Below are 72089 nucleotides of genomic sequence, written 5' to 3'. Positions count from 1 at the left end.
TAAGACACATCTGCCACAACCTTTCTCTACTTGGTTTGTCATGAGCAGGACCTTCCCTAGGCTTCATGTCTGCTTTGTAGGTCCCTCTCTTATGTACTGTATGCCCAGCTTCCCCTCTGGCCAGTTCTGAAGAAGACTCTGCTCCTGGACAAACCAATGACATTCTAACTATTCATCATTACCAAGCCAAAATGGCAAAAAAGGAAGAACAGACCCAAGCAAATTAAGAATGGACCTTCTTGGGTGTTCATGCTTTTGAAGTACTCAACAGGGAGTTATATTGAGGACAATGAGAAAAACCGAATATCCACATCCAAAGCTATGTTTTAGGGCTATCAGCAGTTGCGAGCATGTCCCATTGCATTATAGGGGACGTCCCAGCCATCACAGAATAAAATGATTAACAGGCTCTTAATTACTAGGGAGGCCAATCCTGTGATTCGGGTTTGAAAAACTCTCAATCCCGGGATTCCTGGAATTGGCCTCCAGACGCCACCCCGCACCGGGAGCTTCTACAATGCAGTCCTTTACCGGGAGGGGACAGGCAGATGCGCAGCTGACCAGTGTGACCTGGAGCATCCCACTGTGCAGCTGCACGACCTGGTTCCAGGCAGCAAGGGCGTAACTACCATAGATGCAAGGGGTGCAGCTGCTATGGGGCCCAGAGCTTAAAGGGGCCCATCTTTACTGTCTAAGTAATATGTTTTTACATACATTTTCACCATCAGTTGCTAAATAGGGGGCCCTTAAAAACTTTTGCTATGGGGCCTATAACTATCTAGTTACGCCACTGCCAGGCAGCGTCTGAGCAGACCATGGCTGGTGCCCGGCAGAAAAGGGTCAAATGGGCAAATGCATTTTGATCCTAAAATCCTAGGATTGAAGGAAGAAATCCTGATATCAGAGGCTCAAATCGTGAGATTGGAGATTAAAATCCCACCAATCCCGGGATTCAGAGCCGGCCTTATGCAATTTGATGCCCCAGACAAGATTTTTGTTGGTTGACTCAGCAAAAGGACCATGGGAGGAGGGGCTGCTGCTGGCCATGCACAGCAGCCCTCCTTTTCACAAGTGGGCATTTTTTTTATGGGCAGCTGCGTTTATTTCTAGTATATAGCGCTGTAGCCCCTCAGGCAGCCGCAGCACTGAGTACCGTTCCGGTGCTACAGCGGGCAGGTGAGCGGGCGGGTGCTGGTCGGGCAATGTTCCTGTCAGCTCACCGCTGACAATCGGCTGGGAGGCTGACGCCCCTAGGCATAGACCGATGCCCTAGGCAATTGCCTAGTATGCCTATGCCTAGGGCCGACTCTACCAGGATGGTCATCCCTACTTAATAGGTGCAGTTAGCAGCTTGCTGTGGACAGAATTCCAGTATCCCTGTATTGTTCTAGCTAAGTATAGATCTTAATATTGTTTTTCACAGAGGGTGTTTTGCAGAATTGAAACCAGGTAAAGAAAACCCAACATTTCTTTCCACATGAGGATTACATTAAGATAATATCAGCTCTGTCAATCATGGATTTTTTAGCACGAGTAAATTTCCGAGCAGCCTCACAACTGCTCCTAATTTAGATGTAAATATCACTGATGAAGCTTTGTAGAACATGCTGTTATCAATAAAAAGTGATTTCCCCTAAGAATCCTTCCTCCTATACCCAGAAACGTGCGATTCACTTGATACAATCACATATTTTTTGCATTTGGAGAGAGATACGCTGGGGAATCACCTGACCTCCCTGCCAAGGACACACAACTCCCCGAGATCGACGCTCCCATCGCCTCTGAAGTCAAATATTCCAGCGCTCTTATCACTAACCCAGAAGAGCTGTTTATGATAAAAACGGGAACATCCCAGAACGAAGGGAAGATTTTATTTATAGCCTGATGCCGTTATCTCCCCAGCGCCCAACTGTGATGTATTAGTACCAAATAGAAAAAATTAGGAAGCCCTTATTTAACTTCACTGTGTTCATACCTCCCAACTTTCAGTTGGTTCGAGGAGGGACACTTGCCGCACCTGAAATTAGGGGGTGTGGCTTGTCGTGGGAGGGGGTGTGACCTATAACTGTGTCACCCCGCAAGGCCACGCCCCTGTTTTACGCTGTGGGGGCATGGCCCTGAGGCTCTGTGAGCCTCTAGCCAAGCCCCCAGCCCCTCTGGATTCGGGGGATAGACGCTCGGCAGCAACCAACGGGGACTCCCTACTGCCCCCCCCCCCCCGAAGCGGGACACTGCCGGTGGCGGGAGGGATGCGGGAACGTCCCCGAAAACCGGGCCAGCCCACACATGCTAGTCAGAGGAGTTGTCGTCTTGCCCTTTGCTTGTGGCTTTTTAAGTTATTATATTAAATTGATGATCATCCAATGAGAGCTTATAACCAATCAATGAAATTTTTTTTTAAAAATTACGCAGAGGGGGGCAGCTAATTTACTCATGGACGCCATGATCCCTAAATCCGCCATTGCCTTAGTTGTTGATGTTTGTTTTTCAGACAGAATTCCTGTATATAGCGTTAGTTTGCACATTTTTGCCCGCTGCAGAAAATGTATCACAAAGCCTTTTTAAAATTGAAACTGCAAGAAAGTAACTGAAACCAAATGTGTGTATTTTGCTCAGTAACCACAAGAAATACAATGTTCTACACACACAAGTTGTCGTAATCAATTTGCAACTGAAAAGGATCCTGCATTTTATATTATTTTGTTAACACATTTGAATAAATCAGATATAATGTGACGTTATAATGTGTTAGTCCAACAAGGCGTAACATTTTATAAAGTAGACAATCTACCATAATCAAATGAGACCCTTGTGATTATTGATGCCAGGATGGGGAAGGTCTGGGAATACTTAACGCCTTCTCCGTATAGGATGTTATCGTCTGCTGACCACCAGACAATAAATTCTATGGGCATTTCTATAATGGGTGCAATGTACCCATGTATTTTCGAAGTCCTGTGTCGGAGCTACAGCCGCGTGAAAACATCACTGGAAAAATGGCCGCCGTGCATGTGCAGTAGACTCTAACACAAGGCCGTGGAGAGTAGGGGGCCCACCAGGTGTCTACACACAGCGCCCCTCCTCTGTTACAATGCCCCTGTCTATAGGGTACATTTAATGAAAGGACAGAGGATGGCAATTTTGAATGGGATATGGTCGCCAGGTCGAAACTATATAGGTAAACCACATTAGTTAGACACAAGTACTTGGTCAAGAATGGGACAGTCGACAGTCAGAAGATGAGTTTTTCTAAATTTTTCCCAAAACAGGCGTTATTCCATACCCTACCATCCACTATGATGTAGAGGAAGAATATGATAGTGTGCGGAACGCAGCGAGCCATGCGAGGGGCCGCTGTACACTGATACGGTGTCCATGTCGACTTTTGTCAAAATTGGGGACAAAAAAATTGTGAAAAACTCATGTCGACCTTTTGACTGTCGATCCTCCCTTTGTCCACCTAATGCTTGTGTCGACCAAATGACCCTGTAGTCCTAACCCATGTTGACCTTCATGCATGTCGACATAGTTTTTTGTCTATCCAATGTTCCATGTACATTGTGCTTTGCACCAGCCGGGCAGCCTAACGGCAAAGTCTCCCTCACATGCCCCAAGCATTAGAACCTACATGGCAGATGTATAACCGTCCTTACCATGCACATAGGCAGAATGAGCATACCTCCCAACTGTCCCGCTTTCCGTGGGATCGTCCCTTCTTTGGGGACGTTCCCGCGTCCGGACCGGGGCCAGCGGTGTCCCGATGCGGGGAGGGGGGGGCAGTTGGGAGTCCCTGCTGCCACCCGCTGGGCAGCAGTGAATCTTTTCCCGCAGGCAGAGGGGCAAAATGGGGGTGTGGCCACGCATGAGTGATGCAATTTAAAGGCCACATCCTCTCACCACGCCCCCAAATTCCGGACGCACGGCTTCGCCATGTGCAAAGGTCCCACTACAGCGGAATACCAGATGGGAGGTATGGTATGACTGGCGAGTCCCTGAGCACACATACACGTGTGTTTAGCAGCATTGGGCAGTATGACTGGCAAGTCCCTGAGCACACATACACGTGTGTTTAGCAGCATTTCAAGGGGATCTACATGTGTATTAGCCTAGGGCACCTGGAACCTTTATTCAGGCCCCGCATGCACACACAGTCATGTTACCTTTAGCTGTAAATCAGGCCCAAAGTATTTCAAAATATGACATTATTTCACTTCCATGAAATGCAGCAATTCAGAAAAGAGAATGCAGCGGCCTCGCAGATCTGTCAAGATCTAGAACATTTAAGTCAGAATCGATTTGTTTCAGGCTTTTAAACTGTGTCTGGCGCTCCCATTTCTAATGTAATATTTTATAGTGCTTAGCGGGTTATCATAATCAGATAAAGAGTATTTCTGGCCGTCTCAGGGAAAGCTACATGAGGCAGAACTGTACTAAATTGCTCATCTAGATTGCAGAATCACTGCATTCCTTCTAACCATAATCCAGATCTAGTACATGTCCTGGGCACAGCTCACGTCTTGGCAGGTTATGTACTATACATCGTACAGGGTTCTGCAGCGCGATGGTCTCTGGAATTTATACGCTTTAGAACTTAAAGATTGGGGTAAATTTACTTCTAAAAGCTTCTAAAGGCCCCCATTCGCTATGCAATTTGGGCCTGATTTTACTCTATTCCGGTGGATTGGGCCAAATTGGGTCAAATAGGCCCAAATCGCATATGTGTGACATACAATCCTATGCATAGTCCTATGTCGGAGTCGGAGGTTTGACCTAAGAACATAAGATAAATCCTAATTTATAGAGAGAGCTCAGCCAATTAGCGGCCACCCATTCCTTTGGAAGGTTTTTTTTTTTCTGGCAACTCCCCTGGAGGCTTTACATGCGATTAATCAGCTGCTCACGGGGGTATTGGATATAACATCTCCCCTCTGAAAAGTCGCATAGTGTATGGGGACCTTATTTATGGAAAAGCATAAATAAGGGTTTAGAGAAAGAAAATACAATACGTGAAAAAAGAAAAACTTATGTTTTGCTGCTTTAAAGCAGGGGTGCAAGTATGGCGGTACAGAGTACCGGTAAAACATATTGTGCCGGCAGAGGCGTAGCGAGGGCGGTGCCGGTGGAGCACCAGCTCCGGGCGCTGGAAGCTATCCTGGCGCCGAAGCCGTCCCAGCACCGCCAGCTCCATCTCCCCCGCTAGCTCCCAGCTCGCTGTGTGCGGGAGTTGTGATGCTATTTAAAATTCACGTCTCCCTCTGGACCGCCAGCCAATAGGCGCTTGCGATCCAGCAGCCAATCAACTGGTGGCTGCTGGACCGCGAGCGCCTATTGGCTAGCGCGGTCCAGCGGGATATGTGAATCTTAAATAGCAGGCGCAGCAGCACACACTAGTGCACTGTTACAGCGGGGAGCCTGGGCAGCGGACAGCTGGGGGGGTCCCACTGTCAGATGTCGCGCGCAGGGGCGATCCGCGGCACTGCTCCCCTCTCGTGACAGCCATCACAGCCGCTGCAGATTCAGTGCAGGCTGTGACGGCTGAGTCTGACTTGATTGAGCAGCCTGCGCAGGGAGTGCAAACTGGGTCAGCCGCCGCAGCTAACATCATCATCCCGCCCACCCGGCTCCCAATGTGCTGGTAAGTTGTGGCCATCAGAAGGGGGACCATGCTCGAGCTCCAGTATAACAAACCTAAAAGAGGTCCAGACTCACCACCCTGGTGTTGGATGGTATGGGTATGTTGGGGACAGTGAAAGAGTAGGTGTGTAATTGGGAGTGGTGTAGAGGAATATGGAGTGAATGTGGCACAAACAGGGGGACTAGGGTGTATATGTGAGTAAAGCTTGTGGGTGGAACAGGGTGTTTGTGGTGGGGATAGAGGGTTATGGGGTGTATGTTGGGGGACAGGGTGTTTGTGGTGGGGATAGAGGGTTATGGGGTGTATGTTGGGGGACAGGGTGTTTGTGGTGGGGATAGAGGGTTATGGGGTGTATGTTGGGGGACAGGGTGTTTGTGGCGGGGATAGAGGGTTATGGGGTGTATGTTGGGGGACAAGGTGTTTGTGGTGAGGATAGAGGGATGTGGCAATGAGGTCTCTCTTATATGGAATCAGTATGGGAATTCTGTAAGGGGCAGTAATATGGGCAATGTTTAAGGGGCACTACGAGGAAAATTATGTGTAAGGGACATTACTACGGGCGTAATATATCATGGGCATTATGTTTGTGGCATAATGTGTAATGGGCATTACATGTGGCATGATATGTAATGGGCATTACGTGTGTGGTAATTTGTGTAATGGGCATTATCATGTGTGTTATAATGTGTAATGTGCAATACGGTGTGCACCAATGTGTAATGGGCAATATGGTGTGCGCCAATGTGTAATGGGCAATATGGTGTGCGCCACTGTGTAATGGGCATTCTGGTGTGCGCCACTGTGTAATGGGCAATATGGTGTGCAACAATGTGTAATGGGCACTATAGTGTGCAGCATAATGTGTAATGGGTACTGCAGTTTTTGATAATGTGTTATGGACATCACAGTATGCAACAATGTCTAATGGGCATAATGGTGTACAATAATGTGTAATGGGCATTACGGTGTGTGGTATAATGTTAGGCCGCGTCCCCTTTTCGCCTCGCAAGAGCCCTGCCGACTACAAACCGGGGGGGGACGTGAAACATGCCCTTGCTCCGGGCACCTAGCTACACCGCTGTGTGCCGGTACCCCATACCGCCATAACAAATGCTCCCAAATTCATTACTGCTCATGCGTGCATATGTAAGTGGCGGGGGGCTTGGCCTTCGCTGCCCCACCACAGCTGATTCCCTTTGGCTGATTCCCTCACTGTGACTGGGCTGCCTGTCAGTCAATCAGAGCTCACAGGCCGGCAGCCAATCAGGGGCCAGCCTGCGAGATGTGATTGGCTAACGGACAGTCACAGCCAGGGATGCCGGGGAAGGAGAGACGCGCAATGCGCTCTCCTCCCCGCCAAATGAAGCACACTGCACTGAAGCAAGCGGCGCCAGCGGGGGACTGGAGGGGGAGAGGACACCCGGACACCAGAAGACAGCCAGCACTGCAGACACGTAGGGTGAGTTGTGCTGCTACTGCTGCTGGCTTATTCTGGCACTGTGGGGGCATTTATGTGCACAAGCCCAAACAGAAATGTCATTGTGTTTGAAAGTTTTGTCATGTAGCCACTCCCCCTCATGTCATGACCACGCCCCTAACCACCCACAGTACCACTAAGACATTTTTTCCACTTTCACCACTGCTTTAAAGAAAACATTTTGTAAATGGGAACTTGGCAAAGCCAAACAAAGTTGATATCTCCAGCATATTCCCCCAGGTTTATGTGATCAGAAGATAAAAAGAACTTGAAATTCTAAACACAAATTAGGAATTTGTGATGGTAGCTGCTGAACAAATGCCACAAAATCATCCAAAAACATGTTTCTCGTCCCCACCAATTAGAACAGGGATACAAATCTATGCTTAAAAAGAAAGCCGGTCTAATAAAAAAGGTGTATAGTTTACTAGTTATAAGGCCCTTTTGAAATAACGGCTTCTGCAATGTACTTGTTTCACTTTGAGCTGTGACAGTTTTTAGCCCAAAAACTCCCTACCCCCAGTCTCTGTCTGCTCCTCCCTCCTCGGTCATCACATCTCTCTCTCCATATCCAGCAAGTTTGAAACAGATCATTGTCCATGCAAAATTGCCTTCATTTTCTATTATGAATTTAGTCTTTTGAGTGGCCTCTAGTGGTCACTGGTGGTACTTGGTACTTGAGAAGGTAAAAATATGTAGGGTTTTTTTTATGGTTTATTCGCTCCCCGTATGTCCAAGATTTCAGTGCATGTGCAGAGCAGGGTGCATGCTGCCACGGCAAACAGGGTGTTCGCTAGGCGCGCAAACATAAGTGTGCGGGCGGGGAAGGTCAGTGGGCTGGGCCATTTATATATAGGAACACACAGTGTTTCATGGGCATTCTCATGCAATTGGCCTGATGTCGCGGGTGCGGGGAGGGCGGCCAACTGACATCACCGGATGTCAGCTGCCCGCCCACTTCCTCCCGAATGTCCACGCATATGTGACTTAGAAGTCACTTTTATATGCATCCACCTTCACCATCATTCGATGGTCACCGACTATCGAATGATGTGGATGGATCTAACTAGGCTGCGAATGGATGTTACTGTGTAACATCCATTCGCTGGCCCTGCGACGGAATCGCCCTTGCGAATGGGTGGCGGCCAGGCCACCATTGGCAAGGCGGGGCTTGGTGGACTTGCAAGGTTGCGAATTCGCAGCCATGCGAATCAACCAGAATAAACCCCAATGTCTTTAGGTCTGGCTGGGAGTTGTAAGGTCTGTTTCCAAGCTGCACGCACTCCACGCGCAGTGCCGATGTTCATGTAGATTAGCGATTATTTACGACTGCACTTGGAAGTGGCCGCCGTTCTGTGCTTTACATGAATGGACACGGCTGATCATGTTCTTGAACACCCTTGACAATACTTCCAGTGAAATTGCATCAATACATTTTTGAAAATGTTCTTGCACTTCTGGAATACTATGTGCAGTAGTTGCATAGGCAGCACCCTTATGGTACCCTCACAAGGGGTACCCGGAGCTGGGCCAAAACTAGGATTTCTGGTGCCCGGGGCAAGGCAGTAATTTGGTGCTATTTTTATGTTGATAGATACTACAATTCTATGAGGAAGAACTTTACCGCCCAATGCAACAAAGTACAGAGACTTCTGCAATGGTGGATTCCAGTGTTGCCAATTTTATATTTTGGCTGTAAACTTTCCCTTAAAGAGAGGTGATGTTTCTTTCTTTAGCATTGTATTCTTGTGATTTCAGGTGCCCTTGCTTCAATGCCCATAAGAATCAGCTTTAGTTGATATTGAAGTGCTATGTACTAATATCATGATCATCATAACTGGCAGCAGCCATGCTACTAGTACTTGGTTGCTGCTCCTGCTCTTCTCTCAACTGTTCATGATCCATATGGACACACAGTATTTATATTTATGAATGTAGTGCATCATGGCACATATTAAGCTTTATTGGACACACAAGTTATACAAGAAAAACAATATTTTTTTTTAACATACGGAACATACAGCAAACACAATATTCACAAATGACAACTTTGCAGAAAACTGTGCACCAAAAAATGTTCTGTTATGTCAAAGGGGGCTATTCAGACCTGATCGCTGTTGTGCGAATTCACACAGCGACTGAATATTAAATGAATACTCATCAGTCTGGGTCACAATGCACTTGTGCAATGCCAAACAGCGACAAAAAATCTGCATTTTATTTTTCAGGAAATGCCAAAGGAAACACGGGGGTGCCCAGGCATTTTCAGGTAGGGTGTGTGACATCAGATTTGGGCTTGATCAGCCTGTTTCTATCGCACAGACAGAATAGGTCCTAGGTTACGGACAGACTGGAAAGATCATTCGATGGCGAGTGAACTGCAAATGGATTTGTAGCTGTGTGAAGAGCGGCGATATTTTTCATTCGCAGACTTGCACAGGGTGGGATTTCACTCTGATTGCAGGATGCTGCAATTTCGAACAGCAGGAATCCGGTCTGAATAACCCCCAAAATGTTTTTTTTTTTTTTTTTTATCAAATTTTAGTACTATGACGGCATATACAGTATACCCATCCATACATGTATCTACGTATATGTGTGTGTATTTGAACATCAGCCAAATTTTTTTTATAAACCTCGCATATGGGCATATATAATAAGCCTTGAAAAGTGATAAACTAGAGACAGATAAAGTACTAACCAATCAGCTCCTAACTGCCATTTTACCAATTGTTTTTTTTTTTTTTCAAAAGATGACAGTAAGGAACTGGTTGCTTGGTCATGTACCACTCTCCAAGTCTTAGTAAATGTGACCATGTGCGGGCTACAAGCATTGTAGGCACTAGTGCAATATCTATGCACCTGAATGTTTCTTACCATCAAGATTCTTCTTCCACGTTGAAGTAACCATGTCCAGTCGTCCAATCACGGATGTAAATCAAAGAAAGCAAATGCGGGAAACGTATGAGAGAATGGTGAGCGCATCTTCCAGTTTAACCTCTCATTGCCCCGCCAGCCCATACACACACGGATGTCTTACACGGGAGGGTGGCTTCCTTCCTGGCCCGTGATGCACAGCACGTGTGCGGCATGCTTAGCTGGTAATTATCACCCTGACATGTGCATTATACAGTACATCAGAAATTATTATTTTAATGGATACTCGTTGGGGCCCCGACCCAGCTGTGTTTATTTGTGTTTTCTTTCCGCACGGTATTTCTAAGAAGCTGCAACAACCAAATAGGCCTGGGGAACATTCCAGTGCTCTGCGCTCCGTGGCCGGCTCCCCTATCCCACCCACGATCTGATCATGGAAATGGGAACACAAACATTGTCAAACCTGTCCTTGAAGATGCTATAAATACTTTTTTGTATCCCTCATAAAACTCGCCACGCAATCTGTAAACTTGACCCAAGGAAAATAATATTTTGGGGTAATAAAGACAAATAAAAGAGAATAATAAATATATTATATCAGGTTGCTCATCATCCCTGTTTACCACAACAATCCAAACCATTACCAGATTTTTAAATTGTACAAATATATATATAGGGGCTTGCCATTATGACAAGAGGGTGTGGCCTTGTCACAAGAGGGTGTGGCCTCGCAAGAGCGTGGGGCCTTATGGCCATAGGGCATGGTCCCAAGTCACACCTTCATTTTCATTATGAATGGGGGCATGGCCAGCACTCAGGGATTTGCTGGCCATGGCCATAGTCCCTCTCTGGTGACGCAGCAGCGCCTATTGCTGGTCACCCATCTGTGAGATTATGCAAATGCTGCTAAACTCCCATCCTGCTGAATATGCAAGGACGGAGACGCCCACTTTTAGGGCATGACTAAGACCTGATTGCTTCGCTGTGAATCTTCGGAGCCCAGCGATCAGGTAAATGCCACCCTGTGAGATATTCTCTCCCCCCCCCGCGCATGGCTGCGAATACGTTCACAGCCGTGCACACCAGGAGTGATGGAGAATCGTTTTCCCCCTGTTTGCAGCTGCAGAGTAAGTCTCGACAAACTCGGTGGCCGTAGGGAGAAGGAGGCCGCAGCTGATGTCAGTGACCCTCCCCCTCCCAATGGCCAGGCACCACCTGTGTTTTCAGGGGTGCTCCCAGAAAATGACGGTGTGCCACCCATAAATAGCCGCTGTCAATCACAGGTTAAAAGCCTGTCATGTACTTTCACTTTGAGCTGTGACCGTTTTTTACTTTCACTTTGAGCTGTGCCCATTTTTACACTCAGGGGCCAGATGTATCAAGTTTCAAAAAGTGATAAAATGCAAAGTGATAATCAGCCAGCCAATCAGCTCCTACCTGTCATGTCACAGGCCAGGTTTGAAAAATAACAAGTGGTTGCTGATTAGCTCGTTGTTTATCACTCTCCACTTTATCGCTTTGTGGAGCTTGATACATCTGGCCCATTATGAGCTGTGACAGTTTTTACCTTCACTTTGAGCGGTGACAGTTTTTAGCCCACAAACTTACCACCACATCCCAGCCCAGTCCCTATCTGCTCCTACCTCCAATCTCTGTCTTCCCAGCTCCCTCTCTCCATATCCAGCAAGTTTGAAACAGATCAGTGTCCCTGTGAAACTTGCTTTCACTTTCTGTGATGACGTCTTTTAACACAAAAAGGAGTAATCTGGTCCGTCCAGTGTCCTCTAGTGGTCAGTGGCTGTACTTCACCTCATAGAGGTGAGAAATAGTTAGCCTTTTATAGTTATAGATTTGGGGGGGGGGGTGTTACTTCTGTATCATCCTAGCACGGCTGGATATCAGTCCCCGCCTCTCACCCCCTGTCCTAGCCCCTTTAGCACAAGGCGTACAGAATGTAATAATCCCATTGGCCAGCCTGGTTATAGATGCGTGAGCATTTGCAGAACGCATGCACAGTTGAACAGCAACGCAATCATGCAAAACGCGTTGACGTCCAACTCGACCTCGGTGGGCTGGACTTAACAGCAGCACGCTAACTTACTGGGGCAATTTTCTGAATTGCCCCCCCACTGTGTTACCGATTGTGCAGTGACCCCCGGTTTGTTGGGATTTATCACACGGCGATCCTCGGCAGCAGTGCGGACAGTAGCAGCGGCGACATGGGAAACCGATTCGCCTGTAATTCCCATCAAGCTGTTTATGTAATGTCATTTAGTAAATATTTTGCAGCTAAATAATAGGCCCAGACAGTATATGCTACACTATAAATATATCAGACATCTCCCTCTATTATTCCAGTAACCCTTCTGTAAGCTGAGAACCACAAACTGGAGCAAACCGTCACCGTTCGGTGCTGGAGCACAGACATTTACAGCTGGAGGCTCAGAGGAGGAAAGTTTGTCTTGTGTCAAAGGTTTAGTCGTAAGAATTTTGTGGACTTCTCAGATGCTTACTGCAAATGAAGCCGTGATCTTTGGCATTTGACACGAAATGCCAACGGTCTGCCGAAACACTTATTATTAACACATTTTGCTAGAAACAATGAATGTGGTTTTACACCTTCCGTGGACTCTATGTCCTCATCTGTGCCCTTCAGCAAGGTTTAGAAAAAAAATACTCATCTTTTACCTGTCTCAGCTTTTCAGCCTGGTCTTCAGAACATCCGACGACCGTGACAGAGCAAGACATGGGAGATATAGGGCGTAGCTCATGTAATGATTGTAAGTACTGAACTGCTAAGTCTGATCATGTAACGGCGTGGCTAAAAGCACAGAGAGAAGGAAGGGATGCACAGAATGAGCAGAGGAGTGCATACAGTAAGACAAAGTAATCTGCAAGGGCTCAACCACAAACTCATGGGCACCATGGCAAGATTCTGAAGCCCTAGAGATTTTATAGTGTAGCTGAGTAGGTTGCCTGGAATGTCGGTTTTCAATATACCGACATTGGCATCCGGCCAGCCGCCAGAAGCCAGAATCCTGATCGTTTAGCATGCGTGGCAGGCTAGCGTACAGCTGGGGAAGAGGATTGGATTTAGACAGTAGTGGGGGTACTTAAGGATTAGGTTGGAGGGGGGGGGTTAGGGTTATGCTGGGGGGAGGGGGGGCAGTTGGGCTTAGGCTGCTGCAAGGGAGGGTTAGGGTAAGGGGGTATAGAAGGAGGGTAAGCTTACTCCCTGTGACACCTGTCTCAGTACACTTAGATCGTGTCCGTGTCGACTATGTCATCTTTAGAGACAAAAGAACTTTAAAAACGAATGTCAACTTTTTTGACCTGCCCATTGTCGACCTAATGCTTGTCTAGACCTTCAAACCCTGTTGAGCTTAGTCATGTCAACCTATTTCTGATGTCGACCCAATGCATGTTGACCTAAATAGGGTTGATTCAATGACCCATACCCCACTGGATTTGCCGGTTACGTTGATCATAAATAATTGAAGTTGGTCGTGGGCCACCCACCTGCGGCTCCTCTGCAAGTGCCCCAGGGCAAACGTGGGAATAACTGTAGCGGCCAGCGTTACAAATGATTGCAGTATGATCTAACCATCGGGGTGTACACGCGCTTCGATTCTGACAGAAGCAAAATCGAATCGAAATCAAATGAATTTTAAGACTCTTTCGATCCGCATTCGATTCAAGTTCCCATTTTTTCTATAATCAAAAAGAAAATAATAGACTGTGCAGACAAGGAAATATCGAATTTGATCCAGTAAATCGAATGTGTGCACCGTGCCTTAAATGCACATCGATAACGATATCGAATGCAAAAAAAAAGAGTAAATCGAATGGAACGCAAAGGCCAAATCGTAAGGGGGTGAAATTTGGGAAATCGAAAGCAAATTGAATCTAAAGTAAAACGATGCTTGTGCACACACCAAAATATTGATTACATTTAAATAGAACACAATGGACCTTATACTTGTTCACAAATATCTATTTGCAGCCTTGGGTGCGGGGGACAAATCATTCGATGGTCGCCGACCATCGAATGATTTGGAACATATACGCAAAACTAAGACACTCTCAGGTGTCGTACTGTAGCTTTGCATGCTCCCTGTACGGGAACCCGGCGAGCACCTGGCATGTGGTGTCATCGCCCGCCCGCCTCAGCCGCGTCACTGTCTAATATACATTGGACTGCCCAGCGTTTTCATGGGAAAAAGGCGGTTAGTGAAGTTTTTTATCATCTTCACTGCCGGCATTAACCCCTTCAGTGGCACTCCCGGACAATTCACGGGAGAGCCACTGCCTGCGCTCCCTCCGCCGGGCAGCGCTGCTGAGCTGAGCGCTGCCCGGCCCTGCCTCCTTCCCCCGGCTGTCTGGTGTGACCTTGTAACGTAACACTGCACACAGCCGGGTTGCCAGGTGCAGGGCCAGGCAGTGGCTGATGGAGTGCTCAGTGGTGCTGCCTGGACCCAGGGGTTACAGTGGTGGGGTTGTTTTAGGAAGCGCTCCCCAGTAAAACTCACCCAATTGGGAGCACTCCACTGAAGGGGTTAATACTGTATATACACTGCAGTACATAGATACAGCAGACGCAACAGTCAGAATTGAACTCTTGGCGTGCGGCCCCGGGTGGTGGGAATGTGGAAGATTACTAACTGTGGATAATTGTACCAAAATAAATATATCTGGCACCAGTTACCAAACTGGTCACAATGATGGCCTCACAGCCAATCAGGCGACCGCCCAGAGTTTCAAATTCATCTGCTGCCGCTGCTGAGTCCCGCCGCCTGAAAGCGCTTCTTAACAGGGCTTTCAGGCTCCACCTCTCCGGTCCCCGCAACACAGCGCCCAGCGCTCAGGTGACCGCTCCACCGCCACCCCTCTTCCAGCACCCGATATCTCATCGCAGATGGCATGCGGCATCGGGTGCTGGAAAAAACACTGGGCACCACAAAAGATGCGATCAGATGCAACGGTCCCATCGCATCTTATCGCATAAGTGGTCGGGCACCATAAGTCCTGCCCATCACAATCTCTTTCCCATGTTTGCTCTTTTCTCCTGAACTCCATCTCCTCCCCTTAAACACGGTACCGGACCACATTTTACCTCCGTGCCGTGGAGTTACCTACAGAAGCAGAGGGCCACCACCGCATAAGTGTCCATATTCCTGTAAAAGAAAAGAAAAACAGTTTATAATCCAATATTATATAACAAAGAAGTAACTAGAAAATAATTAAACAGTAAGGCATGGGTTCTCAAACTGCGGCCCTCCAGATGTTGTGAAACTACAAATCCCAGCATGCCTTGCCACAGTTTTAACACTCCCTTATAGCAAAACTGTGGCAAGGCATGCTGGGATTTGTAGTTTCACAACATCTGGAGGGCCGCCGTTTGAGGACCCATGCAGTAAGGGATCAATTCACTAAATTCCCTATATTGTAGATGGGATGTTGCCCATAGAAACCAACCAGAGTCTATTGGGGAGGACAGAGAAAGGGTGTCTTTGGTTGGTGCACCAAAAGAGAATTTAATAATAAAACATGACTTTTATTGGTTTCATTAAAATAGTTGCGAAGATATAAAAAAACACGAAAAACACATAGCACAACATTGAGTGATTTAAAAAGGATATAATATATCCTCACCTAGTGGGACCCCACTTCACACTGTCCATGAATAATTTTATAAAGCACGGTGGTTGAAATTTAAGAGCTGGCTGGCTGGAGCCGTTAGTTCCACAGCCTGTGTGCTGACCGCAGAGCTGTGTCTGAGGTGTGCTGCCGTGCACTACCTCGCTCTTGCATGTCAGATCAGACAGATTCCTGTCTGATCTGACATGCAAGAGCGAGGTAGTGCACGGCAATTTCAACACCTGTCTACATGGATTAATGTAGCATGTACCCTCGCACAACTCTCTTCGCCCGCCTCACTCTGCTACCACTGTGTCGGCAGACTTTAACATTCCAAATTGGTGTCAATGTGGAAAAAAAAGTCAACCTTTCTCATGTCAACCTTTTGCTTGTTTCGGCATTTTAATCAATGTTGACTTTTGTCAGTGTTAACCTACTGACTTTCGACCAAGACCTGTATCTCTAACTCACAATCTCACTGTGCAGAGTAACTATGTATCCTACTCATAATGGGCCCTTATTCTGGTTCGTGCGGTACGGCCCGCGTGCGGCCGTACCGCCGATGTTTTCCGTCTGCACATGCGCAGAGGTCAATCTGCGCATGTGCAGGCGAATTCGCCGCACATAACGTTAGTACGCCGCAAAGGGGGCGTATAGGGGCGTGAGGGGCTTCATGCCCTCATTTCCCTATGTATACGCCCCGCGTTTCATGGGCGTTCCCATGCAAACGCGGGGCGTACGCATGGTAATGAGGCCATGACGCAACTCATGGGGGCGGAAAGCTGACGTCGCCGGATGTCAGCTTTCAGCCCCCATACAAGCTACCACACGGACGATTGTCCGTGTGGTCTCAGCTTGCGGGAGCTGCCGCGGCGTGCGGACCTGCCTTCGATGGTCGACGACCATCGAATGCAGGGGGCAGCTCCCACCATGGTGGAGGCGTACGCCTCCACCATTTTCATGCGGATCGGCAGCCGTCCGTGTACGGACGGCCGTGCCGATCCGTCTTGTAGGCGGGGATTCGTCTGGTGCGGTCGGAGCCGCATATGCGGCTCGACCGCACCAACCAGAATAAGGGCCAATATCACTGTCCAGAGTAACTGTGTATCTAACTCATAATATCACTGTCCAGGGTAACTGTGTATCTTACTCATAATATCACTGTCCAGGGTAACTATGTATCTTACTCATAATATCACTGTCCAAAGTAACGATGTATCTAACTCATAATATTACTGTCCAAAGTAACGATGTATCTAACTCATAATATCACTGTCCAGGGTAACTGTGTATCTTACTAATAATATCACTGTCCAGGGTAACTGTGTATCTTACTAATAATATCACTGTCCAGGGTAACTATGTATCTTACTCATAATATCACTGTCCAAAGTAACTATGTATCCTACTCATAATATCACTGTCCAGGGTAACTGTGTATCCTACTCATAATATCACTGTCCAAAGTAACGATGTATCTAACTCATAATATTACTGTCCAGAGTAACTATGTATCTAACTAACTCACAATCTCATTGTCCAGGGTAACTATGTTTCTTACTCATTATTAATAAGGTACATAGTCACCCTGGACAGTGATATTATGAGTAAGGTACATAGTCATCCTGGACTGTGATATTATGAGTAAGGTACATAGTATAGTGGCCCTGGACAGTGATATTAACCCCTTCCCGCCGCAGCCAGTTTTTGCCTTCCTGACAGAGCCCTTTTTTTCAAATCTGACATGTATCACTTAAGTGGGGATAACTTTTTTTTGCTTTTACTTATCCCAATGATTTTGAGATTGTTTTCTCGTGACATATTGTACTTCAAGTTAGTGGTAAATTTTGGTCGATACAGTCTGTGTTTTTTTGTGAAAAATACCAAAATGTCGTAAAACAATTGAAAATTTGGTACTTATGTAGTATCTGGGCTGCCGATTTTTTGATTGTATGCCTTAAGTTAAGGCATACAATCAGATGCGATGCGATGCGATGCGATGACCCGATTTTTCCATAGGATTCAATGTTAAAATGGACTGAGTCCATTTTAACATGGAATTCAATGGGAAAAAGGGGTCCTTTTCATACCCCTACTATCCAAGTGGGCATGGAGTTGGATATAAACCTGTGGCGAGCGTAGCGAGCCACCGAGCCCGAAGCGTGGCGAGCGAAGCGAGCCCCGCGAGGGGACGGTATTCTGTGTCCCCTCGCGGGGCTCGCTACGCTCGCCACGCTTCGGGCTCGGTGGCTCGCTACGCTCGCCACAGGTTTATATCCAACTCCATGCCCACTTGGATAGTAGGGGTATGAAAAGGACCCCTTTTTCCCATTGAATTCCATGTTAAAATGGACTCAGTCCATTTTAACATTGAATCCTATGGAAAAATCGGGTCCATCGCATCGCATCGCATCGCATCGCATGCGATTTGGTCGGGTGCGATGCGATGCGATGGACCCGATTTCAAAATCGGCAGCCCAGTTACTACATAAGTACCGAAAATTTTGCAATTTGCAAAATGTTAAATTTTCTGCTTGCGAGACAAATAATCATACCACTCAAAATAGTTAATAACTAACATAGACCTATGTCTACTTTATGTTTCCATCATTATTTCAACCTCCTTTTAATTTTTTTGGACACTAGGAGGCTTAAAATATGAATAGCAAATTCTCAAATTTTCAAGAAAATTTCAAACACTGATTTTTTTAGGGACCAGTTCAGTTCTGATGTGACTTTGAGGGACTTGTATGTGAGACACCCCCATAAATGATGCCATTTCAAAAACTGCACCCCTCACAGTATTCAAAACAGCATTTTGGAAGTTTGTTAACCCTTTAGGTGTTTCACAGGAATTAAAACAAAGTGTAGGTGAAATTTGAAAATTTAATTTTTTTTGCAGATTTTCAATTTTAATACATTTTTCTAAGGAACACAGTCGATTTTACTAGAGAAATGTGACTAAAAATTGATTCCCCCAATTCTTTTGTTTTCATAAATATCCTATATGTGGCCCTAGTGTGCACGTTGACCAAACCACAGGCTTCATAATAGAAGGAGCACCTACTTGATTTTGGAGCCTCCTTTTTATGAGATTATTTTTTAGGCACCATGTAGGTTTCTAGGCACCATAAGATGCTAAAAGTTAGGAACCCCCCCACAAGTGACCCCATTTTGCAAACTACACCCCTCAGGGAATTCATCTAGGAGTATAGTGTACATTTCAAACCCCCAGGGGTTTCACCAATTGTGGTACAACTGGGCTGTGAAAATGAAAAATTTAATTTTTTTACACAAAAATGCAGTTCTGGCTCAAAATTTTTCATTTTCACAAGGAATGAAGGAGACAAAGCACCCCAAAATCTGTGCCCCAATTTCTCCCGAGTACGGCAATGCCTCATATGTGACTAAAAAATACCATTTGGGTGTATGGCAGGACTCAGAAGGGAAGGAGTGATATTTGGATTTTGCAGCACACATTCTGGTGGAATGAATGGTGGGTGCTATGTCGCATTAGCAAGACCCCCGAAGCACCAATACAGTAAAACCCCCCCACAAGTGACCCCATTTTGCAAACTACACCCCTCAGGGAATTCATCTAGGGGTATAGTGTACATTTCAAACCCCCAGGGGTTTCACCAATTTTGGTACAACTGGGCTGTAAAAATGAAAAATTACATTTTATTACACAAAAATGCAGTTCTGGCTCAAAATTTTTCATTTTCACAAGGAATGAAGGAGACAAAGCACCCCAAAATCTGTGCCCCAATTTCTCCCGAGTACGGCAATGCCTCATATGTGACCAAAAAATACCATTTGGGTGCATGGCAGGACTCAGAAGGGAAGGAGTGATATTTGGATTTTGCCGCACAGATTCTGGTGGAATGAATGGTGGGTGCTATGTCGCATTAGCAAGACCCCCGAAGCACCAATACAGTGGAACCCCCCCACAAGTGACCCTATTTTGCAAACTACACCCCTCAGGGAATTCATATAGGGGTATAGTGTACATTTCAAACCCCCAGGGGTTTCACCAATTTTGGTACAACTGGGCTGTGAAAATGAAAAATTACATTTTTTACACAAAAATGCAGTTCTGGCTCAAAATTTTTCATTTTCACAAGGAATGAAGGAGACAAAGCACCCCAAAATCTGTGCCCCAATTTCTCCCGAGTACGGCAATGCCTCATATGTGACCAAAAAATACCATTTGGGTGCATGGCAGGACTCAGAAGGGAAGGAGTGATATTTGGATTTTGCAGCACACATTCTGGTGGAATGAATGGTGGGTGCTATGTCGCATTAGCAAGACCCCCGAAGCACCAATACAGTGGAACCCCCCCACAAGTGACCCTATTTTGCAAACTACACCCCTCAGGGAATTCATCTAGGGGTATAGTGTACATTTCAAACCCCCAGGGGTTTCACCAATTTTGGTACAACTGGGCTGTGAAAATGAAAAATTACATTTTTTACACAAAAATGCAGTTCTGGCTCAAAATTTTTCATTTTCACAAGGAATGAAGGAGACAAAGCACCCCAAAATCTGTGCCCCAATTTCTCCCGAGTACGGCAATGCCTCATATGTGACCAAAAAATACCATTTGGGTGCATGGCAGGACTCAGAAGGGAAGGAGTGATATTTGGATTTTGCAGCACAGATTCTGGTGGAATGAATGGTGGGTGCTATGTCGCATTAGCAAGACCCCCGAAGCACCAATACAGTGAAACCCCCCCACAAGTGACCCCATTTTGCAAACTACACCCCTCAGGGAATTCATCTAGGGGTATAGTGTACATTTCAAACCCCCAGGGGTTTCACCAATTGTGGTACAACTGGGCTGTGAAAATGAAAAATTACATTTTTTTACTCAAAAATGCAGTTCTGGCTCAAAATTTTTCATTTTCACAAGGAATGAAGGAGACAAAGCACCCCAAAATCTGTGCCCCAATTTCTCCCGAGTACGGCATTGCCTCATATGTGACCAAAAAATGGTAGGACTCATAAGGGAAGGAGTGATATTTGGATTTTGCAGCACAGATTCTGGTGGAATGAATGGTGGGTGCTATGTCGCATTAGCAAGACCCCCGAAGCACCAATACAGTGGAACCCCCCCACAAGTGACCCCATTTTGCAAACTACACCCCTCAGGGAATTCATCTAGGGGTATAGTGTACAATTCAAACCCCCAGGGGTTTCACCAATTGTGGTACAACTGGGCTGTGAAAATGAAAAATTACATTTTTTTACACAAAAATGCAGTTCTGGCTCAAAATTTTTCATTTTCACAAGGAATGAAGGAGACAAAGCACCCCAAAATCTGTGCCCCAATTTCTCTTGAGTACGGCAATGCCTCATATGTGACCAAAAAATACCATTTGGGTGCATGGCAGGACTCAGAAGGGAAGGAGTGATATTTGGATTTTGCCGCACAGATTCTGGTGGAATGAATGGTGGGTGCTATGTCGCATTAGCAAGACCCCCGAAGCACGGTGAAATGATGAACCTAATAATCCATAGATGTGTGGTATATTTTAAAGCACTCCTTCATACATAGGCCGGGTTTGTCGGGGCAAGTTTCACAGTGGAAAATAGTTTGCTTTCGTATTCCCTTTTTATAGCAAACTTTGCACCTTTTTTGTGTCCTGCCCTTTTTTCTAGTGGAGGGGATTTCGTTAGGAAAATGCTGCCCTGATACAATACGGGGGCCAGTACTAGAAGTACTGGGGCCAGTACTAGAAGTACTGGGGCCCTCTGCCTGCTGGTTCCCAAATATTAGGCCCTTTATGACTTCCTCTTGAAAGTGCATAAATGTCCCCGTCTGGCTGGTAGAACGGAATAGTACGTAAGCGTTATACAGTGCCATCTGGATGATATACACGGCCAGCTTCTTATACCAGATTTTTGTTTTCCGCAGGGCACTGTACGGCTTCAGTACCTGATCTGAAAGATCCACTCCGCCCATGTACTTATTGTAATCAAGGATACAAATAGGTTTTGAGGTGTGGGTACTGGTACCTCGTACAGGGACGGAGGTGGTACTGTCTCCGTGAATTGTTGTCAGTATAAGGACATCCCTCTTGTCCTTATATTTGACCAACAACATATTTTCGGTGCATATTCCCCTGCTTTTACCCTTTCTCAGTAATTGGGCAACGTGCGTTTTTGGGAGGCCTCTTTGGTTCTTGCGCACAGTACCGCAAGCTGCTGTACCTCTTGAACCAAGGGCCTTAAACAGGGGGATGCTGGTGTAAAAGTTATCCACATAGAGGTGATAACCCTTATCCAGGAAGGGGTGCACTAAATCCCAGACAATCTTTCCACTAACACCTACGAGGGAGGGGGGGCATTCTGGCGGTTCAATTCTTGTGTCCTTCCCTTCATATACCCTAAACCTGTGGGTGTACCCTGAGGTGCTTTCACACAGCTTATACATTTTTATGCCATACCTTGCCCTCTTATTGGGAAGGTACTGGCAGAATTTAACCCTTCCTTTAAAATGTATAAGTGACTCGTCTACACAAATGAATTTTTGGGGGATGTACATCTCAGCAAATTTGGCGCTGAAATGATCAATGACCGGCCTGACTTTAAATAGCCGGTCAAAGGTGGGATCATCTCTGGGTGGGCACTGTGCATTATCGTTGTAATGCAAAAATTTAAGGATCGTCTCAAAACGAGTCCGGGTCATGGCCATACGGTAAAGTGGGGTGCTGTACAGAACATCTGTACTCCAACATTGCCTAATTTCTGGCTTTTTAACTATGCCCATATGTAACACCAGACCCCAAAACGTCATCATCTCTACTGCATCTACAGGGGTCCACCTAGCAAATGATGACGTGGGGTTTTGGGCAATAAACTGCTGGGCATATAAATTACTTTGGTCCCCCATTAAATTTATAAAATCATCAGAGAAAAAGACTTTGAAAAAGTCAATTTCTTTGAGGCCTGTACTATCAAATTGGATTCCTGGGTTGGCCAAAAACTCAGGAACCTGGGGCTCAAAATTGTCTGGTGGTGGGGTCCATACGAGATCAATCATTGGGGGGGGGGTGTCTCAGCTGCTCTACGGGGGCGTCTTTGAGGGGGTCCCTCATCACTAGAGGAGGAAGAGGAGCTTAAGACAAATGCCAATTCATCGCTTACTTCACTGGCTGTGTCAGTGTCAGAGGCAAGAAGGGCATATGCCTCCTCCGCTGAAAACAGTCTTTGCGATGATTGGGACATTTTTATTATTTTTAAGTGTAGTGTATAGTGTAGGGGGGGGGGTACAAACTTTATTTCAACATGGGGGGTATGTAGTGTGTATGTAGTGCTTTAACACGTGTAAGTTAAAAGAAAAAAAAAAAAGCTCCTGCGCCAAAAATTGAGCACAGATGTTGGTCAGTAACGTCCGTCACTGATCAGCGCTCAGCGGGCACAGGACACCCACAAAAGCACCGTGGGTGTAAAAACAATTTAAAAAAAAAATCCCACAGCACTCTCCAAAAAAATAAAATAAAAAAAAACTGCTGATGAGGCAAAGGCAACAGAAATTTTATAAAAAAAAAAATATTAGATCAACCCTGTGCCAAAAATGCTGATCAGTGATGTCCGTCACTGATCAGCGCTCAGCGGGCACAGGACACCCACAAAAGCACCGTGGGTGTAAAAACAATTAAAAAAAAAAATCCCACAGCACTCTCCAAAAAAATAAAAATAAAAAAAAACTGCTGATGAGGCAAAGGCAACAGAAATTTTATCAAAAAAAAAATATTAGATCAACCCTGTGCCAAAAATGCTGATCAGTGATGTCCGTCACTGATCAGCGCTCAGCGGGCACAGGACACCCACAAAAGCACCGTGGGTGTTAAAACAATTTAAAAAAAAAATCCCACAGCACTCTCCAAAAAAAAAAAAAATTTAAAAAAACTGCTGATGAGGCAAAGGCAACAGAAATTTGATAAAAAAAAAATATTAGATCAACCCTGTGCCAAAAATGCTGATCAGTGATGTACGTCACTGATCAGCACTCAGCGGGGACAGGACACCCACAAAAGCACCGTGGGTGTAAAAACAATTTAACCCCACAGCACTCTCCAAAAAAAAAAAACTGCTGATCAGTGATGCAACACTGATTAGCAGTGAGGGGCAGCAGGCACACAACTGTGGGTGCAACCTGACAGGGTATATATATATAAAAAAAAAAAACCTGCACCCCAAAAAAGGTGCTGATGAGTTACTTTATACTAATCAGCACAAAAGGGGGGCAGCAGGGGGCAGCAGATACAAAATTATATCACACAATTTCTGACACAATGACGCTGCTGCAGCAGCAGCAGCAGCAGCAACACTCGCACCAGGAAGTCACAGGAGCTGGCAGCACGGATGCCACCAACGCTGATCAGGTCAGTATAGGGCACAGATGGGCACGGAGACCGCTCTGCACGCTGTTCCTGACCGGAATGGCGGCTGCAGAGCTGTCTCCGGTATTTTCTATGTGGTGTAATGGCTGTGATTGGTCCGTCGCTCCGACGGACCAATCACAGCCTTTTGGGGGCAGGTGGGGTGAGGTGGGGTGACACCAGTGTCACCCTTACACCCGGTGGTGATTGGTGCTGTACTTAACAGCACCAATCACCAACGATCCCTGTGTCACTGGCGAACGTTATTCGCCGGTACACAGAAAACGCTGTAATTGGCTGTTCACATTGAACAGCCAATCACAGCGATCGCCGATGGGCGGGGGCATCGCTGCCCCCCCTGGGCAATGAGGGAAGATGTCTGCTGTCAGGGACAGCAGACATCGTCCCTCTGTCACCGCGTCTATAGACGCGGTGACAGTTAAATGGCATGACGTACATTTATGCCATGTGTCGGGAAGTACATCCCGACCATGACGTAAATGTACGTCAAATGTCGGGAAGGCGTTAAAAATAAGATACAGGGCAGTGATGAGTGCTGCTGCGCACTCCTGCATCATCGTTGCCGGCTGCTGCTCATGTGCTGGCATTACCAGCAGATGAGCAGCTTTGTGGATGGCTTTCCATAGCGCTGCACTATGGAAAACCATCCGCCCCCCGCTGACGGCGCCGAGCAGGAGGAAAGCCACTTCGTGTGTATGGGCCTTTACTCATAATATCACTGTCCGGAGTAAATATGTATCTCCTACTCATAATATCACTGTCCGGAGTAAATATGTATCTCCTACTTATATAATATCACTGTCCGGAGTAAATATGTATCTCCTACTTATATAATATCACTGTCCGGAGTAAATATGTATCTCCTACTTATAATATCACTGTCCGGAGTAAATATGTATCTCCTACTTATAATATCACTGTCCGGAGTAAATATGTATCTCCTACTTATAATATCACTGTCCGGAGTAAATATGTATCTCCTACTTATATAATATCACTGTCCGGAGTAAATATGTATCTCCTACTTATAATATCACTGTCCGGAGTAAATATGTATCTCCTACTTATAATATCACTGTCCGGAGTAAATATGTATCTCCTACTGATATAATATCACTGTCCGGAGTAAATATGTATCTCCTACTTATATAATATCACTGTCCGGAGTAAATATGTATCTCCTACTTATAATATCACTGTCCGGAGAAAATATGTATCTCCTACTTATAATATCACTGTCCGGAGTAAATATGTATCTCCTACTTATAATATCACTGTCCGGAGTAAATATGTATCTCCTACTTATATAATATCACTGTCCGGAGTAAATATGTATCTCCTACTTATAATATCACTGTCCGGAGTAAATATGTATCTCCTACTTATAATATCACTGTCCGGAGTAAATATGTATCTCCTACTTATAATATCACTGTCCGGAGTAAATATGTATCTCCTACTGATATAATATCACTGTCCGGAGTAAATATGTATCTCCTACTTATATAATATCACTGTCCGGAGTAAATATGTATCTTCTACTTATATAATATCACTGTCCGGAGTAAATATGTATCTCCTACTTATAATATCACTGTCCGGAGTAAATATGTATCTCCTACTCATAATATCACTGTCCGGAGTAAATATGTATCTCCTACTTATATAATATCACTGTCCGGAGTAAATATGTATCTCCTACTTATAATATCACTGTCCGGAGTAAATATGTATCTCCTACTTATAATATCACTGTCCGGAGTAAATATGTATCTCCTACTTATAATATCACTGTCCGGAGTAAATATGTATCTCCTACTTATAATATCACTGTCCGGAGTAAATATGTATCTCCTACTTATAATATCACTGTCCGGAGTAAATATGTATCTCCTACTTATATAATATCACTGTCCGGAGTAAATATGTATCTCCTACTCATAATATCCATCTCCTACTCATAATATCCCTGTCCGGAGTAAATATGTATCTCCTACTTATAATATCACTGTCCGGAGTAAATATGTATCTCCTACTTATAATATCACTGTCCGGAGTAAATATGTATCTCCTACTTATAATATCACTGTCCGGAGTAAATATGTATCTCCTACTCATAATATCACTGTCCGGAGTAAATATGTATCTCCTACTTATATAATATCACTGTCCGGAGTAAATATGTATCTCCTACTTATAATATCACTGTCCGGAGTAAATATGTATCTCCTACTTATATAATATCACTGTCCGGAGTAAATATGTATCTCCTACTTATATAATATCACTGTCCGGAGTAAATATGTATCTCCTACTTATAATATCCCTGTCCGGAGTAAATATGTATCTCCTACTTATAATATCACTGTCCGGAGTAAATATGTATCTCCTACTCATAATATCACTGTCCGGAGTAAATATGTATCTCCTACTCATAATATCACTGTCCGGAGTAAATATGTATCTCCTACTTATAATATCACTGTCCGAAGTAAATATGTATCTCCTACTTATATAATATCACTGTCCGGAGTAAATATGTATCTCCTACTTATATAATATCACTGTCCGGAGTAAATATGTATCTCCTACTTATAATATCACTGTCCGGAGTAAATATGTATCTCCTACTTATAATATCACTGTCCGGAGTAAATATGTATCTCCTACTTATATAATATCACTGTCCGGAGTAAATATGTATCTCCTACTTATAATATCACTGTCCGGAGTAAATATGTATCTCCTACTTATAATATCCCTGTCCGGAGTAAATATGTATCTCCTACTTATAATATCACTGTCCGGAGTAAATATGTATCTCCTACTTATAATATCCCTGTCCGGAGTAAATATGTATCTCCTACTCATAATATCACTGTCCGGAGTAAATATGTATCTCCTACTTATAATATCCCTGTCCGGAGTAAATATGTATATCCTACTCATAATATCACTGTCCGGAGTAAATATGTATATCCTAGTCATAATATCACTGTCCGGAGTAAATATGTATCTCCTACTTATAATATCACTGTCCAGAGCACTACATTATAGACAGAAACCATTGTCCAAATAAACAGAAACACCATGGTACAAGAAAACCGGCTTCTTTCAGACGACTGCATCCTGCAAACAACACAAAAATTTTGCCTTGCACCTCTGGTTTTTGTGCTACCTGGTAATTTATATTATCTGGTAAAGATATCTCGTTGGTGTTTTGTCTAATACAGACGCTTTCTGTTCCCCTGTCATCAGCAGCGAGGAATTGCTGCCATTATACAATATTATCCCTCCGCACTGCGCACCTGATGGATTTCGCAGGCTTAGAACATTGGGGCTTTCTTGGCTTTCTTCATGCCGTAATTCAGGACAGTTCCAATTCTTCAAATATTTTGCAAGGAGATACTCAAAAGAAATGTAATATGTGCTGAATTCTGAGCATGCAATGCAATATATCCCACCAGGTACACATTAAAATGATGTTTTTCTGTTTAAAGATGGTCCAATCATCTGAACCCTGGGTGAGCTGTGTTGTCACCAATCTAATTGTGTCCTTGTGAATGGTTCAGAGTGGGTTGTCTACCCAAAGATCTGCGTGCATTCGCAAAAATGTGTAAATTAACAGTATATAACGCAATCAGATTGCAGGTAATTGCCAGATGGCATAGACAATAAGTACCAAGAGGGTGACTGCTGTAACATGTCCATAGAAGCATATTCCCAAATAGGAATATTTTAATGACAACACTTTTGATGCCCCAACACCAATTGAGCCAGAAGCAGCGTGTGCATGGTAACATCCCCATTAATTAATGTGCATCAGTTGTAGTGGTGTCACATACAGTGGCTTCATTGTTTGCAACCAATCACACACAGCTGTCACTATCATTTTACAACAGTATTAGAACTCAAATCAGACTCCCTTTATGGGGTTACATTTGCCATTTTAGTTGCATTCGTTGTTCATTTCCATGCCCACTTATCAAGACTCCATATGCCAGCCCCAGTTTCAGCTTCCTAGTCTCCTACAGGCTCAAGTCACATTTGAGATGGAAATATACACTGTACCTGTCCCACATCATTTACACTCCACTGTACCTGTTCCCCTTCACTATACCTCACCATACCTGTCCTCCATCATTACACCTCACCATACCTGTCCTCCATCATTACACCTCACTGTACCTGTCCCACATCATTTACACCCCACTGTACCTGTACCCCTTCACTATACCTCACCATACCTGTCCTCCATCATTACACCTCACCATACCTGTCCTCCATCATTTACACCCCACTGTACCTGTACCCCATCACTATACCTCACCATACCTGTCCTCCATTATTACACCTCACTGTACCTGTCCCACATCACTATACCTCACATACCAGTCCTCCATTATTACACCTCACCGTACCTGTACCACATCATTTACACCTCACTGTACCTGTACCCCTTCACTATACCTCACCATACCTGTACCACATCATTATACCTCACCATACCTGTCCTCCATCATTACACCTCACCGTACCTGTACCACATCACTATACCTCACATACCAGTCCTCCATCATTACACCTCACCGTACCTGTCCCACATCACGACACCTCACCGTACCTGTCCCACATGACGACACCTCACCGTACCTGTCCCACATCACGACACCTCACCGTACCTGTCCCACATCACGACACCTCACCGTACCTGTCCCACATCACGACACCTCACCGTACCTGTCCCACATATTTACACCTCACCGTACCTGTCCCACATCATTACACCTCACCGTACCTGTCCCACATCATTACACCTCACCGTACCTGTTCCACATCATTACACCTCAATGTACCCGTCGCCCCTCATTACACCTCACCATACCTGTCCCACATCATTACACCTCACCGTACCTGTCCCACATCATTACACCTCACCGTACCTGTCCCACATATTTACACCTCACCGTACCTGTCCCACATATTTACACCTCACCGTACCTGTCCCACATATTTACACCTCACCGTACCTGTCCCACATCATTACACCTCACCATACCTGTCCCACATCATTACACCTCACCGTACCGGTCCCCCATCATGAACCTCACTGTGCCTGTCCCCACATCACCGTACCTGTCCCCCATCATGACACCTCACCGTACCTGTCCCACATATTTACACCTCACCGTACCTGTCCCACATCATTACACCTCACCATACCTGTCCCACATATTTACACCTCACCGTACCTGTCCCACATCACGACACCTCACCATACCTGTCCCACATCATTACACCTCACTGTACATGTTCCCCATCATGACACCTCACCACACCTGTCCCCCATCATGACACCTCACCGTACCTGTCCCACATCATTTACACCTCACTGTACATGTTCCCCATCAAGACACCTCACTGCACCTGTCCCCATCAAGACACCTCACTGTACCTGTCCCACATCATTGACACCTCACCGTACAGTACCTGTCCCCCATCATGACACCTCGCCATACCTGTCCCACATCATTACACCTCACCATACCTGTCCGCCATCACGACACCTCGCCATACCTGTCCCGTATCACGACACCTCACCGTACCTGTCCCACATCATTACACCTCACCGTACCTGTCCCACAATACACCTCACCATACCTGTCCCACATTACACCTCACCATACCATCCCACATCATTACACCTCACCATACCTGTCCCACATTACACCTCACCATACCATCCCACATCATTACACCTCACCATACCTGTCCCACATTACACCTCACCATACCATCCCACATCATTACACCTCACCATACCTGTCCCACATTACACCTCACCATACCTGTCCCACATTACACCTCACCATACCATCCCACATCATTACACCTCACCATACCGGTCCCGCATCATTACACCTCACATCATTCCAACTCACAATACCTGTCCCACATTACACCTCACCATACCCGTCCCACATCATTACACCTCATCCTATGCCTCCACTGTATGAATCCTGACAGAGCAATGAGTGTTGACTAAAATTCTCCCAGGCAGCGAGCAGGGGAGAGAGGAGGCCCTGAAAATACTTCATTTATTTTCAGACAGTGTTTCATGACGTTAATGAGCCGGCCAGGTCATGGGGTCTTTGACATTGCTTTTCTGTTAATAGGATTTTGGTTGCAAGAATGTCAATTTAAAATATCTGTAGCCTTCTTTATGTAAATACAGATATGGGTTTATTTACCCAGCGTTTTCCTCCGGATAAAGGGGATTTTCCATAATTGGCAGTTCCCTTTCTAAAATCCAAGATACATTCACAGAGAAAAAAACAATCCCTGTCTGCCTCTATAAACGTACTTTGCCAATATACCCCCATGACCCTCTCCCCGGGCCTGACAGGGGAACACAATGCCAACCTTTTCGCAGGTGTCCAATGTTTTTTCTATTGTGTACGCGTCAGACTTGCTCTACACATGTGCCGCCATATATTAAAGATTGTGGTCATAGTACAGATCTGGATGCAGAATGATTGACAGGTGATGAGTGTTACAGGGGGATGGCGAGTAAAATGCAGGTGTGTTGTGGCTAGCACCTGAGCACCCTGCACCCAGTAGTAATGGTCCAAGTGGGTGACTGGCAAAGCTACACACACTTACCAATCTGCCACTCAATATGTCCATCCAGACAGCACAACTGGGTGGGCATTTAAATGTATTCGCCCAATAATTGTCAATATAATGGGGGGAATTTACTAAGATGTGTATTCTACTTTACAAGTGATATTGCTATTGGCAACCAATCAGATCCTGTTTACTATCTTCTAGAGGGTGCTAAATAAATAAGAAGTAGATTCTGATTGGTCGCCCATAGCAACATCACATGTGAAGTAAATTTCCCCCAATGAACGGTATTGCATACTGTGTACCCAGCATTAGTTCCAAGGGACATTCTGAGCAATCGAAAGGGTTGTTCAGTACTTAGGGGGTTATTCAGATCTGATTGCTGGGCAGCTCATTTGCAGAGCGCTGCAATCAGATCACCGCCGCCCCACCAGAGTGATATCTCACCCTGTGCAAGACTGCAAAAAGCTTATGAAAATATTGTTGGCCCGGGTCTGCTCCCTCCTCCCCTTTGCATGGAGCTGGGCAGTGGGGAGAGAGTTGACAGGCTGCTGCCGCAGCACATCCTATCTCCTCAGCTCAGCACATGCTGCTCAATGCCGTGTGATGAGCTGGGAGAGACAGCTGCAGCTTTTCCTCTCGCGCTCTCTTTTTTTTTTTCAAGGTGGGGTGGCCACGCCCCTTCCCAAAGGCTACACCTCCTCCATTGCAAGGCCGACTTGTCGCCGCCCCCATCTGTGGATAACCCAGGACTTACTTTGTGCTGACTTCACACACTCTCCCTCCAAACACAAGGGCACACCTGCGGTTTCCCTGACATTCCCAAAAAACTCCCGTCACCTCCCCCAAACGCTGGCTTCCTGTAAATCAACTTGCGTATGGCCATCGATAAATAAATGAAAACCTAGGATTTTATCGCAGGATGGCATCCTGCTCTTCATATAGAAATACAGGTCAGCGGGCCCCCTGCACAAAATTATATAGTAAAAGATATCGCTCAGAAGGGACTTTGAGTGATATCTTCTACTATAGCCTCTTCTGTGTATACTCAATATCCTTAACGATGCACGCTCCCGCACGTCATTAACGTTTAACCTTTCCCCTCTGCTGGACACGCAGGTCAATTTGGCTATATAGGTGCTGGTGACATCACTGAACGTTATAGTTTACAGATACGGTGTGTATGGGGCTATAGTCTCCACATTTAGAACAAGTCAGTGGATAAAGGGGGGACAACTATTTTTTAGGTATATAAGTGAAAGGAGAAAAACAAAAAGTGGAATAATAAGACTAAAAACAGAGAGGGGGGCAATGTAATAGCAGATCATAATAATTATTTCTGCTCAGTATTCACTGCTGAAAGAGAGGGGAAAGGGCGACAGTTAATTTGCAAGTATAGTCAGAAAACTGAGGGAGAGACAAGTACATTTACAGAGGAGAAAGTCCTCACAGAACTCTCAAAACTGAAAGTGGATAAATCAATGGGGCCAGATGGGATACATCCAAGGATACTAAAAAAACTTAAAGGGGAGCTGGTAAAACCAATAACAGAATTATTCAACCAGTCACTAGCTACTGGGGTAATCCCAGAGGACTGGAAACAGCTAATGTAGTCCCACTGCACAAAAGTGGAAGAAAGGAAGAGGTAAGCATATATCGACCAGTGAGCCTTACATCAGTAGTAGGGAAATTGATGGAAACACTCTTAAAACAAAGAGTTGTAGAATATCTCAAAACCAGCAATTTACAGGATCTGAAACAGCATGGGTTTACTGGGGGAAGATCATGTCAAACAAATCTTATTGACTTTTTTGACTGGGTGACTAAAGTAATAGATCAAGGCGGGGCTTTAGATGTAGCTTATCTAGACTTTAGTAAGGATTTTGACACTGTCCTACATCGCAGACTGTTAAATAAACTTGAAAGCTTGGGATTGGATTCTAAAGGCCCCCATACACTAGGGCGACTTGTCCTTAGGACAAGTCGCCCCCGACTTCCCCCTGAGCTTCCCCGGCTGCTCCCCGGGGGAGCTTGATTAGATTGGCACTTGATGTGCCATTTTTTACATGTGATAACTTGTCTCGATTTATCACATGTAAAAAACCCGGGGAGCAGGGGGGGGCTACAGAGGTGGGAGCAGGGGGGCTGGGGATGCTGCGGGGGACACGTCTGTGTCCCCCGCTGCTGGGGACGCTGCGGGGGACAGCGTCTGTGCTGCGAGGCGGTAGAGGGAGCAGGGGGGGCTGGGGACGCTGCGGGGGACACGTCTGTGTCCCCCGCTGCTGGGGACAGCGTCTGTGCTGCGAGGCGGTAGAGGGAGCAGGGGGGGCTGGGGACGCTGCGGGGGACACAGGCGGCATAAAGCCGGGCAGGGGGAGCCGGCCGGGAGCTGTCAGTAATGAATAAAAAAAAAAGCCCATACAATGAATGGGCAGCCTGTGATTGGCTGCTGAGCGCTCTCTCAGCCAATTGCTGACTGGCTGAGAGAGCGCTCAGCCAATCACAGGCCGCCCATTCATTGTATGGGCTTTTTTTTTTTTATTCATTACTGACAGCTCCCGGCCGGCTCCCCCTGCCCGGCTCTATGCCGCCTGTGTCCCCCGCAGCGTCCCCAGCCCCCCCCTGCTCCCTCCACCGCCGCGCCGCCCCACTAGGTCCCAAGTCGGGTGGTCGGACGTGCAGCAGGTCCGACCACCCGACGCAGATCCGATGCGCACGGGACCGCGCATCGGATCTTAGGGGACATCAAAACTAGCCGATTTTGGTCCGATTTCGGCCAGATCCGACTGATCTGGCTGAAATCTGACCAAAATCGGCTAGTGTATGGGGGCCTTAAGATAGTTAAATGGATAAGAGCGTGGTTGCAGGACAGAAAACAGAGAGTTGTAGTAAACGGAGCACAGTCAAAGGAGGGAAAGGTTACAAGTGGAGTACCCCAGGGATCTGTACTTGGACCGGTGCTTTTAATATCTTTATTGGTGATATTGCAAATGGAATTGAGGGTAAAATGTGCCTTTTTGCAGATGACACAAACGTATGCAACAGGGTAGACACACCAGGAGTGGTAAAATAAATGATTGATGATCTAGGTAGATTAGAGGAATGGTCAAGAGCATGGCAACTACAGTTTAATGGCAAAAAATGCAAAATCATGCACTTGGGTCTCAGAAATCCAAAGACTAGATATAGTATAAATGGCACTATAATGGAAACTACGGAGGAAGAGAGTGATCTAGGTGTCACTATTTCAGGGGACTTAAAGGCAGGTAGGCAATGTAACAAAGCAATAAAGAAGGCAAGTCAGATGCTTGGTTGCATAGGGAGAGGTATCAGCAATAGAAAGAAAGAAGTAATAATGCTACTGGATAGGTCATTGGTACGACCTCATCTAGAGTATTGTGTTCAGTTCTGGAGGCCATATCTCCAGAAGGATATAAATACATTAGAGACTGTACAAAGAAGGGCAACTAAAAAGGTGCATGGCCTACATCACAAAACGTACCAGGAAAGACTAAAAGATCTTAATATGTATACTTTAGAGCAGAGAAGGGAAAGGGGGGAAATGATAGAAACTTTCAAATATATCAAGGGTTTTAACAACGTACAGGTGGGAGACATTCTTCACAAGAAGAGGAGCAGCAGAACACGAGGACATGCACTGACACTGGAGGGAGGAAGATTCATGGGAAATTTGAGGAAGAATTACTTCACAGAAAGAGTAGATAGTAGTAGATAAGTGGAATAGCCTCCCATCAGAGGTGGTAGAGGCAAATAAGTAGTACAATTTAAACATGCTTGGGATAGGCATATTGATATCCTTACAAAAAAATAAGGATCCTATATGGTTTGAGGTAACATGTTTAAAAAAGGGGCAGACTAGATGGGCCAAGTGGTTCTTATCTGCCGTCAAATTCTATGTTTCTAAAGGCCCCCATACACTATACGATTTTGGGACGATTTCATCCGATTTCGGCACTTTGGGCCGATAACCAGATGAAATCGCCCCAAAATCGCAGGTGTGTGATGTATGATCCGATCCGATGCGCGGTCCCGTGCGCATCGGACCGGATCAGGGAGGTCGGACGGTCAGCACATAAGATCATCCGACCTCCCTGTATGCTATGCATATGCCTGCCCACCTGTCAGGCATATGCATGCAGACACCGGGGGGCGGGGGAGCACGGCGGGCAGACACACTGACCTGGCCGGCTGTGATCACAGATAGCAGCGGCAGTAGTGGGGGCGGGCGGCGGCAGTAGTGGGGGCGGGCGGCAGCTCACAAATAAGTTCCCGGCGGGTGATGCTGACCTGGCCGGCATGCTGTGGTCTCAAATACAGTAGTAGCGCTGCCGCTGCGGGACGCACAGCGGCGGCTATTAGATTTTCAAAATAGCTGTCAAATGACCGGCCGTTCTGTGATTGGCTGAGAGAGCCCTCAGCCAATCACAGAACGGCCGGTCATTTGACAGCTATTTTGAAAATCTAATAGCCGCCGCTGTGCGTCCCGCAGCGGCAGCGCTACTACTGTATTTGAGACCACAGCATGCCGGCCAGGTCAGCATCACCCGCCGGGAACTTTTGTGAGCTGCCGCCCGCCCCCACTACTGCCGCCGCCCGTCCCCACTACTGCCGACGCCCGCCCCCACTACTGCCGACGCCCGCCCCCACTACTGCCGACGCCCGCCCCCACTACTGCCGCTGCCCGCCCCACTGCTCCTCACCGCCCTGCAGCTCCCCATTTGTTTTACATGTGATAAATCGCATGCGATTTATCACATGTAAAATCTGGCTCATCAAGTGCCAAATTTTATGTGAGCCTCCCGGGGAGCTGCCGGGCGGCTCACAGGAGAATTGGGTCCGACTTGTCCTAAGGACAAGTCGGCCTAATGTATGGGGGCCTTAACACCACAGTGACAACAAAGATCAACAGCACACAAATGGCCTGTTGATGCTGCCTGTCTTCTTCCGAATCTCCGGTCACTGCAGCCAGTTCTCCTCTCTTGTCCCCAGACTCCGCTAGAACCTGTCCTGCCCCCCCCCCCCCCCATTCCTCACTGCCACTCACTCTGCCCCTCAATTCTACCCAAGAAAAAGATTACCTGCACTGGGGACTGAGTGATGATGACCTCCAATAGATCTTCTTATCCTAAGGCAGCAGCAGGGGGGCAGAGCAAGTGGTGACAGAACAGCTGTAGACGGGGGCAGCGCTGGCGCTAGTGGCAGGACTGTGTTTGGGGCAGGGGGATGTCAGCAGGGCCAGTGTAACGCTGCTCTGCATGTAAAAACAGAGCAGGGGGGAAAAGGTAGCCCTGCTTAATGCAATCACCAGATAGCAATGTTATCGCAAGCCTCTCCCCCAGTATTATTTCACAATTCCCCTTAGCAAATTTGGGCAGATGGCATTTCCATTTGCATAACATTGCAGGCGGGTGCCAGCTAATAGTTACTTCTTTATATTGCACTTTATTTGCTACTACTATTGTCATTTACCTCTACCATTATAGTTAGACTGCAAGCTCTTTGGGCATGGCTCTTCTTTACAGCTGGGTTATTTTTTTCCAATGACGTCAGTACGGATGGTATAATGGTTAGCATTACTGCCTCACAGAGCTGAGGTCATGGGTTCAATTCTCCTTACTGTGCAGAGTTTGTATATTCTCCCTATGCTTTGCGTGGGTTTCCTCTGGGTACTCCGGTTTCCTCCCACAATCCAAAAATGTGCTGGTAGGTTAATTAGCTCCCTACAAATTAACCCTAGAATGTCTGTGTGTGTGTGTACATGAGCTAGGGAATATAGATTGTAAGCTCCACTGGGGCAGGGACTGATGTGAATGTTAAACATTCTCTGTAAAGCGCTGCGGAATATGTGGGCGCTATATAAGAAACTGTTAATAAACAATAAATAAATTATATATATTTATATACACATGCACACACGTGTGTGTTCTTATTAACCTGGTGCATAACAAGCTGTGAACTTTTGGAGATAAAAAAAAACAGTTGTCACCTTCTGTAGGATACAGGGGCATAGAGCTCATTACTGACCCCGCAGGTGACAATGGGATTAACAATTCATTTCTCTCACACTCTTACAATAACAACTCCTTTGTCAGACTTGTCTCACATCAGCAGAGGTGCAAAGTAGAGATGGGTCGTTCGCGAACGAAGCGGGTCATTTAGACGGATCCCATAAAAGACTGAGGGAGCCGCCAATCCCAAAAAGGTGACCCGTCGTTCTTTTACTTTCAGTTTTGTTTTCTATTACAATGCATTTGTCTGAGCTCAGCACTGCCACCTGTGGCAGCTGAGATGTACTAACTCTGGAGACTGAGTACAGTGCTGCGACTGCAAGTGAAAGAAAGAACAACAAGGCTGCTGCTGCTAGGGATGGCCATCGGTGCAGACGCCATCGATGGTTGCTATCAATGGCGATTCTGCACCCAGCCATCGATCAGTGTTTTACTTGGTCATGTATGTTCTTATTTGTTCAGCTCACCGTTTTAAAAAAAAAAAGTGAAAAAAAAATGCAAAAAATGATTGTAAAACAAATTATGCTTCTTTATTATCAAATTACCCCTTCTTTCAAAGTGAACCGGTGAGCTGTGTAAAAGATCTGGATCTTTTCATGGACTGATCTGCGGGATCCCAGCTCTCGTTAGTGACCCGTTTTGCCCATCTCTAGTGCAGAGGGAAGGGTCATGGATCTGCCCTGGGTTTAGGGGCATATGACGTGGCCATTGGCTCCCTGCAATTAGGCCACACCCCGCATTATGCAGCATTGACATGCCTCTCTACGCCCCTGAGCACAAGACATTTTAATTTAAATAGTTGAAAGCCTGTCAAATAACGTCTTCTGTGATGTACTGTCACTTTGAGCTGTGACAGCTTTTACTTTCACTTTGAGCTGTGACAGTTTTTAGCCCACAAACTCTCCACCCCAGTCCCTATCTGTTCCTACCTCCAATCTCTGTCTTCACAGCTCCCTCTCTCCATATCCAGCAAGTTTGAAACCAATCAATGTTGTGAAATCTTTTAGCACACAAAGGAATAATTTGATCCATTGAGTGTCCTCTAGTGGACAGTAGTTAGCCTTTTATATACATGAAATGATGTGCTATAATTTCAGGGGATAACATCCACAGCATAGGCAAAGTTAGTAATGGGTGGTCCCAGTTCCATAATTCAGATTTAAACAAAAAAAGGGGAGTGTGGCCTTGCTGCAAGGTGCATGGTCTTGCAGGAAAAGATTACCTTATACTCCATACATTGGCACTATTATATCCCGGGAATGGGGTGCAGGCGGGTGGCCACCGGAGTGGCCTTAGGGTAATAAAAATGAGAAACTATGTTTTGGGCGAATAGGTAATTTGGTGCACCCCCAGACCACCCCCCAGTTTTGCCTATGATCTACAGATATATAGAAAGAACCTTATACCATACTTGCCTAGTTTTGAAAACTAGTTTCAGGGAGATTATAGTTGGTAGCAGAATTTTGCACAGGGCTCCATTGAGGGGGCGTGTCATGCTCCACCCAAAGAGTGTGGTCTAGTTCCATATATGGAGAAGTTGTGAAAAGAGATTGTGAACGTGGCACCTAGAAGCGTGGGTGTGCACTTCTATATCTTCTACTGCTATAGGAATCTTTTAAAATTATTTGTATCCAAATGTAGATGAGCCCCAAAGCAGTTACTAAGAGATACTATACTTGGTAAAGTGCTGGGAAATGGTGCTGATAATTCAATGTAAATGTATCTATCTCTCATTCCTTTCCCCCCCCAAAATGTAACCGTGTAATGTGGGCTAGGTGACATGAGGGAGATTGCTAGACTAATGAGGGAGAGAGGGAGATTGCTGCTATTTCAGGGAGTCTCCTGCAGAATGCAGGAGGGGAGGTAACTATGATGTAACAGTGTAATGTGGGCTAGGTGAAATGAAGTAGATTGCTAGACTAATGAGGGAGAGAGGGAGATTGCTGTTATGTCAGGGAGTCTCCTGCAGAATGTAGGAGGGGAAGTAACTATGATGTAACTGTAATGTGGGCTAGGTGAAATGAGGGAGATTGCTAGACTAATAAGGGAGAGAGGGAGATTGCTGCTATTTCAGGGAGTCTCCTGCAGAATGCAGCAGGGGAGGTAACTCTGATGTAACAGTGTAATGTGGGCTAGGTGACATGAGGGAGATTGCTAGACTAATGAGGGAGAGAGGGAGATTGCTTCTATGTCAGGTAGTCTTCCGCAGAAAGCAGGAGGGGAGGTAATTATGCCTTATAGGCACTGGAACACTGTACACATCAGCGCTATTCGATCACAGGAGAACACACAAGGAGATTTCTAACATGCCCGCAATTATAAAAAGATACATGAAAAAGCAAATCAGTTCTGGTCTCTCCACAAGTGAAACCAAATAACCGTGTAACGTACCCCCCTCTGTGCTGATCACGTCACTGGGCCGCCCTGTGCAATTAGAAGCTTAAAGTAACGGCTTTAAACTGGGGAGAAGCCGATCTGCTCAGACAGCCTGAAATGCACAATGTCCACAGTGTATCTGTCTAATGGTGATTTGTTTGTAATCTGGTCATTAGCACAACAAGAGGATACACTAGCGAACGTTGCTCACTGGGGTAGAGTTACCTGACAACGGTTTAGCCTGGAGGTCTGGATCTAGATAATTAGACAAGCTAGTTGCTTAAGTAATCAAAAAGTTATCAGTCCCTCATTTAAATGACCAGATCACTGCTGAGAACCATTCCAGACCATTCATTCATGACACCCATCTTGGTATTATCTCCGTGATCACAGCCTTTCAGCTTAAGTCCCTTACACGATATCCCTCATTATGGCCCTTCTGAGTGATATCATTTGTAATATCGTTTGATTGTGTACGAACGATATCAGTAGCAATACGTGCTCAACGCAGGTTGTTACCGATGTCCTCCATCATCTGTACATACAGCTCAATTTTGACTACATCGTCAATAGCTGCATGTGCGGAGCGGGGACCTGTTGATGTCACTGAACAATCTCGTTCCCCTAGGAGTTAAATGGAAAAATCGCTGACAATCTCGTTCATTAATGCTATTATTTAATGTGTATGTGCTTAAGACATACTTGCCTACTTTAGATTTCACCTCTCCGGGAGAAGCCCGAAGAGGCAACACGTCAGGGGGGCGGGAGCAAGGCTGACATCACTTGGCCCTGCCCCCCATACTGGAAAATGCCGTGATTCATGTGCCACAGAGAGGGGGCGGGGCTTAAATGATGCAAAATGTAGCTATTGCATCATTTAAACCCCGCCCCATCACTGCAGACCCGCGATTTACCGTAATTAAACCAGCAGGCAAGGGGGGAGCGGGGGCTATTACCAGAAAGCGGGAGACTTGCCCATCTTCCCGGGGGGCCGGGAGAAGGACCCAATTTTCGGGAGGCTCCCGGCCATTCCGGGAGGGTAGGCAAGCCTTAACTTCCACGCTCGCTGACTTACCCCTCTGTCACCCATGTCCCTTCCTTATATAGTGTAAAGGCCCATACACACTGGATGATTTTGAGCTGAAAGCTGCGGACGTACCGCTTGAGCCGATTTCATATCAAAAACCGCACAGTGTGTACGGCCCGGCGCTGAGTGCTGATGTGTGCTCCCGCATCATTGCCGGCCACTGATGCACATCTGCTGGTATTACCAGCAGAAGAGTGACTGGCATGGACGGCTTTCCATAGTGTCCTGCTATGGAAAGCCATCCACCCGCGTGAAAATCGCCTGGACGGGCGAAAATTGCTCCGTGTGTGTGCACCTTAAATTGTCATGATCAGCCTTGCACAGGATGGGATTTCACTCTGGCTGGGCGGCGCACAGAAGCGATCAGGTCTGAATAACCCCCCTTAGTAGTTGATAAAGGTGTATCATGTGCGGCTGGGAAATACTCTTCTGTAGTCATAATCTAATCAGCACTGATGGCAAAGCCAGTCCTTAAGGGTCCCATTACCTTGGGAGAAGGACTATGCAGTCATGTGACCACAAAGTGCTCCCACTTAATCCCACAGCTACTAAACAGTGGAACAATTACAATGAAAACAAGCCATTGTGTTGAGCTGCAGATTACTCCATACACTAGGCCTATTTACCAGTGATTAGTAAACAGTGTCCATTATTAATGTGCTGTAGTAGACATGCATGCTCCGCAGGCTCGCAGTAATCACTAGTATTCATTTCTATTAACATATAATGGGCAGGCACAATTCCCAGGAATGTTAATAGGCCGCTATCTGCAGGCTCTCTCATCACAATGGCCAATTGTTGGACGCTGGTAATTAAGCTCAGACAAACCTGCTACTAGTATTTACTGGATGCTGTCAAAGTGTCTTTAAACATTTCACAAACTACTGCAATTTGCACGGAATTCTGATAAAACATAAATGCATACCTCCCAACAGTCCTGATTAACGCGGGAATGTCCCGGTTTTCGGGAACCTCCCCCCATCCCGGTAAGCTGCTGAGCAGCGGTGAATAAACGCTGCGTCTATTCGCGCAGACAGGGGTTGGGGGCATGGCTAGAGGCTCACAGAGCCTCTGGGCCATTCCCCCACAGCGGCAATACGGGGGCGTGGCCTCACGGGAAGCTGATTTATGGGTCACGCCCCTTTCCGGATAGCCACACCCCTCAATACTTACCAATTGGCCAATTCGCAGCCTTTATGAGTCCACCAAACCCTGCCTTGGGAATGGTGCCCTGGCCGCCACCCATTTGCAACGTGTGTCCGCACGCACTGTCTGTGAATGGATGTTTTACATAAACATCCATTTGCAGCCTGCGTCGGCACAAGTTGACTCAAACAAAAAGTGAAAAACTCACGTCGACCTTCCCAATGTCAACATAATTCAGGCGTCGACCTTTCCGACCCTGTCGACCTTAGCCATGTTGACATAATTCTGGTGTCGACCTAAGCCCTACTGACCTTCAGTGGTTGACCTTGTGACTGCGTAGCATTATATATTTAAGAAATATCTGAGGACGCTGGTATCGTTCCAACCCATTGTCTGCTGGGTATATGTCAGACTCTGGGTATAATTCAGACCTGATTGCATGGCTGCAATTAGCAGGCGGGATGATCATCGATAAACCTGTGATAAAATCCTGCTACTTTTTTAATAGCTGGCCATGTGCAAGGTGATTGACAGGGTGATGGCATTTGGGGGTGGTAACTGGCAGTTTTCTGGGAATGTCAGGTGAATGCAGGCGTGCCCAGGCGTTTGAGGGGAAGTCATGTGACATCAGCTCCGCCCCGATCAGCCGGTTACTATTGCTGCTGCTAAGTCCTGGGCTACGCACAGACTGCACACACTGGGGAATCATTATATGGTGAGGGGCGTGCCCAGGTGTGTGAGGGGAAGTCATGTGATGTCAGCTCCGCCCCGATCAGCCGGTTACTATTGCTGCTGCTAAGTCCTGGCCTACGCACAGACTGCACACACTGGGGAATCATTATATGGTGAGGGGCGTGCCCAGGTGTGTGAGGGGAAGTCATGTGATGTCAGCTCCTCCCCAATCAGCCTGTTACTATTGCAGCTGCTAAGTCCTGGGCTACGCACAGACTGCACACACTGGGGAATCATTATATGGTGAGGGGCGTGCCCAGGTGTGTGAGGGGAAGTCATGTGATGTCAGCTCCGCCCCGATCAGCCTGTTACTATTGCAGCTGCTGAGTAAGTCCTGAGCTACGCACACACGGTGCACACTGGGGAATCATTCCACCGGGAGCTGCCTGTGAACGGTTTTGCTGGAATTCGCAGACTTGCACGGAGCAGGATTTCCCTCTGGCGGAGCGGGCTATACCTGATCACCGGGCTTGAAAATTAGCAGCCCAGCGATCAGGTCTGAATTAGGCCCTTATAGTCCTCTCTACTTGTACAGCATTCACTTGCCAACATGCCAAGTCAATAGAACAGTGCCGCCTAGATGGTATTTTCTATAGCGCAGCCAGGCACTGAGCCCGAAGCACTTGTGTGACACACAGGCGAGACACTTAGACATTGTCCATGTCGACCATTCAAAAATCATGTCGACAATCAGCAGACACATTTTCTTTTTTTTCTTTTTTTTTGAAATATGTTGCTTGTAAAAATGGTACATCAAGTGCCAAATCGTATGTTAGGCATACTGGGGAGCTCAAGGAAAATTGGGTCCGAGTTGTCCTTAGGACAGGTCGGCCCAGTGTATGGGGGGGCCTTTGGCTTAAAGTTTAGGCATCATGCAAATGCAATATGACACACGGCATAAACACGCGGAGATAGACGACAGCTGCTGTGCACTCAGCGCCGCCCGGAAATGGACTCTGATAAATAGCTTTCTGTCCCGCTGTGAATATATATATGCATTTGTATGGAGTGTTATTCTTATCTCCTGTATCCATTTCCCTTATAACACTATAACACTGATGTGCTGTTATCTTCTCCAAGGACCCGAGGACTGGTGCCCAGAGACCAATAGCGGGTTCCGTTCAATTCCCAAGACAGGGCGGTATTTGTTCAGAGAAGCCGGCATCTCTCCGTCTGTGGCGATACTGAAGGTTCCGGTGTCCCCTTATCTTGCCCGCTGAGCTATTTGTGTTCACAAGATGCAGATTCCGAAAGTGAGGACAAGACGGAGAAGATAAGGAGAAATCCAGGATGTAATATAAACAGGATACTGGGCCGTAAAGGCAGAGAGGTCCTCGCTCACATCGCACCACAGGAAAACAAGCGCCTCTCTATTGGGCCAACGCAGCCATGCAATACACGGCAAATACTCGGACAGAAATCCATGAAGCCCTTATACAACACGGATTATATTGTGGTAATAGCGCAGAGGGCAGCTGGAGACTGACGGGTTTACATATGGGAGTTCTATTTAAGATGGGATGTTGCCCATAGCAACCAATCAGAATCTACTTCTTATTTATTTAGCACCTTCTAGAATAATCTGACTGGTTGCCCATAGCAACATCCCATCTTCAATAGAACTTCCATCTTCATAAATAAACCCCTGAGATACCACCTGCTCTACACCCAGGCCTAGATTGCTATGGGTGTGGATTATTAGATAGACAGGCAATAGGTCTACCGGGTCAAAAGGTCGACATGAAAAAAGGTAGACACATGAATAGGTCGACATGAGTTTTCACAATTTTTGGTTGTCATTGTTGACATCCTTCACGGATTCCCAGTTAGTATAGCGCTTCCCTCTCACTATTATATTCTCCCTCTATGTCAACATGGATGGTGACGTAAGAGCACACCAGTTAATAAAACACACAGTACAGTATACCACAGTATCACACACAGTACTGTATACCACAGTGATGCACACAGTACTGTACACCACAGTAACACACACAGTACTGTATACCACAGTAACACACACAGTACAGTACACCACAGTGACACACACAGTACAGTACACCACAGTATCACACACGGTACTGTATACCACAGTGATGCACACAGTACTGTACACCACAGTACTGTACACCACAGTAACACACACAGTACTGTACACCACAGTAACACACACAGTACTGTATACCACAGTAACACACACAGTACAGTACACCACAGTATCACACACAGTACAGTACACCACAGTATCACACACAGTACTGTATACCACAGTGATGCATACAGTACTGTACACCACAGTAACACACACAGTACTGTATACCACAGTAACACACACAGTACAGTACACCACAGTATCACACACAGTACAGTACACCACAGTATCACACACAGTACTGTATACCACAGTGATGCACACAGTACTGTACACCACAGTACTGTATACCACAGTGATGCACACAGTACAGTACACCACAGTATCACACACAGTACAGTACACCACAGTATCACACACAGTACACCAGTTAATAAAACACACAGTACAGTATACCACAGTATCACACACAGTACTGTATACCACAGTGACGCACACAGTACAGTACACCAGTGACACACACAGTACTGTACACCACAGTAACACACACAGTACTGTATACCACAGTATCACACACAGTACAGTACACCACAGTGACGCACACAGTACTGTATACCATAGTAACACACACAGTACTGTATACCACAGTGACGCACACAGTACTGTACACCACAGTAACACACACAGTACTGTATACCACAGTATCACACACAGTACACCACAGTGACACACACAGTACTGTATACCACAGTGAAGCACACAGTACAGTACACACACCACTGTGTGTACTGTGTACAGTACTGTACACCACAGTAACACACACAGTACAGTACACCACAATAACACACACACAGTACTGTATACCACAGTAACACACACAGTACTGTATACCACAGTATCACACACAGTACTGTATACCACAGTATCACACACAGTACTGTATACCACAGTATCACACACAGTACTGTATACCACAGTATCACACACAGTACTGTATACCACAGTTAAGGCCGCCATACACTATGCGATTTGGACCAGATTAGAAGGAATCGGGCCATGAAATCGGGCCAAATCGCATGTGCAGACATCCCATCTGACCCGATGCGCGGTCCCGTGCGCATCAGGTCGCATTCGGGAGGTCGGACGGGCTGCACATAAGATTTGTTAAATCTTATGTGCAGCCCAAGGCGGGCAGGGAACGCAGCGTATAGTACGTGCGGTGGAGGGAGCCGAGCGGGGGACTGTAAGCAGGGAGCCGGGCTAGAGAGGCAGTGGGCGCACTATCCTGGGCGGGGGGGAATGCCGCAAATAGATACTTCCAGGTGGTGAACTCCGCGAGGGGACCAGAGAGCAGAGACCGGGTAGCGTAGGGGAAGCCGGGCACATAGAAATGAATGGACAGCCAGTAATTGGCTGAGAGCTCTCTGACAGAGAGCTCTCAGCCAATCACTGACTGTTAATTCATTTCTATGTCCGCCCGCTGCTGCCCGGCTTCCCCTACGCTACCTGGTCTCTGCTCACTGGTCCCCTCGCGGAGTTCACCGCCTGGACCAGTGCGCCCACTGCCTCCCCTGCCTGGCTCCCTGCTTGCAGTCCACCCGCTCGGCATCTGGCTCCCTCCACCGCAGGTACTACAGGCTGCGTCCGCTGCCTGCTTGCAGCCCCCATGCCCTGCTCAGCTCCCGGCTCCCGCTGACAGCAGCTCCCCGGGGGGACTGCATGTGATAAATTGCATGCGATTTATCACATGCAAAACCTGGCACATCAAGTGCCAAATCGTATGTGACCCCCCCAGGGGAGCTGTCAGTAGATTAGGTCCGACTTGTCCTTCAGACAAGTCAGCCTAATGTATGGGGGCCTTAACACACACAGTACTGTATACCACAGTAACACACACAGTACTGTATACCACAGTGATGCACACAGTACTGTATACCATAGTAACACACACACAGTACTGTACACCACAGTAACACACACAGTACAGTACACCAGTGACACAGTACAGTACACCACAGTAACACACACAGTACAGTATACCAAAGTAACACACACAGTACTGTATACCACAGTGACTCACAGTACACCACAGTAACACACACACACAGTACTGTACATCACAGTAACACACAGTACTGTATACCAGTGACACACACAGTACAGTACACCACAGTAACACACACAATACAGTACACCACAGTGGCACACACAGTACAGTACACCAGTGACACACACAGTACAGTATACCAGTGACACACACAGTACACCACAGTGACATACACAGTACAGTATACCACAGTGTCACGCACAGTACAGTATACCACAGTGACATGCACAGTACAGTATACCACAGTGACGCGCACAGTACAGTACACCACAGTGACGCACCCAGTACAGTACACCAGTGGAACGCACAGTACAGTATACCACAGTGACACGTACAGTATACCACAGTGACACGTACAGTATACCACAGTAACACACACAGTACAGTTTACCACAGTGAAACATACAGTACACCACAGTAACGCACACAATACAGTATACCACAGTAACGCACACAGTACAGTATACCACAGTAACACACAGTACAGTATACCACAGTGATGTACACAGTGCAGTACACCAGTGATGTACACAATACAGTCACCACAGTGACGTACACAATACAGTACACCACAGTGACGTACACAATACAGTATACCACAGTGACGTACACAATACAGTACACCAGTGACGTACACAATACAGTACACCACAGTAACACACAGTACAGTATGCCACAGTGGTGCACACAGTACAGTACACCACAGTGACGTACATAGTACAGTACACCAGTGATGTACACAAAACAGTACACCACAGTGACGTATACAATACAGTATAGCATAATGACACATGGAATACAATAAACCTCCTTTATTATCTACCAATATCCTTATTACCACCCCACCCACATCCCCTGCACACAGTCCCATGTAACCGGACCCCCCCTAGCCTGCGTTACAATAGTACATTATAATCCGCCAGTGTGTTGTCACCATGACATCGCTCGCCGCCTGTTATTGCAGGTGCTGTGTGATAACCCGCCACAATAATTCAGGGATTAGAAAAGCAAAATCATTAGAAATTACCTCAGCATCGTATTTGCATGTGTTCCGCAAATTAAAAACGTGCTTAATTAAAGTTTCAACTAAACTAACAGCTCTCACCTCCTGCGTGGCGAGCATTTCTCCCGTTACAATAAAGAACAGTGACAGGCTCTTCCTATTAGCTACATTACATCACCACTATCAAAGACCAAAGGAAATTAATTTTGTTTTCCAACTTCTTGGCATGGGTCGGACGCTTTACTTCACCAAACATCTGTTGTTTTTTTAATTCATGTCACTTGTGAAGTTTCCCGATGACATTATTCTCGCTTGGTCATGCTGCGAGTGAATGAGATGTATGCGACCAGAGGGGAATATTTTCTGCTTAGACACTGTAACCACATAAACAATGGGATCCTTTTGTTAGGTCTGCACGAGAACAGATCACAGTGCAACTTCAGGCAATAGTGCAGTACTCTGCTCGCTGGGTATACAGGCCATTCAATACTGTTAGGGGTATGGATAGAGGCTGCTGGGGGCGGAGGGTTAGGCTCTAAGGAAAGAGGATTAGGCAGCGGCGTAACTACCATAGGTTCAGTGGGCGTGGCTGATATGTAGCCCAGGATACCTGCAGGGCCACACAGATGAGACAAAAGTAAGAAGCCCCAACACTAGGCCTGCTATTATCACCAAGGCTTCCCTTGGGTGTGTCTATGTGCGAGTACTTGTGCAGAAGTGGTAGGCAAACCAGGATCTCTGGATACATCACGTTTGCGGTTTGGCTTCGTGAGGAGAACTCTCGTCCTCTTCCAGAGTCTCCGCAGGCATGCTGCTGTGTGTGGTGGCTGCATTTGTCTCTGAGAGGCTGTATTGCTGGGCAGTGACTGTGGGCATGGGGGGGTATGCATTGGTCAGTAACTGTGGGCATGGGGGGTGTATGAGCTGGGCAGTGACTGCGGGCATGGGGCGGTGTATGTGCCGGGAAGCGACTGTGGGCATGGGGAGGCAGGCATGCACTGGGCAGTGACTGTGGGCATGGGGGGGCAGGGTGTATGTGCCAGGCAGTGATTGTGGGCATGGAGGAGGGAGGTATGCATAGGGAAGTGACTATGGGCATGGGGAGTGTATGAGCTGGACAGTGACTGTGGGCATGGGGGGGGGGGGGGTGGTATGTGCCGGGCAGTGACTGTGGGCATGGGGGAGGGAGGTATGCATTGGGAAGTGACTATGGGCATGGGGAGTGTATGAGCTGGGCAGTGACTGTGTGCATGGGGGGGGGGCGGTGTATGTGCCAGGCAGTGACTGTGGGCATGGGAGGGAGGGGGGGCAGTGTATGTGCCGGACAGTGACTGTGGGCATTGTAAGTATATATGCTGGACATGAGGCTCCGGGGTGTCTGCATTCTGCCCACTACAATGCCGTTGTAGGTCTTCTGACTGCCAGCATCCCAAATACCGGAATCCTGATTACTTTCCCAATGCTTCAGCAAATCTATAGCCTTAAGGGACTTCGGGCCTGATTGCATCGTAGTTTTGTGAATGCCTTTGTTGGGAGGGACAGGGCAGCCGGTGTTGCACCCATTTTCTTGGAGTGCCCAAGCCTAGGACTGTGTGTGGTGCAACGGAGGTGAGAGCAATAATGTGTCAAAATCTCCGTAGTTTTTGCGCCCACTCAAGCCGTTTAGGTGCAAAGCTTTGCCCGTCTGAACCTGGAGCTGTCCGATGCGTTAACTACTAACGGGTGCCTGATCGGAGCAACAATTGAATGGCTCCAATACACGCCCATACATATAGACACCCAGCAGGGGGCACTGCTACAATTGAATCAGGCCCACAATCCAGTGCTTTAATATTGAATAACAGAATTTTTTTAGGAACAAACTAGATAAACAATATAACGGGCCTATTTCCTGAGAAGAACGTCCCATTTGTATCCACTCACCTAAAAGCAGTTCACTCTCAGATGGGTTCCCTGTGAACGAAATAACAAGGCTGTCAGAAGAAAATAACCCCTTTCGGTGTCTGGCTGAAGTTTCTGATTGCCGCACCACTACTTTGTTTTAACAGATGGGACGTTATCAGCAGATTATGTGGGCGCTTGACCAAATTCCCAGAGCAATGGAGGAGTGCTTCTGTTTACTTGGGCTGTTATCTCTTCTCTCAAAACTGCATTTCAACCGCAAATATGTCCTTTTGTGCCAGCATAATAGGCCGGCGTACTGCTCTGTAGCTTAATATTCTACCTTTATTTTAAGAAGAGTCTGCCAAGTGCAAGTACCTGGGTAAACTCAGAAACAATCCTGTTCCGGAATAGTCCGGTATGTAGAACAGGGGGCATTGTGCACAGTTACACCGGCCCCAGGTAGAATTTCAATATAAGGGCTCCAATTAGGAATTGTATTGTAACCCCCTTAGCGCTCCTTTGAGAAATGAAAAGGATTGGTGACATTCAGATTTGAGAAAACAGCTGTAAGCTTAAAAGCACCCATGATGGCTCAGATTCCGATATATCTTATGTTCTGCAGGTCCGACGCCGTGATCCGATCCGATGTGCGCGGGACCGCGCGTCAGATCAGATCAGATGTCAAACACATGCGATTTTGGGCCGATTTCACCCAATTTATCGGCCCAAAGGGCCGAAATCGGCCGAAAATCGCATAGTGTATGGGGGCCTTTAGTGTATGCCGTTTATGACTGTACCACTTACGCCAGGGGTGGCCAAAGCGGTCCTCGAAATCTACAGACAGAAGGCCTTGGGGGGGACAGGGGTGATTTTTGCCTGGGTCTGATGAAGGGGCCCCTTCCTCCACTGCATGGAGCCAGACAATGGGAGTAGAGGACAGCATAGCCTCTCTCCGTGTGCTGAGCAGGGGTGGGAAGCAGTGACAGCCCGTCATCTCTCTCTCCCAGAGTGGGTCTCCCACCCACCTGACACCGGTCAGCAACCACCCCCCATTTTTTCTTAAGTGCATGGCCATGCCCCCTCCTGTTGGTCATGCCCCCTCCTATTGGTCACGCCCCCTTTTTAACTGGGGCCCGGCGGCACTGACGGCGGGCCTGCTTGACAGGTAATGTTTTCCAGAACACCTAGCTGGTGCACAGACATGTCTGCATTCATTCCTAACCAACACAATTGTCAGATGGGAAACTTATGACCGGCGGTCAGGATGCCGGCATCCCATAGGAGGGAATCCCAACAGGGGTCACGTAAGTATATTTATTTACCCCCAGTCTCCCTCCCCCTAACCCTAATCATCCCTTCCTGTAACCTATCCATGACCCTCCAATGTCCCTAACCCCCACAGCCTGACCCTAAAGGGGTTTCGATGTCACAGGGTCAAATCTAAATCAAATGAGTTCAATTTCTGTTTGATTTGATTTTGCTTATACAGTAGAAGCAAAATCAAATAGAAAATAGTCTATATCGAACCGTGTGTAGGCCCTATAACTCTCCCCACTAGTGCCTAAGCCTAACCCCTGTACCCCACTGCTCTACCCGGGATTACAGGGTCGGCATTCCGAATGACGACCCCTCTAAGCACTTCTCCCCATTGTGCTGCCCTGCAGTGATAACAGTCAATAGCTAGCAGTGAGGTGTCACAGGAACATACACAGGACTCTTGTATGGATACAGAACCGTATCTAACCGGACACATTTCCCAATTCACGCAGAACATATTTTGATAGTTATCTTCTTTGCATTCTCTAAGGTACACAACGCCATCCTTAGACGCTTGATCATTGGTACATAGGCTCTCAGTGCAATACTGTACATGAAAGAGGCAATCTCATTTGTACATAGACACTTGGAATGGAAAATAGAAAGTGTAAGATATTCGCTTACAGCATATCAAGGCCTAAAATCATTATCCACATCTATGAACTGTACGTACTCAGTATCCCGATACCCGGGGTCCCAACCACGTCCGGTGGTGGAACCCTGAAAGGATCAGTATACAGATGCTGGAATATCAACAGCTGGCCTCCTGATTGGTGCGGATTAGGGTTAGGCCGTGAATGGGGGGGGGGGGTTAGGTTTAGGCACTAGTGGGGGGACATAGGGTTAGGCTGCGAGGAGGGGGCGTAGGTTTAGGCACCAAGAAGGGAGGATTATGGTTAGTCTGCTGTGATTGGGGGTAAGGTACTAGTGGGTCAGCTAGTACCTCCTCTCCACAGGTCAGGCTGTGGGGAGGAGACTAAGATTATGATGCAGAAGGGAGGGATAGAGGGGGCAGGGGGAAGGTAAGTATCCTGTCTGCCTGTCATCTGTATGTATCCTATATAAACCGCTATCAGTTTCATCCAGTAGCACACCAGGAGTCCCTATTTTCAGTGAAGGGGGTGTAGGTCAACATTTACAAGATTCATAGCAGCATATTCAGACGCAGGCAGGGCTGGCAACAGAAATCTTGGGGCCCGGTACATAGACATATCCGGGCCCCCTTCCCCCCCCCAAAAAACCCTGTTCACACACATTTATATGTGTACACATATGTGTGTGTGTGTGTGTGTGTTAATAGGAAACACTCCATGGCCTGTAAGCATGATAGCGATAGATAGATAGATAGATAGATAGATAGATAGATAGATCGATCAGAGTGATGACAGATAGGTAGATAGATAGAAAACTGTCTCCCCTCCCCCAATGCACTTACCTGGTCAATTAAAAAGGTGGAGTAGGCATTAAGCAGGTTCTCTGGACCTTTTTCCGGCAAATCTTCTCCAGTCCTCACACTCCCGTTAAGCTCCGCCCCTTTTTCTGTATCCTCTATTTTTCCTGGCTTCTCATTGGTGGTCGTCGGCCATCTTTGTGTAGTCTTTGTGTAGTCTTATTCTTTTAGCTCCTGCTGCATGCTCAGCAGCATACAGGAGCAGAGACATCCTCCGCCTGGCTTGCTTCTGAAACTAGATGGCCCTGAAATACTTTTACCAGGTGACAGGTAACGAGGGGGGGGGAGAGAGATCGCTCTGCATATGTTTGGCATATGACAGCATAATAAAAAAAACGGAGTGCATTTTTTTTTGTGTGCCCCGTGATGTTGGGGCCCCTCTGACCCTTGGGCCCCCCCGTCGCCGGGCCTGGACGCAGGGCTTCAATTGTAAAGCCATTTCCTCTGACAGTATACCCATGGATAATGTGCATTATCCTACAGTTTCTGGGTTAAGTGCTAAGAGCTATGGGTCCTACTTGTCACTTCGCCCCGTCCCCCGCTGAACCTGCAGTCATTGACAGCATAGTTAGCATTGACCGTCATGTACAGTCAATTGTAGCTATTGTAAAAGAACCACGGGAGCTTGCATTTTGAGCGCACACACCGGATGATATAAACGGTATATCTTTAGCTATATACGGCCTAACTCAGAACTGATCACACGGCTGCAAATTCGCTGACCGAATTATTGACCGACTCTGCATGCGTACGGCCTGTAGTAGTATTAAAATCCTTCTAGTTTTTTGATCGTTGGTCATGCACAAGGTGATTGACAGGAAGCCGGCCTTTGTGGGTGGAAACCAGCCAATTTCTGGGCGTGTCAGGGAAAACGCAGGCGTGGCCAGGTGTTGGAGGGGAAGTCATGTGACGTCAGCCCTGGCTTAGATCTGGCTGATTCTATCGCAGCCACAGAGTAAGTCCTGGGCTGCGCACACTGGGAGATCATTCCATGGTGCACGGCTTTGCGAATGGATTTGCAGCTAATTGCCATTCCGGCTAATTTTCCCAAGCCGCGCTAAGCAATTTGCAGGCTTGCACAGGGTGTGATTTCACTCTGGTGGGGTGGCGTATACCTGATGGCAAGGCTACGAAAATTGGCAAAAGTCTGAATTAGGCCCGTAGTTATAGTCTAGTGTGTATGGGGTGTATTTACAATAATGCGAGTTCTATTGAAGATGGGATGTTGCCCATAGCAACCAATCAGAATCCACTTATTTATTTAGCACCTTCTAGAACACGGGTGTCAAACACAAGGCCCGCGGGCCAAATCCGGCCCGCCAGACCTTGTCATGTGGCCCACGCGAGGAGATAGCACGCAGGGGCAGTGTGTCTAAAACAGGAGTGCTGCGTCCACGTCCGCGGCCGCCTTACCTGTTCCTCCACTGTCGGCGGCCATGTTCCTGTAGGCACATATGTATGCGGCTACAGAAACATGGCCGCCGGCCTCCACGGCTACGTGGAGGAGGGCCCGGCCGCCTGTTCCCTCTGATGCCCGGCAGTGACCGACACTGGGTGGGGACGGCATGACGATGACGCCGCCCGCCCATGCGTCTGTAGAGAAGTAGGAGCAGGCAGGGAAGCTGGACCGGGAGTTGGGGACAGTGTGGCCGCAGCAAGCAGTGAAGAAAAGCTGGACAGACGGAGAAACAGTAAGTGAGGATGAGGATCACACTCACAATAATTTTTTTTTTATATCTGCTGTTTCCTGAGGTGTCCCCGTGTATAATAATAATAATGCCATGACACCACAGGCTGCTCCTCCTGTATAATCATTTATGTGTCATGGCATTACTTTTATTATATTATACAGGGGGAGCAGTCTGTGGTGTCATGGCATTATTATTATACAGGGGGAGCAGCCTGTGGTGTCATGGCATTCATTTTATATTATACAGGGGGAGCAGCCTGTGGTGTCATGGCATTATAATTATACAGGGGGTCCTACAGATACAACCGGCCCTTTGAGGGTGACCAAACTGCTGATGCGGCCCCCGATGAATTTGAGTTTGACACCCCTGTTTTAGAAGATAATAGATTGTATCTGATTGGTTGCCCCTAGCAACATCCCATATTCAAAAGAACTCCCATCTTAGTCAATTTACCAGGGGCGAGATGTACTAAGCTTCAAAAGTGATAAAATGGAGAGTGGTAAACAGCCAACCAATCAGCTCCTTCCTGTCATTATTCCAACACAGCCTGTGACATGTCAGGCAGGAGCTGATTGGCTGGCTGTTTATCACTCTCCATTTTATCACTTTTCAAGCTTAGTACATCTGGCCCTAGGAGTCTTAAGACACACTTCTCCGATCATCCCTCTCTAGATCTCCTTAGGTTTATACCCTAATGAAATGTGCTGCCGTGGCCCATTGAGGATAGGCAGATTGGCCATTGTCCAAATGAACCCTAATTTGCGCGCGTGCGTGTCTCTGGGAAGTAATACCCGACTGCGTAATACCCAACAGCATTTTATTAAACTGAACGTTTCAATTTGTTGGTTTTTAATTTGGTGACCTGGCTTCTCGGAGCACTAATTACACGGTTCTACCCTTAAATTACACCATGGTTGTCTGACTGCTGAGGAGATAATGCTGACAGACAAGTGGGTGACAGTGAGGTTAGACGTGTAGCGGCCACATGATCTTATTATGCGTCTCTGAAGACCCCCCCCTCCCGGGGAGCCTAGAATCTGACCGCTATTTAACCTAATCCAAAAATAATTATCACACTTGTGTTTGCATCGAGCGGCATTCGGAATCTGCTTAGTGTAGAACGAGGGCGGCATTACACAAGATTTATGTGCATTGACCGGGCTACGTAACGCGGCTTTTAAAAAAATAAAAAATAAGTGTAATAAACCGTTAAAATGACCTCAAGGAAAAGCGAAGAATTTGTATTTATTTCTTTTTTCTTCTTCCAGGAGCTCTAATTGGAATCATTGAGTCACATCACCAAAACAAAGCTGCGGAAGGAACGCCGTGATTGATCTGCAATCTGCTCGCATTTCAGCGCAGACAACGCAGCCTCCCAAGTGCATTATTTACTTCATCTGTGTATACTTCTTCTATATATTCAAAGCACATGCTCCGTACAGACACATGCATGCTCCCAAGCTGATGAATTATCTAAACAATTAAAGAAAGACGTGCAGAGGGGGCCCGCACAAGGTCCCGGCCTATCCGTGGGTCTGATCTTTTATGTGTTCAGCAATCAGGACACCATCTAGTGGCACAGAATTAGTTGACATTATCAAAGATTAGAGCTGAAACGCTGTTTTTAAAAAACTTTTGTACAATTTTAAATACAGAAGCGTGCCAGGATCTCACTGATCTGCGCACGGATACAACTGATCTGCGCACGGATACCACTGATCTGCGCACGGATTCCACTGATCTGCACATGCTTCCATCAAATTTTCCAGCCAGAAGCAGGTCTATTATTGTGCGTTATTTTGTTTAACACACAGGGCCGGTGCAAGCCCTGTCAGCGCCCCAGGCGACCCCTCATGCACCTGCCCCCTCCGCTCCCCTTCTCCTCTCTGCTCACCCGGTCAGGGGGGGAGTTGTGGACCCCACCGCTCTCCTCCGCTCAACACCCTCTCTGGCCTGGTCCACGGGAGGAGGGGGGCATGGGCGCCGCTAACTTTTGGCTCCACGGTGGGTGAAGCGGCCGCAACTTCCATACAAAGTGCCGCCCTCCAGTTGCCGTTAACACAGGAACGGTGTGCCATTAAAAAAAATTGTTACAAGCTACAGCCGCGGCTTGTTTCTGTTTGTTTGGTTTTTGTTGTTTGTTCCAGCATGCCAGGTTTTTGGTTGTATCCCTTGTTGTGGAAAACCGGGTATTGGGGTCCCTTGACCCCTCTTCAGGATGGGGGTACTGTTACTAGCCGCCTCTGGTAGGTCTGGGGAAAAGCAGCCTGACCCTGCCTTGTGTCAGGCTGCGCACCTGCAGTGACTTTCCTCATTAAGGAGGCTGGTCCTTCTAGCTGTTCTGATTGGACATTGCTCACTATATTACCCAGTCTGCCCTAGGCTCTGTGCTGGTTATACTGCTTGTTTCTTGCCATTGCAGCAGAGAACATGCATGCTTTCCTGACCAACCCTTATGCTCCTATCTCCTGTACTTACTCCTTGTCTGTATACCCTATTTTACCCAGCCCTGAGCTTGTACCTACCTGGATCCTGTTTCCCAAAGTTTGTTTGACCCTTCATGTGCCTGTGCTGTGCTTGGTCCTGTTTGTCCCAGTTGATACTTGCTCCAATAGAGCTTCTGTTTATGCACCTGTGTTTTCACCCATTCGTCTGTCTATAACCAGAACTGCCCCACAGTCTGGTCCTGCTCTATGTACTGTCTACCCGCCTGTGCCAGCTCTGCTCCGTAATCCGGTCCTGTCACTTGTCTGTCTGTACAATATTGCATTTAGACACTGCCTGGGATGTCACCTCTAACGCCATTGTGGTTCAGTACCCAGTGCTTGGTAATTCCATCTCCAGTGCTGTGGTGCTCGTGTATACCATCTGCTGCAGTAGTCTTGTGCTAGTCACACATAGTAGTGTGCTAAAGTTTGTATTTGTCTTGTGTGTCTGGTCCTTCCTTTAGTGTCCCAGTCTGATTCCAGTCCTGTGCTTGCCTTGCCCAGCCTCCTGTAGCAGCCTTGTCCCCTAAAAAGTCCTGGCGGCTCTGGGGTTGGGGGTGAACCTAATTTACCCCTTTGAACGTGGCTGTTATAGGTGAAGCCTTAGCCTGCAGAAGGCTTCAAGGACTGCTGAGCAAGTTCAACAGCGCCACCTATACCACCTCAGTGGCATCCCTAATAAATAGACTTGCGATTTTGACAACTATTTGGAAAACATCTGGTGGCAATTTTAAAGAGCGATTCTTTAGTTACGTCAAAATGTGCAATTTTTATCACAAATCGTACTGTATTACATGAGTGATTTTTGGAAAACGTCCGATTTTTGCCATTTTTGACCAAGAAAATTGCACCTATTGAAAAATCTGGGAGCAGACAAGAGAAACGTATTCACAGTCCCGGTGAATGCGCACCATCGTCTCTACATCAGCAGCCCGTAGAGCACAGGTCTTCAACCTGTGGCCCTCCAGATGTTGTGGAACTACATGTCCCAGCATGCCCTGAGTTTTTTTTGGCATGCTCTTATAGGAAAAAATGTGGCAATGCATGTTGGAACATGTAGTTTCACAACATCTGGAGGGCCACAGGTTGAAGACCTATGCCGTAGAGGCATCCCAGAGGGAGTGAACAGCTCCCAATGGGACGGCCTTGGGTGATTGGCAGGTCAGACTTCCAATAGGAAGTCACTGCCAGTCACAATGAAGCCAGAGCAGTCTCACAGACTCACTGCATCTGGCTTCACACAGTGGTGGAATTTGTCTGGCGATATCTCCGATTCCCGGGAGGCTAGCGACGTGGGGCCAGGCTTGTTGGAAAGAAAATCGGTTTACCCGCAATATCTCTGGAACTAATTGACCCATATGGACCAGCCTGGTATCAGATTGAAGGCCCAGTGATTTCAATTTAAATGAAATCAACAATGAGCTTCTGTGATACCGGGGGGGACTGGCAGCCGTTAGAATCAGGTTGGGATCGGAATTAGCGGGTCCCATGTTATACTATGGGGAAAACGTTCCAGCTTTGCCCAGCAATATCTCTGGTTCCCAGGATGCTAGCGACGTGGGGCTGGGCTTGTTGGAAAGCCCCCTCCTCCGCCAATGTGCAGGTGTATACCCAGCCTAACTACACTTCCTTTAAAAATAGTATTTGGTGCCAAAGACGTAAACATATCCGTGCCCTCTGGCCGCCAAATCTTTTCTTCTCTCATTTCATCCAAATTACTTGCCCACAATAGAGCGCATATTTCTTCTCAGCTCTGATTTCAAACCAGAACTGTTGCATTGAGGCTTTCGCTCAGCAAAGCTTAGCGAAATTGAACTCACACATGAACAATGACCTTCTCACGTTGCAAACCACAACAGCGCCAAGCCCATTGTTACCCTGTTAATCTACAGGTGTGTGGCTCAGCTAACAATGCACCAACTTCAAGTGTAAATCCAATATAAGATATACGAGCCACCTAAACAGCCACAAAAGTCACAACCATACCAAAACTGCCGATTAAGCAGATGCTTTATAAATCGCTCAAAACTAGAAGGATCATTGGGTAAGGATAATTACAATATAAAAAACAGCCGTGGATCAAGCAGCGGTAAATTATTTGAAAATGCACAATTATTAATATTTATATGGCGCCACAAGGGTTCCGCAGCACCCAACAATACATAGATGAGCAAACAACAAGAAAATAACGAATTACAGTACAATGCAATTTGTCATGTTGCTGTCACGATAAATATCTCCAATTAATCAGTCTATCACCATTTCAATAGAAAAAATATGGAATTTATCATCTTCAAAATGTACTAAAAATGTACCAGTTCATCGTGGGGAGGGACGACAGGAGGGTGGAGGGGGGTTGGAACAGGGCTGGAGCAGGAGAACGAAGACGGGCCAATGTCTGCTGGTGGTGGGTGACTGAAGTCACTCTTCAGCGGACTCTGATGGAAAAAAAAGTAATTTTTTTAACCAAACGTATCTCCGAAGGGGAGAGAAATCATTCTCCGGCGGACTCCAACGGAAATAAAAAGTCAGGGGGGGCGGGCGCTGACGATGCATCGTTCGGCGTTTGTAGCATACACATTGGCCGATATTTTACAGGATGTCACTCCAAAATGAGCGATATTCAAAATATCACCTATTGTGCGCGCACCTTTCAGAAAACAGGGAGTTCCCCAACTGTAGAGGCCATAGATATAGAAGGTTCTGGCCAGATGTCTCCTGTGCACAATCGTATTCCAGGGAAGTAGCGGGTGACATTACTCTGCGTAGCTTCTGGATTTAATCAACGTCAGAAGCTCCGAGCCAAAACAGGGGAGGGAGCGGCGTTGTGGGGGGATAATGGTTACTGTTCCATTTGTTATCCATGGCATCCTATTAAATAAACTAGAAGACTACACCGTGTATGCAGCCAGAAATTAACACTACAATGCGGCTAGGAAACGGGATAACTAATCCCCATCCTGACTCCCAGCGATCATCGGAGTAACGTTGCGAGAGGAGAAGAACGTAATCACCTGCAGGAGCCGGGTTACCATAAAAGGGAGCTTGTAGTGGGTTTGTATCCAAAATGAATCTGTAGCAAATTCTGCATACAGTGGGCCTAATTCTGCTTGGCTCGGTAAGCGGAGGAAATCGCAACCCGCTGAACACACCCCCCCCCCCCCACCTCCCCGCCGCAAAGTGCAGCCGCATTTCTGTGTATGTTTCTGCCCCGGTGCGTGCGGCCTCAGCGAACAGAATGTTTGCTGGGTGGACACACCCAAGGCAGATAGTCGCGCCCATGGGAACGCCAGCGTTTCACGGTAATCGGGCAATTATGTCGGTCACCGGATGTCAGCTGCCCGTCCACTTCCTTCCGGGGGTGCACGTAAATCTAAGTGACATGAGAGTCACTTAGCTATACGTGCACATTCCACATCATTCGATGGTCGGCGACCACCACTATTCACAGGGCGGGTTCTGATTGACTCACAAGGGTGCGAATTCGCATCTGAGCAAAATCAACCAGAATAACCCCCTATGCCCGCTTGAATCGTGAAGTGTTTTTTGTTTTTTTTTAAATCATGGAAAAACTTTGTCGACTTTTTACTGTTGACCATTGGCATGACAACCTTTTGTCTATATTGACCTAGACCCAGCATGCTCTGCATCAGATTTAACACGGCCAAACAGCAAAACTGAATCAGAGCATGCTGGGATGTGTAGTTCAAGAACAGCCGGAGTGTCAAGGTTAGCCGTCAAGGACTTAGACCATGTCAACCTTTTTCATGTGCCTGTTGACCAATAACGGTAGACCTATTGACTGGATACCCCTGGCCATGTGGTAGATCATTTAGGAATAAGTACATGATCAGATAGGTGAACACGTCTTAAACTTTTTTTTGCTCTTTGCCGCCGTCTTCTACTTTTATCTGTAGAACAGGAAGATTTATCAAATCCAAAAGCAGCCAACCAGCTTCTGCTAATTATCTAACACAGCCTGTAAAATGCCAGAAACGGACTGGTTGCCATGGGCAACTTCTCAATGTTCGCGCTCTCCAAGATTTGATAACGCTGCCCCTGGATGTCTCGAGCTGCCTTACATGACAGGGGGTGTATTCGGCAGGGCGGCACTGACCTGTTTATAGGCTGCGATTATACGCAGCTTAGCGAACAGGTCTGAATGAGGCCCTTTATCAGTTATTACCATGCAACGCCGCTTGCAAGAATTATCAAATTGTCGTGTTACCCTGCTGTCAAACAATGGCCACTAATCGCGGGCTCTACTGCCAACGCTTGCGCCTGGAAGCATGGCGTAAGCGTTATATTTAAATAAATATGTATATTTTGGTCTTGCTTCTCTTAAGGGAAAAAAAATTTTCTAAGATGACGTAACTTGAAAGGAAGATCTGTCAACCTACTGCGGGAACGTCCCATGGCACCAGAAGCCACGGGGCACTATACCTGAGCCTAGGTCCATACCCTCCAACTTGACCCATTCCATTAGGTACAAAATGCTCTATTCCTGGACTTCCCTGCCAGTGGCAGTTACAGAGGTTGGACTCCAGCACAGTCCAAAATTCAAAGAGGGGGGGAGGGGGATCACATCAACTGCCAGTGAGTCCAGGACAGTGATGTTTGAGGTGGCAGTAGGTGTGGCTCCCCTTTTTGAATATTGGACAGTGGTGCAGCCTTACAGCTGCTATTCCCACTGGTAAGGAAGTCCAGGAAAAGAGCATTTTGTACCTAATTGAATGGGTCATGTTGGAAGGTATGTGTGACCACTGCAACATGTAAGGGGCCTTTAAACCCTTGCCTGACCCTAAGCTTTGAAGGTTACTTTGTGAGCCCCTCTAGCATCAAAATGTTTATTGCCTAGTTCCCTAGGTGGGCTCCAAGCCAAGGCCTACTAATTTGCTGACAATGCAATGTATTTCAAAAGTACATTACATAAAATTCCTCACCATTACAAGTGTTCTTTTTTTTTCTTTACGATAGTCACCTCTAAAAAAGTTTTAGGGGGCTGGGGGGGGGGATTGCTGGATTTAATTTAGTAACACGGTTGTAAATAATGATTATTACCTCTAAATAGTAATCAAGCGGTAATAAGATCTTCTTTACCTCAGGTGCTTGTGAATACGACTTTCTTCTTGGCAGGACTTCAAATTATTAGGATAAGTAGAATTTGGTGCATAAACCAGATTCGTCGGTTCACGAGGGAATAACTGCAGTTGGGTTGTAGTTGTTTTACAGCGCCCAAGTAAATCCTTACTGCATTATTGTTTTTAATTTTCTTTTATTGGATTTTAAGAATTGAGCCATGACATCATTCTAATTTGAAACAGCATAGGAAATTGTTATTGTTGCGCATTGTTAAAATAAAAGTATTTCTTGAACTCGTGGAACGGTTTAATTCGGTGTCCGTGCGCATAAGTGGGGGATCGTGATTTAAGGGGTACTTAAGACCACACAATATTATAAATATGTCTAACTTAAAACAAATGATAAATGAGAATAAAACGGTTTATTGCGTTCGATGTTTGCTATAGAATGTGGTAATGAGGCTCAGTGTTATTGGTAAACGTACATTAAGGCGTAAACATAAAACGGTGAAATAAAATGCAGAAGGGGGAGCACCGCTATTTCCGGCATCGAGTATCCGGCTGAGCCGGGCATCCGGCGGAACTGCGCTGCTATTCAGAAGGGCCTGATTCACACCTGTTCGCTTTTCTGTGTAGAGTATGTTCGCAGCTTAGCAAACCGCTTACAGAACACCTCCCCCACCACTCCCGCTGCGCAAATCCCCTCTCTAGCAAGCAAGGGGATGTGTTTAACTATAGGGTCCAAGGGGCAGAAGTATTAAGCCAAACAGCTCTTTTTCAAACCCAGCCTGCAACTTGACAGATAGGAACCGATTGGCTGCTGTGTGGTCACCTACCATGTTATCACTTTACCAGGCTTAACACATATGCCCCTATGTACCAAGCTTAGAAGAGAGATAAAGGGCCAGATGTAACAAGCTTAAAAAAATTAGTGAAGAGTTATAAACAACCAGCCAATCAGCTCCTAGAGTACCCGTCATTTTTCAAACCCAGCCTGTAACATGACAGTTAGGAGCATATTGGCTGTTTATCAATCTACATTTTATCACTTTATGAAGCTTGATATAAAGGGCCCCCATTAGGTAACATTTGTGTCTGAATCCCCGAAAACCAATCAGCTCCTGTCATGTTACAGGCAGTGTTTGGGAAATGACAGTTAGGGGAGCTGATTGGCTGGTGGGTTATCACTCAACTTTATCACATCTTCGTACATCTGGTCCTGTGCCTGAAAAATGGTACTTTGGTAGCCTTCATGCCAGGCTGTTCTGGCACCCTTACAAAATGCTCCCTGTCCTTTTACCGGCACCTTGCTAAAACAGCTTGCCAGTGCCCTGCCGCCACCACATGTGAATAGATCCCATTATTTATTTGCCATGTGTCTGTTCGTGGCATCTGTTAACACAAATAAATGGAGAGCTTGGGGAAAGCCCAAAACCTCCGTAGGTACCCCATTAGTGAAGTAGACGGGGGCCACAAAGCCCCCAATCGTGAGGGCGCTGGTTCACTCCCAGGCCCGCCGTAGAATTTGACTGGTTGCTACGGGCAACATCCTTCTCAGAAATTCCATCGGAACGTTGGCGGCTTCTCTCGCCGAGACTTCAACAAACAACTTGCACACGAGAGGAACGGGAACAATATGTCAGCAAATCCCAGCCTTTGATAAATTGACCCTTTCCTGCTTCCCCTGATTACTCTGCGTTCCTGCATGCGAGAACAATTCCGTCCTGTGGGTAAATATGTAGCATTCAATCACTTTACTGTGTGTTTTTGTGTAAACTTATATGAGAAAAGTGTTAAACTCAAACATATGACTTCCCATGTAATATACTCACAGTCCATATGAATGTCTCCATGTAAATAGCTGTCAATAAACACATCTGTTGGAAATGTATTCATTGAACGCCAAGGTCAAAGGTCCAAACTGTTTATTGCCTCATAAACTGAAAAGTAAGTCAATTTATTGTTGAAAGTTGCAGTGGAGGGCCGGCATATGATACAGGCGATACCCCCTACACTGGGAGCTGGGGTCTGGGGTCCATGTTGCACCTTTATTACATTTTTAGCATTTACATAAGAAAGGTCTGTTTTCGGCCGCCTTATACCAGTCCCTCTTATAAACCCGCTGCTGGAAAAGTTTAAATTAGCCGAGTTCCTACAGAAGGAAACGTTTATTGCTGCATTTGTAGATATTCGATGGGTGCCGTCATTTTTTTTCTTTTTTTTTTTACTCAGGGAAATGCCCCCCTTGGCGACAATTCCACCAATGCTCCCAGTGTCTTTTTCCCATTAAAATGCAATTTCCGTATCATTCAGCCATGACCGTAAAATGACCAACATTTTCTCTCGCGGAGCTCTTCTGATGGGGGAAAGACTGTCTAGAACAGGCATGTCCTAACTATGGCCCTCCAGCTGTTGTGAAACTAGAAGTCCCATCATGCTTTGCCACAGTTTTGGTATTAGGGAATGCTAAAACTATGGCAAAGCATGATGGGACTTCTAGTTTCACAACAGCTGGACATGCCTGGTCTAGGGGATAAAGCGGAGTTAGAGAATACTGAGAAGCGGGCAGAAGCCATTGCGAAGGCTGGCAAGGTGATGTTTTCAGGCAACGCTGTTTGTGGACGGTTGCCTTATTTATGGGGTTATTCAGACCTGATTGCACGGCTGAGAATTCGCAGGCTGGGCAATAGTCGATGGACTGCGCATGCTTACAGATCATAGCACGCGTGTGCACCAGGCCACCTCGCTGTTCTGTAGTGTGCCACCAGATCTAGAGATGTCCACACCAGTTAACAGTTATTCACTGATCATGTGAGGGCCAACATATATTATTTTTGTTACATGTGGGGACCAGTTTGATTGTTTTTTATATGGGTGCTAATTGGTCCCCACAGGGAAAAAAAACAAACCTATGTGTTTTCCCTGTGGGGGGTTGATGGTGTACCTTGGCAATTTAAAAAAAAAAAAAACTTGTTTTGTCTGTCGCAAGTTAAAAAAAGTTTGAAAATCACTGATTTAGAGTCATCACCTTCGGGTTTTGTTAGTAAAAAGTTTCCACAAAAGTGTCACAAAGGCATCAATTCTGCTGCCCGGCAACAATGCAGCTAATTACTGTTTGTGCATGAAGCGCAGCATACACCCCCCTTTTCTTCCGCATATACCAAGCGCAACGGAATCTGCTGCGCTATATAAGAAACTGCAAATAAATAAATATACCAATGATGGGGGAATAAATGCGCTTTCATTCAAGACTATATTCTGACCAGTTACACTGATGTCCTCCTATCAGACTAACAATACAACAGCTCAAATGATCCCAAATGAGTAAAAACAACTTACAAAGAAAAAAAAAAAAACACAGGGAAAAAAAAATATGATACAGGTCTGAAGATAGAATGACTTTATAGTGATTAATTACACACTGATATAGGCTGTAATGCTGCATTAAGCCAAAATACCTCTTCATGTTCTAATGAGTCCGGGGAATTATGTGCACAAACTATTAATATCAATCTTTGTGTATTGCCGTGCCAAGGGCATTTTAGGTTATTTAAGCTACACCTTTCTGGCAGATGGCTGCAGTGAGCGCAGGGATATTTCTTAGCACATGAGTGGACACCGGTCGCTCAGTGCCTGATCAGCAATAATAGCAGCGAACATCACCCTACAGGTCATAGTGTACACAAAACGCCTACACACGCATCAGAAGCAGCCATTTTGTAATGTGTGCCATTGGTTGTAATAAAGCGGTCTATATGTTCGGTACTATGAACCAATGACAAAAGGTGCTATGGGGATTATTCTGATTCACTCCTTCTGGCAAATTCCTTCTTAGATGGACAAAACCATGTGCACTGCAGGTGGGGCAGATGTTACTTGTGCAGAGAGAATTAGATTTGGGTGGGGTTTTACTTCAAAGTGAGATCTATAGTGCAGTGTAAAAATAAAGCAGTCAGTATTTACCCTGCACAGAAACAAAATAACTCACCATATCTAATTATCTCTGCACATTTTACATCTGCCCCCCCTGCAGTGCACATGGTTTTGTCCATCTAAGAAGGATTTTGTCAGAAAGAGTGAACTAGAATAATGCCCTATGTGTGTCAGTGATTCTCACCTATTCTTGAAGCACTGTTTCCCCTTACAAAATGGCTGCCCACAGTATATGTTTAGTGACAGGAATTGTCAGCTCTGGGAATTTTCTCCGTCTACTGTCACTTTAATCCCCCTTTCACACCGCACAAATAACCCGGTCGGCGAGCATAGTGAAAGGGTCATGTTGAATGAATATCCTGGTTCCAGCAATTTGGCAATCCGACCCAGGATAAAAGCAGTGTTATTCCCAAGTTGGACCCGGGTTGCTGGACAGTGTGAATGGGTAAACCAGGTGAAGCGACCCCGGTCCCACTCCCTTCTACGGACGAAGCCGCAGCGTCACCTTAGTACTGCCTCTTCCTCATCTGATGTGCCGCCGCTCCGCCCCACCCCCTGGATGACATCAGCAACCAGGCAATAATCCGGTACGCTGTGAGCATCAAACCGCACAAATGCCGGTTCGCTTCTGGGACGGATGTGAAAGAGGTATAAGCAAAATAAGGGGAATGGCTTTAATGTCCTAAAATGAAACACCACAGTCTGCCGTTTCTTCTGACAGACTTCTGCCTATGTATATTCTGAGGATGGAAAGAACAAACCACTAACGGCATAATTAAGACCTGTTAGCAAGGTTGCAATTATTTTCTGCAGATGGACAAATCTATGCTGCACTGCAGGTGGGGCAGATGTAACAGATGCAGAGAGAGTTAGATTTGAGAGCGGGAGCATGCATTGCAAGGCACCGTAACATATCAATATATACACAAATCAGTCAAATGTACAATTGGTTAAAACAAACAAAAACACCAGGCTCAGCTCCTGCATTCGCTCGTCCACCGTACGAGCAACCTGCAGCCTCTGCCCCTACTGCATGGCATATAACCTGTAATGCAGCATTATGAGAATGTGACCGTTCTATGCAGAAAGCTGTAGACTGACCTCTAGCAAAGAACACAGTAATTATACAGCTTAACTCAGGCGGATGCTCAGAGGGGAGAATAAGGGGAGATAAGGTTTCGCTCAGCTGGATACTTTCGTAGTTAGCACAATTGGAATATAAAGCAAACCAGAGTTTGTCAAGTGTCCGTCTGGTTTTTCAGTTTTCATTAGCGTTCTAATTAAAACCAGATTTTTAGCTATATTACCTATAACAAGAAAGGAAGGAGGTTGTCGAGGTCAGGTCTCGCTTAGCTGTTAATAGTGTGGATCTGCATTGGGTTAGCATTGGGGGCATTTGGCCTGTAATACCATAGTCCGACCAACCGTCTACTGGGGAGGAGAAAAATACATCTGGGGGGGGGAGGAGACGTAATGATTTGGGGGTGGAGAGGGGGATGACCAGGTATATAAAGGGGTGTGGACTCGACTTTAATATGGGATGTACCTAGGGTTGCTGTCCCGCCTCTATAACTACTAGGTGGACTACTCTTGGGCGAAAGGCCATAGGTCAACGTATGAAAAAAAAGTTGACATACCTCAGGTCTACATGGTCAAAAAAGTCAACACATACAATAGATCGACATGGGTTTTTAATTATTTTTTCCCCCAAAACAGGTGTTCATTCATTACTATCCAAGTGGACATAAAGGGAGAATATAATGGTGGGCCAAGCGCAGCGAGCCAGCGGTATACTTATACAGTGTCCATGTTGACATATGGCGCAAAAAAAAAGCATGTCGACCTGTTTCACGTCAACTTTTTCCATTCGAATTGTTGCTTGTGACCTTTCGACCCTGTTGACTGAACCTATGTCGACCATTCTAATGTGTCGACCAATAGTGGTTGACCTTCTTATAGTCGAAAAAAAAAGGCAAATTTTTCCCCTCAAAATAGGGGGAAGGTGGGCGCCTACAGTTGGGGTGCTGGGCCAGCTACTCACACAAAGGGAAGGTGGTACTTGTGTAGTATCACGGCACCCGATATAGGTGAGTTCCCAATCAATTTGTAAAAAAGGAAAGAAAAAAAAAAAAGAGAAAAAAGGGGTGGAGCGCTAGTACATTATTAAATAAAATAATTTTCTAGGAGTTCAAGTAAAATAGTAAAGAGTTATCAATTGGGTTTACAATAATATAACAATATTAGGTACTTGTGTATTATCTGGGCACCCGATTTTGTCATCGCATGACACTACTTAAGGCATGCAATGCGATTTTTCATTGTAAAGACTTGATTTTTAATTGTATAGTCACCCATGGGTGATTTCATACCCCTACTATCCAACTATGCAAGGAGTTGATTTAAAATATGGTGTGGCGAGCGTTGCGAGCCACCGCGCCCGAAGCGTGGCGAGCGGACGTGGATAAATTTACATGTATTCTGCATCCGCTCGCCACGTTTCAGGCTTGGTGGCTCGCTGCGCTCGCCACACTATATAAAATCAACTCCATGCGTAGTTGGAGAGTGGGGGTATGAAATCACCCATGGGTGACTACACAATTAAAAATCAGGTCTTTACGATGAAAAATCGCATCGCATGAATTGTATGCCACTATATTGCATGCGATGCGATGCAATACAATGAAAAAAATTGGGCGCCCAGATATTACACAAGTACCCAATATTATAATAATAAAAAGCGGTACATTTAGTACTTTATAAACATTATGGGTGATGCAGCATATTAAATATAGTTCTAATGAATTTTAAGAACAGTGGATGACAGTGGGAAGAAAAAAATAAAGTAAGATTAAATGATATAACAAATGTATCCTATTTATATTACAATGTGGAATAATGTAACACACAAATAATTGTTCATATTTTGTTTATTAATTTTTTTTTATTTTTTTTTTTTATTTGTTTTTTGCTTTAATTTTTTTTTTATGTTAGTTATGTAAGTGTATTACATGCAATTTTCAAAAATCAATAAAAAAAACACTTGATTCAAAAAAAAAAGATTAAATGATATAGTTAATGCAGGCCCGCTTGTTCCTATTGTGCTCCCTTGTTGACTAGTAGCCCACAAATATAGGATCCATAGCAATGTTATTACTGGAATTGGTGGGTATCCATATACCTGGCAGGGTCCTTGTAAAAGGCTTTTTATTCCAAAGGCAATGTCACGATCCGAGTGTTGAAGCGAGCTCTCTTTCCGGCTAAGCGTCTGCGCAGGCTGAGCTTGCGTTTCAGATACAGACGCAGCCTGCGTCCTGGGCGCTATGTGTCTGTCCGGCAGTCATCTCCCGGTTCCTGCAGTGCGGCTGAGCTGCGTCTCGCTCCCCTCACGCTGAGTAACAGTAACCAGTGCCCAGCAATCCTACACTCTATTACTCCCGGCCACAAGTATGGTGGATACAAACAGACTTTCCCGCCTTAGCCTGACATGGGGGCTGCCATGCTCCTTTCAGTCACATCAGTCTGAACCAATCCTGTGCAGTCTAAGCTCCCTGTCATACATACCCGGCCAATCCTGGCCTTCCAGTGAGTATAAGTATTCTGGGAGTCCACAGACTGATGCTAGGGCTTCATTTGTAAATTGTCTCCTGTTGGTGCAGTTGTCTCTCTCTCTCTCTGCTGTTGTAAGATTCACTCTAGGTATTCCAGCTCCTGTGACCATCCAGGTATTCCAGCTCCTGTGATCCGGTGTCCAGCCTTGGGCATACACCTCAGCAGTTGTCAGCCTAGCTCCGGTGCATTCGATGTTCAAGCCATCGTTCCCGACTCAATCGATGTTCTAACCATCGTTCCTGTGCATTCGATGTTCTAACCATCGTTCCTGTGCATTTGATGTTCTTACCCTCGTACCTGTGCATTCGATGTTCCAGTCATCGTTCCACATCTCATCTACAGGCAAGCCCCAGTAAAGTATTGCTCACACTGTGCGGGGTGTATTCGCCATAAGGGCCTTCATCAGTGCCTGGCACTGCATCTCATATCACCTGTCCTCCATTGTACTACAGTATTTGCATATTCTACTGCCTGCCATATACACCCATCCGGTCATCCGTAACATCAATAAACCTGGTTGTATTTTTACCTTGCCTCCTTCCTGTCTGTGCACTGTCACGCAATTGAATGCACAAGGGTCTCTTAAAGCCTCCCCGATTCCTATAACGGTCCGAGTCCCCACCAGAGGTCTTCGTCGCGGAGACTCAGACCCTTGGTGTGACAGGCAAGTGAGAGATGACACCAGAGGAACGGTGCCAAAGATTTAGCAGATGGTGGTGTCCCAAAATGATAGTCCAGAATTTGCTTGGAAATATTCAGGCGGAAAGGGTAGGGAGCTGGTCCAAAGCAGGGTGATGAAAGTAGATCCCACTGCTCTATTGGTTGGACAGCTGGATCTACTTTCATCACCCTGCTTTGGACCAGCTCCCTACCCCTTTCGCCTCAATATTTCAAAGCAAATTCTGGACTATCATTTTGGGACACCACCATCTGCTAAATCTTTGGCACCGTTCCTCTGGTGTCCTCTCTCACTTGCCTTTGGAATAAAAAGCCTTTACAAGGACCCTGCCAGGTATATGGACACCCACCAATTCCTGTAATAACATTGCTATGGATCCTATATTTGTGGGCTACTAGCCTACTAGTCAATAAGGGAGCACAATAGGAACAAGCGGGCCTGCATTAACTAGATCAGTGTTTATTCCCACTGGCATCCACTGTTCTTAAAACTCATTAGAATTATATTGATTCTATTTTATATGCTGCATCACCCCCTAATGTTGAGAAAGTACTAAATGTACCACTTTTTATTATAATAAATCTTGGGTACTTGTGTAGTTTCATGGCGCCCGATATATCGGGTGCGATATCGGCCGATATATCGATGCGATCCGAAGTGATTTTTGACCTGTTCATAACCACACTATCCATTACGCATGGAGTTAATTTTATATAGTGTGGCACACGCCGCGAGCCACCGAGCACCTAGCGCTCCACCCTTTTTTCCTTCTTATAGTTGACCCGATGACCCCCACCCTTAGGGGATATGGGGGGTTTGGCAGCCTCACAGCACATTTGTAATATACAAATAATAAAGTGTTATGTGCTCCTGGCTGGCACAGCTGGCATGGCTGGCACGGCAGGTATCTGATGTAGCATGCAGTCCTAGCCCCATTGCTGACCAAGGGCAAAAAGAAAAAAGAATCAGCTGTTCTATTTTATTGTGATTATTTTAGGATAATATGTTTAAAGTCCTTTGTGTATTTATAATGTATTTATGTATATGTACTGTGGCATGCTGGGACACCTGTACAATACAAATAGGGGCGATTCTATTTGCAGCGGTAGCGGAGAAGTCTCTGCCATGAACATTGCACGTAGAGATGCGCTGGAGATGGCGATGGTGGGCACCACATGCATTAGTTACGTGTATGCATAAGGGTTAGGCAACATTATAATGAAGATGTGGGGGACGGATCTCCCTCAGCTTTTCCCTCACAAGTCCATCTGCCCTCCACCTTTCCCGGCAAATACCCTCTGCAGCACCTGGAGGGGGTGAAGTTCTTTGCCCTGAGTCTTCTGCTGCCAGAGGGGCAATCAATGGTGTGGCTGCGTCAATGGCAAACATTCCCCTCTGTTATAACCCATAGACAGCTTGCGCCCATCGATGGCCGATGAGCAGACCTGTTCAACTGACTCCTTAGGACCCTGGGATGCTCAACCTACCGATGAATTATACATTGTACCATTATGGCCTAGACACAATCATTCTGCAGGCACCTGGTGGATACAATATCTGAACTGGCACTTCCAGCTGGTATTATTATTACAGACACTGTGAGCCTGGCGCAGCTACTTCTCTGAAGCGGTAATGATTTCATCAGCTAATTTGTAATGTTGCAACGATAAAAGCCAGCAGCGCCCCGAGTCTCTGCGCTGACAAGAACCTTAAGCTACGTTATAATCTAAACCAGCAGCACAAGAGCTACAACAATACAGCCCCAATGCCAGTCACATCGGTGCACAAAGGTTCGTGTTACACGTCTAATCCAACCAGGCAGCTTGTAAAGTCCTAAGTGACGCTCAGTGCTGAGATTCCGGATTCCTTCGCCCGATCCTTGTCCAAAGGGACCGCGCGCTGTCTACAGCCAGCCCGACGATCAGACCGCTCGTGTGTGACACGGAGAAACCAGGCCTCAAAAAGTAACCTCTGAAAGAGTTCGGTATTTAATGGGAAACCCGATCCGAGATCTATCGATAAGTTTAGTGCTTAGAGCCCGAGAGCAGGCAAAGGATTGTTCCAGTATCTCAGTGTAAATGGGATTAGTTATTGCATAACCGACTGGCCAGATTCCATGGCACATTGGGGGTGATTCGGGCCTGTCCGCTAGGTAGTGTTTATTTGCAGCCTAGAGAGCAGGTAAACGCCGAAAGCTTGCTCCCCCCCCCCCCCCTCCACCACCATGCAAATCCATGCATTAGCATGCAAGTGGATATGTACGCTTACACTTGTATGCAGCCGCACAGGAGAAAAATTATCTGATGGTCGCTCACCATTGAATTCGATTTTTCCACTTTGTAGATAGAATCAGTTTAATACCCCGTTCACACCAGAAAATGCAGGGACATTCCTGGGAATATTGTCCCTGGATGATGCAGGGACATTCCCGGGTTGGCCCCTTTCACCTCGGGCTAGTCCCTGCATTTTCTGGTGTGTGTGGGGGCAGCGGGGATCCGGCAGAGGCAGCTGTGAGCTTATAGCGCTATTTGCCGGGCAGCGGGGCGGGAGAATTTGAAATCATTTTTAAAAGATTGGCCGGATGTTGATTGGCTGAGAACGTCCGGCCAGTAATCCAGCAGCGCTTCCCGCCCCTCTGCCCGGAAATAGCGCTACACACCAGTGCTAGTCGGCTGTTGTTCCCGGGGCCAACCTGGGAATTCAGGCTGGTGTGAAAGGGGTATAA

The 72089-nt window shown here is 46.4% G+C and overlaps 1 long non-coding RNA gene across 1 annotated transcript; it reads right to left on the bottom strand.

Moving 5' to 3' along the window:
- Positions 1 to 12488: 12488 nt before the first annotated feature.
- LOC146049718 (uncharacterized) lies at positions 12489 to 51953 on the bottom strand. The gene is made up of 4 exons (XR_014466190.1): positions 51871 to 51953; positions 49158 to 49187; positions 15103 to 15163; positions 12489 to 12810 (listed from the first exon to the last, which is right to left on the bottom strand). It is a non-coding gene; the product is annotated as an uncharacterized LOC146049718 (long non-coding RNA).
- Positions 51954 to 72089: the final 20136 nt, after the last annotated feature.

This window comes from Crinia signifera, chromosome 12 (genome assembly GCF_055691185.1).
Source record: "Crinia signifera chromosome 12, ASM5569118v1, whole genome shotgun sequence".
NCBI lineage: Eukaryota > Metazoa > Chordata > Amphibia > Anura > Myobatrachidae > Crinia > Crinia signifera.
Note: the sequence above shows the minus strand (reverse complement) of the source record. Positions and strands in the feature narration are given on the sequence as shown.